The following is a 72089-nucleotide window of genomic DNA, read 5'->3' as shown; positions in this document are numbered from 1 at the left end:
ATTTAAAAAAATAGATAAAAGGACCACAAGGTTAATATTTGGAAAAGATATGGACCTTAAAATGTGTTTTTCAAAATAGAGGACTAAACAGTGTGTTAGGTAAAGACTAGGGGATTAATAAATTATTTACCCTTATTTTTATCCCATTGCAGTCAACAAACTCTCTATTTCTCAATAGAAGTCGTTGAAGGCAGAGGAAGTTGAAGTTTAGGGTTATTGAATACAATTCAACAAAAACAGGGAGGTTATTGAATACAATTCGATAAAAATTGGGGTTATTAAATGCAACTCGACAAGAATTTAAGTTAATTTGAAACTTTTGAAAGGCATTAAAATACTTTTAAGCAAGTTGAAGCGACAATAATGTTCTTTAGAAAATTTGAAAATTCATTAGACGTCTTGTATTAATAGAGCATTAATACAAAACAATTGCAACCAAATAAACTATCTATTCAGCAAAAAATTAAGTTTTTGGAAACAGATTTTGCTAATTAAAAACTACTGTATAATCTAAAGAACACAAAAGCTAAAGAAGGATCAAACATACTTGTTTATACTTCTTCTGCATCTTTCTTTTTCTTCTTCTTCTTCTTCTTCTCACTTTTATCATCCTTACCATTACTTCTATCATCTTCAATAACTTCCACCTCTTCACCCTCTTTATCTTTCTTCTTCTTCTTTTTCTTCTCGGACTTCTCCGTGTCAGGCGAACCCGCATCGCCTTTACCATTCCGTTCCTTCTTCTTCTTCTTCTTCTCCTTTTTCTCATCTTCACTTTCGACAACCGTCTCCTTTTCCTCAACTTTAGCTTTCTTAGCAGGAAGTTGAACATCCGGGCTATTAGAGTTTTCATCCAACTTGCGTTTACGCCCCTCACGCCCCTCGCCATCCTCCTCGTCCTTGCTCTTCTTTTTCTTCTTCTTCTTCTTCTCCTTCTCCTCATCACCCTCTCTCACTACAGCAATCTCCTTCTCTACAACAGCAGCAGCAAGGCTAGCAACCATAGAATCTCCCCCAGTAGGCAATGCTACCAAATTCCTCGTCCATTCTACCGGAGTCTTATCCGTTGGCTTACCATGTTTATCTAATTTCCCCTCTGCAATCATTTTCTTCTTCATCGAAGCTCGCGGCCCCAACCCCCATTTCCTAGGGTAAGTATCTCTATCCATAACAACTCTCTTAATCTTCGCCACTACGCCATGATCACACGTCGCCATAACAGCAGTCGTCATCTCCGCAATACCCAAAGCAATTGCCTCACCCTTGGTAGTCATCAGAACAACTTCCTCCCCTACCTCTACATCGTTTTCGAACCTCAAAAGACCGGGAATCATGAACTTAGCACCATAACAAATCGCATTCACAGCCGAATCCTTCACAACTAATCTCTTATAACTAGTTAAAATCACTTCAAGAGGCATGATCACTCTCCTCAAATAGCTCTCATCTCCATGTTTATCATAAATCCATTGAGCATCCATAACATCATGCATAGTTACCATATTATCCTTTTCCCCCAAAATCCCAGACCTAACTCTTCTCAATTCCTGCATATGCCCACCAACACCAAGCATCAAACCCAAATGAACACACATAGTTCTAACATAAGTCCCAGCCTCACAAGAAATCCAAAATACAACTAAATGCCGATCTGAATCGAACTCTAACAATTTACTCTCATAAACAGTTCTAACTCTAAGCTGCCTTTTAACAGCAGAAATCAATGGCGGCCTTTGAAAAACAGCACCAGTAAGAGTTTCAAGAGCTCTAGCTACTTTAGCAACATCAGAAACTTTATCATGTAATCTAGCAATACAAACATATTCTTTACCAGCACCTTGTTGTGATTTAACAAGACGAGTAGCTCTATCAATACAAACAATCAAATTACCTGTAACTTTAGGATCCAATGTGCCGCTGTGTCCTGTTTTCTCAACCCTAAGAATCCGTTTGATCCAAGCAACAACTTCATGAGAAGACGGATTCGCCGGCTTATCGAGATTGATAACTCCGTAGCGGATGTATTCTGCCAGAGGACGCTTGAGAGGGGAGAAACCAGAAGGGAGAGGAGTGTAGTGACCGGTACGGACATTGAGGCGGTCGTAGTTTTTCAAGAGAATAGGCCAATTGGAAGTGTCGAGTGACGGAGTGAAGCTCTGAGGTTTGATCATGAAGTCTCCGGCGGCAGCGTCGGCGTCCTTGGGGTTGGTTTTGAGGTCGTCCATGGCTGAAGCAGTTGTGTTCTTCTTCTTGTGCTTTTTCTTCTCCGAACGAGAAAGCTCAACATCTGACATGGCTTCTCAGTTAGGGTTTAGGGCGAAACTGGAGGAGGCAATCGGAGAAGAAGGGTTTTTGAGGTTTTGGGGGTCTATGGAGAAGAGAGAAACAGAGAAGGAAAATAGAATTGACCCTTATAGGCCCAATAAAATTTCCTTTTTCTAAATAAGGTGTAAATTTTCTCCTATGGTTTTTTTTTTTTTTTTGAAAGAAAAAATATGCACTAAATAAAATCAGAATACAAGAGTTGAACAATAAAAACTCGATCCCTTTCTGGTCGAAACGCTCTCATGTCGAGAGGCTCTCAGCTGGCTGAAGGAGTCGCAGAACGCCCTCGTCGAATTGGATTCTCAAACGTTAGTATATGCTCTAAAGCGAGATACTGACGGCAATTCATTCATAGACGCTATTGTTGATGATTGTAAATCCTTAATTAAGGATATTGGTAATTGTTCTGTCAATTTTGTTCGTCGATTTGCGAATCATCTTGCTCACTTATTTGCACGAGTTGTGATTTTAGAGTCAGACCGTGGGTTTTGGACCTCTATTCCCCCCCCCCCCCCCCCCCCCACTTTGCGTGTAATTCTTTGGTTACTGATATTGAATAAATATCCACTTTGTTCTCAAAACAATGAAAACTGGATAACTAATGTGTCAATCTATCAGACATGACATAGAATAGGATGCCTTTACAAGTTCATGGACAACACTATTCGTAGAACGACCAGCAAAAACGATACTACCATCATTAAACGAAAAAATCAACATTACAATAATCAAGAACAAGGTCATAACCTGTAACAACTTGGGCACAAACATTCATCCCCTTCGATTGAGCATCCTGTCACTCATTCAACTCAATGCACGCTAGACGAAAACAAACATCTGCAGAATTCCTTGAATTATTCCAAATAGAATTGTTTTTGTTCAGCCACATATTCCACACAATCATAACCCACAAGCAGCAACTCTCAGTACTAAAATTCGCAAGAATGAATTCCAACCAATCTCTAAAGCAAAGAAAAATTATACTTGGTTTGTTGATCCAGACAAGATCCAAGAGAACCCGAACTGAATGTGGGTTGCCCAGTTCACGACAGTTCCAAGTCATGATACTCATGATGATGGGCGGGCCTGTCTAGCAGAACCCGTCTGTGACCCGTTTTTTTAGACCATTGCATTTTCCATTGAAACTTCTGAAACTACCTCTTATTCATTATTGTCCTTCATTCTTCTACGCAGTCAAAAATAACCACCCCATCAGTGGAAACAAAATCAGTTGACTATCCTTTTTCACCTTCCATAACATTTTCAAAATTTCCTCCACTTTCAACGTTAACTACCACATTAGTAATCTCACTATTTACTCCTTGATTACCAGAATTCACTCCCCCATCATTGTTATTTCTTAATTTTGGAATCACTAATTAGTTGATTGGAGAATCCATTGTCATTGGCATGATTCCGTCGCCGCTCCTTCCACCAGCATCATTAACTAACCAGGGAGCAATCATTCCGATTCCATAGGGCCTCACCACTTCCTCATTCATAGCCTCATAGATCTTAGCACAATCAATCTCCGTGTGATTAAGCATCCCATAGACAGAGCAAAAACGGTTTATACGCTCGTATTTAAAAATCAACCCAGAACTGATGGACGAAATGTGTATCGTACAAAACTAAGGGCAAGTGCACCTTATCGTTATCAAGTAATAATAGTAAGTAGAGTATCGTTCCCACGAGGATTGTGTTTATAGCTGTTGATTTTTGTGAATTTCTATTATTTAAGTAATCAATTTTGGATTTGATGTTTACTAAACTAAAAATTAAAATAACTGCACTCAATTAATTAAAGAAAAGAAAAACAATATTTATAACTCTTATGATAAAGGTGCTAGAGCAAGGCTTCACCTAACCTAATAAATAACTTTACTAATAATCCTATCCAAGTTCGTTTAACAAACTTTAGAGACGGTGATTTTCTCCTGAGGAAATCAATCCAACTTTGGTCCAGTCAAGATTAACTCTATTTTACTTACAATTATCCTAGCTTTGGTCAAGTCAAGAATAAAAGTAAAATAAAAGCATTAAGTTCTTTGAGAAAACCTTGAAGTCAAGTCGTGAAACCATAACCTCGAAAACCGCACCACATAGACATGGGTCTGAAATATGTATTTCCGTTAATTATTTTTGTATCGGTCAACTAAAACAACAAACTAAGGTGCTGTTTGATAAAACTGAAAATTAAGTGCTGAAAAAATAAGTACTTAATTTTAAGTGCTGAATATTATAAGTGTTGAAATTATTGAATGACATAACTTTTATAAAAATATTAATCGATAATGTTTAACTTAAAATGTTAAGTTAAATATTTTGACTTACCATAATAATTGATTTTTGACTTAATTAACTAATTTAAGTGGTAGAGAAGCATCCGTTATCAAACGCACTTAAATTAAATAAGTACTGAATATTTTAATTTAAGTAATTAAGTGTTTTATCAAACAAAGCCTAAGACTAGCTAAATATTGATCACTTATCTAACTAGCAAATTAAGCTTCATAGTTTAATTCTCTATTTAATAAATTATGAACTTGAAATTGGATTGCAAGTAAATCATCTACTTCGATTAGGATCTGCCATAGCTCTAGCTATGGAGAAGTTAGTTCATGGTAGATGGAACAAAACCAAGAAATTTAATAGAAAACAAACTAATAGAAAACATAACTAAAGTAAAGAGAAGAAAAGATGAAGTGAGAATAAACTTTGAAATAAAAACTAGAATGTGTTTACAAGAAAGAGAAAAAGGAACCAAAAGAAGACTATAATAGGAAATTAACAGATGTGTTCCAGCTCTGTGTTGAAGTCTGTTCCACGTCTCTTTTCATGCTTCACAATGTAGGTATTTATAGTTGCACATGTTTCATGCATTCCTTGTAACTTCCAACTTTAATGCCATTAAAGAGAAGATTAATGGAGGATTGAATTCTTTGCTCTAACTCCCTAACTTTGATGTAGTTAAAAAGAAGATTAATGGAGAGTTGAATTCTTCTTTGTAACTTTTTAACTTTCATAGAATTAAAGAGAGCATTAAGTAGTGTAACTCCTTCTTGAGCATTCAAAAGACTCTTCAAATAGTCATAACATTCCTTGGATGTTTATTGAGGAATTTATAACAATAAATAATTCACACTTTGAACCTTGCTTGTCCTCAAGCAAGCCTCAGACTCAAAACAAACTCTAGAATACTGACTATAAATAATTCACACAATAACACGATTTACTTCACTTGGCATTCATAGATCTCGATTTTACAAGTTTGGATGAAAACAAAAGGTTTGGACGCTAAAAGATTCTAATCGTTTCTCCGCAAACCAACACAAGTAGACGTATCTTCAATCATGTCACAAGATCAAAAGGCAAACTATTTTGGTACCTCGCTAGTGGTCACTCATTTCACTCAAGTGTTTAGGTGTAAACTTTGTCTCTCAAGCTCTATACTAGCTTTGACTATGCTGAATTTGCATTGTCATCCAGTTGTTACCATTGTGCTTATCTAGTCAGAAACAAGATCCCAAGGTCTTTTACGGGTTGTAATGTTGGTTTAGGGACAGGTTTGGATAAGGAAAATATATGGGAAGTGAATAAACAACTAGTTGTGCAAAATAACTACAATAAGACTCAGAGCTCTTCAAAGATTAACCGAGAAACATAAGATGTGCTACTGATGAGAAAACAATTTTCCCTTTTTTTTTTATCTTTATTAGGTATTAATTCCAGAACAAGAGTTCCATAAGCAAGCATATGAGAATCGTTTTGTTTTTCTTTTCTTCTTACCCACTTCTATCTCCAAGACTGCAATAAGTCTCACAATGTTGAGTATTCAACCATTTATCCTTATTCTTAACTTATGATTACATATTACAGTTCCTTTCTTCAAATGAATTTTCTAAGATTGATCCTACATGCATGAATCTCCACCTTGAACTAAATGACTCAAACCAATGCTTTTTCTCTTTTTTTTTCTTTTTTTTTCTTTTTTTTAATTTAATTTTTTTTCTTTTTTTTTCTTTTGAGTCTTTTTCTTTATTATTATTTTTTTCTTAATAGCACATAAAGTAGCAAAAATAATTCTCGGCTTCCTATTTTCCACAAATTTTGAGCTCCCTAAATCATTCCCATTTGTGCACAATAATTGTACACGGGTGAGAAAAGGGTATTTAAGACGTTAGGGGTTTGTAATGTGGTGAAACAAAGAAAATGGTATACGTAGGCTTCAACGGGGCTTAACTAAACACGATGTAAAAGGGTTTTGGGTTTAAACAAGAAAAAATAAGTTCTAACATTAACAAGGGGCTACACTTAATTGTCTTGATCACGCCAAGTTCCAACTGGATGCACGAGGTTTCGACTAGCATTTGATGCAAATTCTATAGACAATAGCAAGTATGAGCACACTCAAGCAAAAATAAACCGAGCAATGTGTAATAAAATGCTCAAATTATTAGTCTCAAAATCTCACATATGTTCGGGTTAATATTTGTACCAAAAAGTTTAACCAAATGACAAGTTCAATGCTTATTTTCAGTCCACAAGTGTAGTCTCCGGAACTCTCATTTTAATCCAAAGTTCCTCAGTTTCGTAATTCTATAAAAAAAATGTAATTTCAAAATTTATGACTGCCATGGTGAAGTTTCATCCTATTAATGGTCAATTGTTTACGAGTTTTTTTCCTAAGTCCATCTCAAATCCTTGAAAAGCAAAGACAATGATTTTAATATGTAAGGAAGCATGCAACTAAATGAAATTATCCTAAAAAAACAATAAACACAAACATAAACAATAAATAATAAAAACCTAAACTAAGATAGATAAAACCCTTTTTACCCTTCCTCACACTTTAGAGCATGCATTTACTCCCAAAAATGCGATAAAAGGTAAAGTGAAAAAGTAAAAGGGTTAAAGAAAAACTCCCTTAAACCAAAGGTGGTAGAGATCGTTCACTCTAACTGTGGGGCCAATTTGTTTGTTTTCCTGATTTTTTTTTTGGTTTACCTGCAAAATAAATAAAAATAAAACTTACTTAAAGAAATATTGTAAATAAAAGAGAAATTAAAAAAAAACTCGGGTTGCCTCCCGGAAGCGCTAAGATTATAGTCGTTTAGCTTGACTACAAACCTCCCTTTTATGTAAATGAATGAAGCCTTATAAGAAATCCAAATTCTTTAATAAATATTCTATGAATGCAAATTGGATTTTTAGCTTCAAAATAAATCAACAAAATCCATGACATAAATTTATAAAAGTTATGAAAGAGTTTAGATGTCTCCCTTTTTGACTCTTTTGGTAAGTCATATAACACGTAAAATTCTTCAGTCGGGATTGTTTCAAACTCTTCAATCATGGATTTCTGCACCACAAGTTCAGGTGTGGTGATCTCATCTATTCGGGTGATGGAACTTTCAACTTCATTTGAAATTTCAAACTCTTTTTTCTCTATTGATTTATCTTCACAACTTATCACCAAACATATATCTGAATATTCCTCAAGGACTTCTTCATGTTGAGGTCCAATCAAGTTATATGCTTCACTTGAAAAATCTGAATATGGCTCTTCAGTTGACGTAATTGCAATCAGACCTTCTAAAGTTTTCATTATATTTCTCTGAGAAGCATCGATATTTTTCGTAAAAGTCTCCAATGAAGAGAATTTATTATTTATCTGCTCAATAATATCGATTATTTCTTTCCATTGTGGATCCTCCTCATGCTCAAGATTTGGTGATAAGGTTTGAGAATCTTGATGACATACATAACCATTCTCCCAATATGGGGAAAACGTGCTTGAAATTTCTTCTCTAGGCAGCTCATATTGATCATCCATATAACAAGAATTAGTATAAAGATTTGAATTTTGATATTGACAATCCAGTTCAAAATGTAAACCCCCGCAATGTATACATGCCGCATCGCGAAGAGAGACATCTGGAAAGTTATCCTGCATAAACATCAAAAATCTATCTTCATTGGCTTGAGCTTGCATCTCTAAGTGGTTGTTGAATGTTGGAGCATTCAACCACCATGGATAACTATTTTTGTCCATCACCTTGCAAAATAAACATAAAAGAAAAAAAAGTAAAAAGGAACAAAATATAAAAAAAACGCTTAAATTAATAGAACTTCAACTAAATCAAAATTATAAAACAAACAATCCCCGGCAACGGCGCCAAAAACTTGATGGACGAAATGTGTATCGTACAAAACTAAGGGCAAGTGCATCCTATCGTTATCAAGTAATAAATAGTAAGTAGAGTATCATTCCCACGAGGATTGTGTTTATAGCTGTTGATTTTTGTGAATTTCTATTATTTAAGTAATCAATTTTGGATTTGATGTTTACTAAACTAAAAATTAAAATAACTGCACTCAATTAATTAAAGAAAAGAAAAACAATATTTATAACTCTTATGATAAAGGTGCTAGAGCAAGGCTTCACCTAACCTAATAAATAACTTTACTAATAATCCTATCCAAGTTCGTTTAACAAACTTTAGAGACGGTGATTTTCTCCTGAGGAAATCAATCCAACTTTGGTCCAGTCAAGATTAACTCTATTTTACTTACAATTATCCTAGCTTTGGTCAAGTCAAGAATAAAAGTAAAATAAAAGCATTAAGTTCTTTGAGAAAACCTTGAAGTCAAGTCGTGAAACCATAACATCGAAAACCGCACCACATAGACATGGGTCTGAAATATGTATTTCCGTTAATTATTTTTGTATCGGTCAACTAAAACAACAAACTAAGACTAGCTAAATATTGATCACTTATTTAACTAGCAAATTAAGCTTCATAGTTTAATTCTCTATTTAATAAATTATGAACTTGAAATTGGATTGCAAGTAAATCATCTACTTCGATTAGGATCTGCCATAGCTCTAGCTATGGAGAAGTTAGTTCATGGTAGATGGAACAAAACCAAGAAATTTAATAGAAAACAAACTAATAGAAAACATAACTAAAGTAAAGAGAAGAAAAGATGAAGTGAGAATAAACTTTGAAATAAAAACTAGAATGTGTTTACAAGAAAGAGAAAAAGGAACCAAAAGAAGACTATAATAGGAAATTAATAGATGTGTTCCAGCTCTGTGTTGAAGTCTGTTCCACGTCTCTTTTCATGCTTCACAATGTAGGTATTTATAGTTGCACATGTTTCATGCATTCCTTGTAACTTCCAACTTTAATGTCATTAAAGAGAAGATTAATGGAGGATTGAATTCTTTGCTCTAACTCCCTAACTTTGATGTAGTTAAAAAGAAGATTAATGGAGAGTTGAATTCTTCTTTGTAACTTTTTAACTTTCATAGAATTAAAGAGAGCATTAAGTAGTGTAACTCCTTCTTGAGCATTCAAAAGACTCTTCAAATAGTCATAACATTCCTTGGATGGTTATTGAGGAATTTATGACAATAAAGACTTATTTAAAGAATCATGGATTCTTCATTCTTGAACTGCTACGAGGTCGTGACTGGAGGGAGTTCTGACTGGGCAACTTTATTTACTTCAGTAATGATTCCATAATTGCATTTTTCCCCAAATAATACCTAAAAACATATGGAACAAGCATTAGTTATTGAAACACAAAACTAAACATAAAACAATTAAAAAATATTAAAAACTATCTTAACATGTATGATTATTATAATTAAAATATATTAAAAACTATATTAAAATGCAAGATAACAAGAACCAATCTCCATTGGGTCTTTTAAGCTTCATTCTCCTTATCAATGACCGCCTGACATCCATAGAAACTCAAATACGCATATATTCTCTCTATATTCCCTGATAATTATTGGGATCAGAGTCGATGAATAGCTCCATGTGGTTGTCAATAGCTTGGGTCACCTTCTCAGACATGAATCATATCGTTTTAACAACAACAGATTTATGTTAAGGATATAATTTAACCAATAATGTTGCAAAGCAACATCAATTTTACCCTACTTTAAGCTCTCAGCCAATAGGCTAAGAGCTTCACCACCAATTTTACCCTACTTGAATGAACTAATTTGATAGTTATTTGACTGTAATATTGGAGATTTCAAACAAGTTTTGTCGATAAACTGAATTACTTTTGTGTAAGATTGTTCATAATTGTTTAATAATATAGTAAAGATTTTAAATAATTTTGTACGATTAATTTGTATCTGTCATACTTAAATATTGATATTTTAAACGTAATTAATTTTTAAAATATCAAATGTGGTAATTAGTAATAAGTTAAATCACCACAAACCATAATATTTTAAAAAAATAAATAGACAGAGGTAAAATTGATCACGTTTAAAAACATTAGGTATAAAGTCGTATCATTTTTTACATCAGAAATAAGTTTGCACTTCCTAAACATGATAGGGTAAATTTTTTTAATCTTTTTTTAGGTACTGTTTAATGAAAGAAATAAGATAGAAAATTATTGAAAATTAAACTTTAACGCTATACATATAGATCAATTTCAATAATACAAAAATCAAAACGAATTCTATCTATTGAATTACATTTGCATATCAATGATATGTCATTCAACTAGAGATAAAAATAAATCGAATGACACGGACATCAACATTGACTATTAGAATTATAATCATACAATAAGTCCTGTGTGGAATTGAATGATCAAATTTGATTTATAAATTTACAATTTATTATGTTGTTAGTTGAATCTAAATTTATTTGATGGAGTCAATATTAGCTAAATTTGTTATATTATCCCTCCATGAAATAAAGAGATATTTATTGTTTTAATATTTATTTTTATAAAATGAAATCCAAACTTTACTATTATGTTTGAGAAAGTTCGATCCAAATATGGTAGAAGTCTTCTACTTGATTCTTCTCTTATAATAAATATATTTTCTTATAATAAAAAATTATAGTTGGATCTAAATTTATTTGATCGAGCCAATATTAACTATATAACTAAATTTATTATATTATCCCTCTATGAAATAAATAGATATTTTTTGTTTTAATATTTATTTTATAAAATGAAATCCAAACTTTACTATTATGTTTGAGAAAGTTCGATCCCAAATCTGGTTCAGCATATCGGCTTTATTTGGTAGAAGACTTGTACTTGATTCTTCTCTACAGACCCTCTTGCAACACGCCTTCTCATATAAGTTCAGTTCGCAAGTTCTTTCCCTCTGGCAGGTCGCGTTTGGCAACGTTGTTTGGTTGATCTGGTCTGTAAGAAATGTTGCTATTTTTTAGAGCAAGCCACCAAACATTCATAAGGCATTACGCTATTTTTGGTCTGCAATTCGTAGCTCTGATAGAATCAACAACGGATCAGTATGAAATTCTGTTGTGGAGTTATCTATTCTCCATAATCTCGGGTTAAACGCTCGTCATCATAGGGCCCCTCGAATCATTGAAGTTAGATGGCAGCCCCCTCCGTCTGATTGGATTGAAGCTAACACGGATGCCTCCGTAATCTCGGGTAGAGCTGGTTGCGGTGTGGTTTTTCGAAATAGTCAGGGGCATCCTCTTGGGTCATTTGTCTTCCCCCTTGATTGTGCTTTGGTACACATGGCGGAATTGCAAGCTGCTATTTTTGCAGTTTCGATTGCGAGGTCACGTGGATGGACTCGTCTCTGGATTGAAAGTGACTCGACTTATGTTATTCGAATTTTTCGTGCTCGTGCGCAGATCATTCTTTGGACAATGCGTGTGGATTGGTTAAATTGTTTAGATTCAATGACGCATATATAGGTGGTTGTCTCCCATGTGTTCCGTGAGGGAAATCAAGTGGCGGGCGCTCTTACTAATTACGGACGTCTGGCCTCAGATTTACAAATGTGGAATACCCTTCCAGACTTCTGCTCCCTTCTTGCTAGAGATAATGCCCTTGGTAGGGATATGTTTAGATTTTTTTAAAACATTCTTTGTACTGGTTTCATACTTTTTTCATCTCTTCATTTATATATTTGTTTTTTGCCTTTTCGGGGGTGCCAACCTGGTTGGGATTCCCGTTGGGCTAGGTCCGTATTTCAATAAAAAAAATGTTTGAGAAAGTTCGGATACATTGTAACATAAAAAATGATAATCATCCTGAAACAATTTTAAATCTAAATAGTAACGATATCAATCTACGTATTTCTTTGCAAAACCACCCTTAATGATTGCTAATACAGATACGCCTCTACCTCCATCTCAATTCAGTTCGATTACTAACCAAACCGAATTTTCGATTAACCAAACTAAAATATATCATGTTTCAAAAACCGAACTCAATAGAATCGGTAGCCAAATATTACTAAACAAAAAAATCAATTCAATTGGTAATCGAATAACTAAATATATAAATTTCTAATTTAAATATTTAAAAATATAATTTTTTATTATAAGAAAATATAAGTAGGTTGCTACTTACCGCCCTATTTTTCCGACTTACCGCCGAAAAAAGACATATTAGTCCTTTCCCTTTTTTTTTTGGAAAAAAAAAATTAAACCCCTTCCCCTACATATTTAAAAATTCCGGAATTTTACTTTGGCGGGTGAATGACCCGCCATCCCTTAAGGAGTGGCGGATGAATGACCCGCCACTCCTTTAGGGATGGCGGGTCATTCACCCGCCACTCCTTAAGGGATGGTGGGTCATTCACCCGCCAAGGCAAAAATCCGGAATTTTTTAAAAAAATTGAATATTTTAAAAAAATTGAGGGCAAATATGGTAAAATTAGGGCGGTAAGTGGGAAAGTAGGGGCGGTCAATAGCAACACTCTTTATTTATTGTTATTTTTTTGGTAGAAAAGGAAAGGAAAGCAAACGAAACAAAAGCAACTACATCGGGATTAGCCTAGGAAAGCTAACCCCAATCCTATCTTCTAAAAGAAGAGGAGAAAGAGCGATAGGGGGAACGGTAAGGGTAGAAACACCTAACACCCCCTCATGGCCAGCCGCCGCCAAGTGATCTGCAACACGGTTCTGCTCCCGAAAAATGTGGCTGAACTCAAGGATTTCAAAAGAGGAGCTAAGCCTCTTAATAGCTTTAATAAGGTTGCGGCTATGAAGACCCATGGCATGACTACCCAAAATCATATTGATGGCCTCCAAATTATCTGACTCCACAGAAAGCCTCTTAACACCCAGCCTAATCGCCAGCTGGATTCCAGAGAGAATGCCCCAGAGCTCCGCAGAGAAGGAAGAACCCAAACCCAAATTCTGGGTAAACCCAGAAAGCCAAGCGCCTCCCGCATCCCTAAGAACACCTCCGGCAGCAATCTTACCATTACTGAGGCAGGAACCATCAGTATTCAGCTTCACCACCCCCTCACTCGGCCTTCTCCAACTCACGAGGTGGACATCAGTACTCGGGGAAGAACTGGCAAGGGACTCACCTTTGAAACTATCAATAATAGAGGAGAGTTTCTTCAAGAAGAACTCAGCTAAGTTAGACAAAAGCACAGCTTTATTATCAAAAATCTCCTCATTTCTCCATTTCCAAACTTGATGACAGATAATGGCAAAGAAAATGTCCCCATGCTCCATATAAGACAATAACTTTCCCCTAATACCATCTGAGAACCAGTCGTTCACTGAATGGGACATGAAGGAAGAGAAAGTATGTTGTGGAAGAATTTTCTTCCAAACCTCGTCACTCTTAGGGCAATCCCTAAGAGCATGGCACAAAGATTCAACCTGGCCTGTACATCTACCGCAAGCTCCAGAGGTCGCCAAATGCCTTCTGTACCTATCTGAGTTAGTAAGTAACCTGTCTTTAACGCCCAGCCACAGGAAGCTCCTCATACGGTAGGGGACTTTAAGGGACCAAATAGTCTTCCAAATATCCGAGGGATTAACAGTCATGTTAAGGGAAAAAGCTTCAAAGGCAGATTTGCAAGAATAAACTCCATTGTTAGTCAGCGCCTAGCAATGTTGTCATCCTCTTGATTACTCACCTTCACTCCTCTAATTCTAAGGAGAGTCTCAAGGCAAAAGAAAGAATCAAACTTAGGCCAAATCCAGTCCCCTTCAGAGTCCACCACATCGGCTAACCTCCAGTTGTGGATATCACTAGGCGGGGGGGAAGTACACACATCCATTAAAGGTTTATCCCCAATCCAGGTATCAAACCAGAAGCTAATAGACTTACCATTACCCACATCCAGACCAACCCCCGAGCAAAACTCAGCAAATACGGCGCTAAGCCCTTTCCAGAGGAAGGAACAATTGATAACTCTCTCTTTAGGGCCCCCAAAGATCTTATCTTTTCGATACTTACCACAAAGAAGGAGAACCCAGAGAGAGGAGGGGCATTGCCACATACGCCAAATGAGTTTCATTAATAAAACTTTATTATTATCCTTAGCTCTCCTAATGCCCAAACCACCTGAATCTTTGGGCTGACAAACCTCACTCCAAGGCACCAGATGGATCTTCCTTCCCTCCGCAGCTTCCCCCCACAGAAACCTCCGGTTAATCTTATCAAGATCATTAAGCACAGGATTCGGAAGCTGACAAGCCTGCATTGTAATAACATTGTAATTCTTATAATTTTGAATTTCATTAAAATAACATTAATTTAACATTTTGAAAAATAATTATTTTTTGAAAAATTACTCACTTCAAGAAGAACAGTCACTCCTACTTTTGTTTATTTTCTCTTCTCTTTCCATTTTCTCTTAAAATCTTGTAAGAAGCTTCAAATCTTCCTCTTTTGTGAGATCTTCCTTCTTTCTCCTCCCATCGGATTAGGTTTTCCTTTTTTTATTGTATTTTCTTTTTTATGCGGTGTTTATATATTTTATCGAATCTTTTTTATCCGTTTGAATCGTATTTGCTTTCTATTATTCTCTTATTTATACCTTTTACTTTAGCGAGCAAAAACAATTTATTTTATCTGTGGATCAATAGATATATGTGGTTGCAACAAAAAAAAACTCAGATTCGAATGTTCGGAATGACTTAAATGATGAAGATTTGATTGTTACTGCTTTTCTACGTGATCAGAATATCAGAATATAACGCCTTAATACCTGTAAAACATAACACAATTAGACAGGAAGCAGGAGACCGGTGAACCCTCTCCAATGCCTAAGTTAGTATGGGACTACCAAGCTTGAAGAATAGACAATGAGTTTGAATGTATAGAATTGAGTACCTTTCTCTTTGAATTAAACTCCTATTTATAATGAATTGGACTTCATCCTAGATACACGTGTCATCACCATATTGGTCCGAAATTTACACTCCCTATCCAAATAGCTTTAGCGTGTATCTAAGATTTGAAACTTTGATCCCTTTGTGAATACCTTTTGGGACCCTAAATGGATCGGCCCAAAAATAGATCATGAACCTTTGAGTTCCAAATGGTATTATTTACCATATTACTACGGATTTAGATTTTCATAAAATATATGTATCATTGTTTTTTTTTTTTTTTATGTTTTTTTTTTTGTGTGTTTTACCTTTTATAAAAAAAAAATTCTATTTGTAATCATTTTTGTCCTTTTGTGAATCTTTGTGAGTTTTTTCCTAACCAGTTTCCTATTGTATATAAGGATTTTCGTAATAAAAAATTGACATTTTGGTATTTTCAAAATCTAATGAAGATAAAAGCAAGCATTTTCGTAATAAAAAATTTGACATTTTAGTATTTTCAAAACCAAATGCACATGTATATACACTTTAGATTTACATAGTATAAAATAAGATTATATTTTTTTTATTTATATATAAACCAATATTTTTTTACGAAACGACCGAACCAATAGCCAACTACCACCAAACCATAGAGTAAAAATAACTGATTTTTTTTATAAAATAACCGAACCAATAGCCAACTACCACCAAAACCAACCGATAGCCGACTACCACCAAACCATAAAGTAAAAATAACCGAACCAAACTAAACTTTAAATTTGATAATCAGGTATCGATTATTTTGCTCAGCCCTACATCCCATGGCCCAAGGTTCTGCTATCAGAATCTAAACTAGCTCCATGTTCGGCTGTCCAGACCCAAAATTGCACCAAGTTGGAAACGTTAAGGATAAAAAGTTTAACATTTGTTATCAAATGATGGAATCCTTGCAAGCAACATAAATGAGAACATTATACAAAAGTTTTAACATCTACAGAACATCTAAAACACAAGTACCATATCCAGATATTCAATAAAGGAAATTATCAGAGGTCGCTGCTTCAATGTCTCCAGAGAATTTATTCAGCCAAGTTACACAGACATTCCCGTCCATCTGCAATATCAAATTTTCTATCAGTGAAGATCGAAATTGCCGAAGCGAACCAAATTACATATGAATAAATTCTTTAGATTGCCAGCAATAAAGATTCACAATCATCATTTTTGTCGCATTAGTACAATACATAATCGTATGGCATATACAAGATTGTAAAAAACGCTAGGGGCTAATAAAGGGGAAAGGGAACTCGGATATTGGTCGGATTTATATTTTCTTATTTGTTAATAAACAAATTATTACATAAATACAATTAAAATATGTATTATACTATCTAAAAATAATTTACAAAAAAACATAAACATTTGTAACATATATCCTTAAAAATATGCGAATAACAACATTTCAACAACAATATCATTGAAACAACTCAAACGAGTAAAAAACAAGGGATAGGGTGCAAAAATACCCCTAACATTTACATGCATGAGCAATTTTACCCTTATTAATGTCTAAAACGGTGCAATTTTGACCCTAACGTTGGCAGTCAAGAGCAATTTGACCCTTAACGTTGGTAAGTTGGATCAATTTTAGACATTATTATAAAACACATACATTTTGTTCCTTACTTTGTACCAATTGCACGTAAGTTGATTCTAAAAAAAAAAGATTTCATATTTTTTATGATTTAATAATAGAATTTAAGATTAATATTTTTAAATTCGGTGAAATATTTGAATTTTTTTTGTCCAACTCGTACAAAATACAATATATTTTTTCAAAAAAAATTCTAAATTTTTTTCGCGTTTAATCATGTATGTGATATGTTACTAAGTGATAAAATGATGCACATGTGAAGTTTAGATGACAAGATTTATGACCGAGAAGACAATTAGACGAATAATTTCTCCAATTGACCCAACTTGTCAAAGTTAGGGGTAAAATTGCTCCTAGGGGTATTTTTGCACCTTATCCCAAAAAACAATGTTCACAACTAATATAGTTCGCCAAAAACTATGAAACAATGTGTTTAAACTCTTAAACATACCATGAAAACAAGTAGAGAACGCAATTAAACAAAAATATCTGAAAATAATAAACACAATTCACTAACAAGCATGTGACAGGGGATGGAGGGTAGTCCCTATCCTCACCCCGCCCCATTTGGGGATCCCCACGGGGACCTGAATCTCCATGGGAATAGGGACAGGGATGGAGGGTAGTCCCTATCCTCACCCCGCCCCATTTGCAACCCTACACACCTTCCTTTCCTCCCAATTGATGCTATATACCCTCTTATACTCCTTAGTATTCACACATCTTTTCTTTATGCATCGTCTGACCATCACTTTCGACCTCCATTCTTTCAAGTTTTTCCTTTTCTTTTCCTACCGCATCCTTCTACTTCAATTTGGTATTCCCACATGCAAGAGTATTGAGTCGTCATTGATGAAGAAATATCATGGTTTTAAGTGAGATCTGCCCAACTAGAAGGTTATTCCGTTATCCACTTCATAGTTGTTAAAGACGCTAAGGGGTCCTGGAGCCTAGGGACAAGGTGCACTAAGGCACTAAGGGGTCCTGGACCCTAGGCGCAAGGCGTTCGCCTGATGAACATGAGGCGCAAAAAATAAAATATATATACAAAATCTAAATATCAATATTTGATACTAATATTACTACTACTCTATTACTAGTTAAAGCATAAGTTGTGAGGAACCAAAAAAACACACTTATAACCACTTAAACAAGACAAAACCACATAAAAACATGATATTAAATGTCAAAAACACCAAGTTAAGTTCATAGAGACATATACTTCACCTAAGTACCTAACTAATGCTAATAAACTAATAAGCATTCATTATCAATCAAAAAGAACTAAAAAAAAACTAATAATCCTCATCAAGATTGATATCGTCCTCTCTAAAGTCTCCACTATCATTTTCATCTCCAATTTCCTCTTCTTCATATTCTTGTTTTGTTTTACACTTTTACTTAGATTAGATCTTAAAACTAAGTTTGCTTATAGATTAGATCAATGGTTGAGATTAATCAACCGCTACCTTTAGAAAAGAGAGAAGATGCTAGCTTATCCTACTCCTTCGAGTCCTTCTCTTTTATAGATTCTTATTCTTGACCTTGTTTGAAAAAAAAAAACCTAATCAAAACACTGAATGTTCCCAAGGCACGCATTGATGAGAGCCTCCGAAGCCCAGGCGAGGAGCACAAGGCCAGGGCCTTTTAAACTGCGCCTCGGCTAGGGGAATTAAGGCTCACTACCTTGAGCGTTGCTTAAGTTGCGCTTTTAACAACTATGCGTGCAACATAGAAGATACCTAATGTTTGCTCAGAAAATAGTGGAGAAAATCAATTCTGATAAACATGACTCAAAATACTGCTGAGCAAAATTGAAAATTGACAACTTCACATCTAATTATGAACCCAAAAGACTAAAACATGTCGAGTTAATAAAACCCAATTACCAAGTGCAAGAACTGACGAAACAGATGGGGAAGGGAAACAAACCATTTCGAATGAATTCTCCTTCCATATAGGGAAGGAATCGAGCCGAGCTTTAGCCTGCTCATACTCGCCAAAAAATTCAACACCCTGTTCGTAAGCGGCTCACAAGCTTTGCTCAGGAGCAGCTCATTAATTCTGCTAATGAACTTCGCTAGCGGACAGCAATTAATTATGTTTATTTGAAATTTCACAACTATATAGTTTTGAAACCTACAAAACTATATTGTTTTACAATAGTATAAAAAATAATAGACAGAACTTGATTACGAGCATGTTCATAACATTATAATCGAGTTTGTTCTTTACCCTATAACAGAGTCTGCTGGCTTCGCAAGTTTTCAAACCTATTTTCATCATGCTCAAGCTCTCATTTATATATCGAACGGAACACTGTTGAGAGTGAACGCGGAAGGACTAGGCTCATTTACAGCCCTAATTCCATACCCAGCATAGGTGATTCTGATTAGCAAATTCTATTCTCGGGCATCGGAATACTAAAACTCAAACAAATAATCACTAATCACAAAATTATTCAAAAACAAATGCAAATCGTCACACAAATAGCACCAATTTCAAATACCAATCAGCAATCAAGTTTATACGCATAACAGATCTAGCCATTAAGTTTGTACTAATTTCTAAGAAAAGAAAAGCCGATGATGAATCAAAAACCGACTGACCTCGAAAGCGAAAATCAACAACCAAAAGAGAAATCAGTGAGAGTGAGAAGCCGAAGAGGTGTGATGGGAAGAGGAAGGAGCATAAACCCTATTGTAAACTTTTTCACCAACAAGGTAAACACCGAAGGCGACAACGCCTATGCCGAATCCAGGAAGAGCATGGCGGAATTGATTTGTGATCATCGGATGCTTCCTCCATTGATCCCTTCTTCTGAAGAATTCTCCTGTGGGTCCCAATGGTTTCCCCATTTTTCTGCCAAATCCAATTTCTCTCTCGTCTGGTTTCCAATGAATCTACAGAAATGAGTGCGAGAAACTTTGAGGGGTTTTGTTGTTCTTTGGGTTTGGGCTGTTTGTGTCAGGTGAGATGGGCCATAACAAAAAATGAAGATAATTTGAAGGGTAAATTATAGGTTTTTTACATAAACATCGCAAATTATAATAAGGGTAATTAATTTATTAGTCCCTATATTTTGATAAAACATATTGTTTAGTCCCTATATTTTCAAAAATACAAGGTAAAGTCCCTAATGTTTTTCTCGGTGAATTGTTTGGTCCTTGACGTTTTTCTCGGTGAACTATTTAGTCCCTGCCGTTAGATTCTCATGAAGATTCTGTTAGTCGATTTGGATTTGCGTTCTTCTTTTCCTTTATTTTCCTTTCCTTTAAACTCTAATGCATCTGAAATCAACTTTGACTGTTCTTCTTCTTGATTTTATTTTTAATCGTTCAAATTCGTAAATATTGGGTCTGTTTTTTTTCTTGTTCTCCATACAAATAGCTTCTTCTTCTAAATTGGATTTACTGTTCTGAAGTTTGAAGGTAAATAGTAAAGGGTAATTTAGTCATTTCTGAAGTCATAAAAGGTAAAAAAATCTAACAAACAGATGAAATGACTAAACAACTGAGAAAAAGGTTAGGGACCTTACCATGTGTTTTTGAAAATACAAAGACTAAACAGTGTGTTTTATTAAAATATAGGAACTAATAAATTAATGGGAAAAGTACAAAAATAAACCTCGTAGTTACACCCATTTTCGAACAACACCCATGTGGTTTAAAAGTTTGCAAAGTGGTGTCATGTACTTCATTCCGTTAGCAAACACATACCAAATTGACTAACGGTGTTAAAAGTCAAAGGGAAAAGAGTTAATTTGGTCCTTATATTTATTTATTTTTATAAATTGACCCCTTTATTATCTAATTATTACAAACAAACCCTAAAATAAAAAATAAAAATCAAATACACCATCTTCTCCAATTCTCTTTAATTTCTTAATTTTTTTTCTTCTTTCTCTCTCATCTCTCTTAATTTCTCTCTCTAAAATAAAACTATCCCCATCAACACTTTCAAAATTTCTATATACATATATATACATTTATTAATCTCCCCTTCAAACACTTACATACATTTAATCCATAATCAAATAAAAATCTTGAATAATTTAAAAGTTACTGGAAACCATTTGAAATAAAGGAACATGGATTACACCTTTAATAATGAACACTATTCTAACATTTTGTCAAAATATCGGCGCCAGTTCTGGTAATTAAAATAGTATGTTCAAACTGGGCAGCAGGGCTTCCATCAGATGTTAAAGTTGTCCAGTTATCAGGCCATGTTACACTCGATATTTCCCATTGTAAGAATAGGTTCTGCAGTGAAAATATCCAAATGATTTTTACAAAATTATACATTCATATATAATAATAATATGGTAGCACTAAGACCATTTTGCTTTGGATATTAAGAAAATGCTTCAAATCAAAAGAACTGAACTCACCAATGGTAAACGTTTGACCTTCAACCATTTTGCTTGAGTGGAACTGTGGCTATTTGTTCATTTGGGGTTGCAGCTGCTACTGTTTGTGTTATCATATTTGGTAGCCAGCAAAGGAGCAAGCAACGTGACCATAATCAAGGTTTGTTTCTACTCGTTTGTTGTTTTCTGGAAATTCTAGAATTTACCTGTTCCAGCATCAAAGAATGTTTCTTTGATCATATTTTCTACTAATTTACTGACTTTAAACAGATGATTTAGACGAGTATGGATTTTTATTCAGCAGAGATTTAGCCGCCATGGGAGAAATTTCGGAGAGAGTTTTATTTGATTATGGACTAAATGTATGTAAGTGTTTGAAGGGGAGATTAATAAATGTATATGTATAGAAATTTTGAAAGTGTTGACGGGGATAGCTTTATTTTAGAGAGAGAAATTAAGAGAGATGAGAGAGAAAGAAGAAAAAAAATTAAGAAATTAGAGAGAGTTGGAGAAGATGGTATATTTGATTTATATTTTTTATTTTAGGGTTTGTTTGTAATAATTAGATAATAAAGGGGTCAATTTATAAAAATAAATAAATATAAGGACCAAATTAACTCTTTTTCCTTTGACTTTTAACACCGTTAGTCAATTTGGTATGTGTTTGCTAACGGAATGAAGTACATGGCACCACTTTGCAAACTTTTAAACCACATGGGTGTTGTTCGAAAATGGGTGTAACCACAAGGTTTATTTTTGTACTTTTCCCTAAATTAATTACATTTATAATAATATCAGATTGATTCATTTTTATTTTAGAAATGTCATGATGTAGAAGGTAATGACTATCTTTTAATCTTCTTCAAAATAATTAGTTATCGATAACTTCTCTCATGACAAAATTCAAAATAAAATTTGATATAACTATAAATTTTTCATATGTAATTTCCTCTAAATTATATCCATAGTCACTGGTTTACTCCCGAAACATTTTCACCTTATGGCCATTAAATTTCAAAAAGTAAAATAATAATCACTTAAACTTACACTTTTTAATATTAGGTCCACTAAATTTCAATTAACGCCTCAAAATGACAGTTGACGGTATCAAAATGAAAATTTTCAAAAATTAAAATTGTTTAAATGGAAGAAAACCGGTGGTGATTAATTAAATTTTTAATAATAGATGTCCAATGTCGTTTTGATTAAGAACGCCTCGTTATTGACCAGGGATGGTAACGGGCACCGTACTCGCGGATATCCGACTCTAATAGGAATATCCATACCCTGTATAAAAAGGTATGGGATGAGTATAGGGTAATGGGACGGGTATGAAAATACCACCAAGGTACCTGTTACCCGTCATAACCCGTTACCAGGGTATTGTTTTTTAGATGTAAATATGAGATTTGATTTTGTTATTCAACCATTGAATGATATCACCAAGCTACTATATTAAGGTTCAATTTGTTAAACTTTTAGATATATGATTTATTAAATTTATATTTTGTTAAATTTCTAATATTTTTTGTTTTATTTATTTTTTTGATTAAAGACTGGTTAGCAAGGAATGGTAAGTGGCGGACATCCCAACTATGCTGGCACCCCCACCACTTTTGTTTTATTTATTGATTCTTAACGGATAAGGCTACCCGTGGGTACTCGCGAATTAAATGAGATGGATATGGCATGCAAAAAATATACTCATTAGGATAATAGGATCGGTATAGGTAATTAAAAAATAAACGGGTAAGGGTTTGAGATTGGCACTACCCGCGGGTACCCTACCCGTTGTCATCCCTATTATTAACGAATTTTTTTCGCTGAGGTTTCTTTTCCTCTTTTTGCCTTTTCTCCTTCCTCCCTCCCATCATGGAATCCATGAATGAGTTTTATGAAAAAAAAAAAAAAAAAACCTTGGAAGAAGGTAGTGATGCACGGTAATTGTTAGCCATGACGATACTGAGGTCCAACCAACACCAAAAGCTCTGAGATGGAGTCTCATCGCAGATTTCTCACCAATATAGGTATTAAAATTGCAATGATGAAGAAAACGATGGCAGATCTTTAGTGACCGTCCAAAGGGATGTGTGTGTTAAGAAACTTTGCTGGTTTATCTCACGCTCAAAATGATTGTCTACCATGTACGCCGGGTGCGTTTATCGTTGAAGGATAATGACTTTCAAAATGCCATTATGGAATCAGATTCTCAACTTTTAGTCAATATTATCAACGATTAAGAGAAGGTGAATTCTATGTTAGGCCTTATTGTTTCTGATTGTAAATTTCTTATAAGGGAAATTCATAACTATTGTGTTCGATTTGTCAAGAGTCTATGAATCTCGTAGTTCATACTTATGGCAACTGATTCTATGTCAGATTATGGAGATAGTGGTGCTTTACTCTCTCTCTCTTTCTTGTTTCAGTTTTGAAAAGTGATTAATAAATTTATGCTTTTCTTTTGAAAATAAAATGTTGTTTAAAACTACATTTATTAAGCATCTTTTTTCAAAAACAGCATTTTCAAAACTTTCTTTTTTTAAACATTCATTTTCTCTCTCCTAACCAGAGAACGCTTAAATGCTTCAAAAATAAAATTGAAGAATTAAAATTGCTTATAATATCATCAATTCTTTAAATTTTCTAGTTTGAGATTATTAACGGTCATTTTGAGGTGTCACTTGAGTTTTAGTAGCATAATATTAAAAACTGTAAAGCACTATTTGACTCCTGACCTATTTAAAATTTTATCATTTGATCTTTGATCTATTATTTGGTTAATTTGTCCATGATCTATCCCATTTGGTGTGTTGATTGATACAAAACAAACTTATCTTTATAGAACCAGTTCTCCACGTACGACCAATCTCTACAGCCGCCGCCGTCGATCTCCACCGCCACTGAGAAGGAAGACAACAAATCCTATACATCTTCCTTAATACCCTTTCCTCCACACATATTTGTTTTCAATGACCAAAGTTGTTCCCTTTTTTAATCAAATTCATTTCCCATTTTCTAATTGATGGACAAAAATCCGAAAATTTTCAAAATTCTCCTCACTCTGAATGTAAGCTTTTATATATTAGTGTTGACATGAATTTGATCATTCACCGTTAGATGTAGGTTTAGATTTAATCAGCCTACATCTAACGTTGAATGACCAAATTCACGTGGTCATCAAAGTCCATATGAAATTTGAGGGAACAGTTGCATTCACATGGACCCTGATAACCACGTAAATTTGATCATTCATCGTTAGATCTAGGCGAATTAAAATCCTAAGGTGGAGATTCAAAACATCCTAAGGCTTATATTTAATTCGTCTAGATTTAATGGTGAATGATCAAATTTACGTGGTAATCAGGATTTATGTGAACGCAACTAATGGGGGGAAAAGGAATATTGGAGTGCCTCAACCTCTTGCTATTTTACCTGAAAATTCATTCCTCTATTTTAATCAAAACCTACGCCTATATGAAACTCAGTGATAGTAATTCTAAATTACGAAAGAGGGGATTAGGAAAATTTTAGAGTACATTCGGAGTAATATTTCCTACCAATCAATTCATATTATATATATATATATATATATCTTTTTCTGTTACACCAATCATCTTCCATGTAGTGGTAGACAAAACGATTTTTATTGATCGGATGTATTACTCCCGAAATACTGTAAAAAATTTCGGGAATTAGATTAATTGATTTTTTTTAATTTAAATGGAATACATGTGTAACAAGATGAATAGAAGGTCCTTATTCTATATTAGAGTCGGGAGTTCCAACTCAAAATAAGAACCCTCCATTCATATTGTTACATGTGTATTCCACTTAAATTAAAAAAAAAAAAAGTAAATTTCAAATAAAACTCTTGTGGTTTCACTAATTTTCAGATAAAGGATTGTGGTTTACTTTTTGTTAAAACGATGATCGAGGTTTCACAATTGGATTAATGCTATTAAAACCATCTTTAACGACCTGAAAATGAAAATTTTCAAGAATTAAAGTTGTTCAATGTCATATTTTCTATGAAACTATATTTTCGATTTTCGAAAATCATCTTTTTTGGAACTTTCTTTCTCTAAACATTAACTTTCTCTCTCTTTACCAAACATCATCTAAATAATCTAAAAATAAAAAAGTTGAAGAATTAAAATTGCTTAGAATATTAGTAGTTCTTAAAATATGTCATTTTTGAAGTCAGTCAATCGTGATTTTAATAGTATCAATCGAAAAAGTCTTTATTTTGCTAAAGTTGAAAACCTCAATCCTCGTTTTAACAAAAAGTAAACCACAATCCTTTATCTAAAAATTAGTGAAACTACATAAGTTTTATTTGAAATTTACCTAAAAAAAAATTAATTAATCTAATTCCCTCTTTCGCCTCTCTCGTCTCTCTCCTGTATAAGTAGAGACTGATAAAATACATAGCTCTAAATTTTTCTTGATTTCGTTAACTTGATTTAATATAGAATTCCTACCATTGAATTTCACATGGGCACAGATTTTGGTTAAAATGGAGAAATGAATTTTCAGATAAACTAACAAGAGTTTGAATCACTCAAATATTCTTTTTCCCTCCATCGTATATGGAAGACCCATAAAAGTTTACATCAGAGGGAAGAGAATTTTGACAATTTTCGGCTCTTTGATACATCAATTAAGAAATGGGAAATAAATTTGAGTCAGAAAGGAAGAACTTTGGTCATTGAAAACAAAAATGTGAGGAGGAAAGGGTTTGTAAGGAAGATATATAGGATTTGTTGTCAAACTGTTTGATAAAAACCTCAAGAGAGCCTGTATAAGCTCAACTCTTCCTTCTCAATGGCGGTGGAGATCGGCAGCGGGTATCGACAGTACTGAAGATCGGTCCTAGGTGGAGAACTGGTTCTATTAGAGCATCTCCAACAGCCTCATAAGTTGGCTCTTAAGTTAAAATTTGAGGAGGGAGAGTGAAAAATCAGCTCCAACAGCCTCTTAGTGGCTCCTCAAATCACTAAGAGTCTCTCCATCTAATAGAGAGTCTCTCTCATCCTCTTAGTGTCTTTTAATTTATTTTTTATTAGTATTTTATTTTTGAGGAGCATCTCTAAGAGACTCTTAGTGCATTTTCTAAAAATAATATAATTAATTGACTCTTAGTGATTTAAGAGTGACTAAGACATATCAACTTCAACAATACTCCTTATATTCACTCCTTATTTATTATTTTATCATTAAAATTATTAATTGTTATTATATTTACCAATAGTGTGAAGAGAGAGACTCCTCAATAATAAATTATTAATAAAAAATGAAGTTAAAAGACACTAAGAAGTGGAAAGAGACTCTTAATAATTTAAAGAGTCACTAAGAAGCTATTGGAGTTGGTTTTTTCTTCTCTTTTCTTAAATTTTAACTTAAAAACCAACTTAAAAGGCGGTTGGAAATGTTTTAGCTCCCATTATTCTATGGAAGTGTTATGAATGGGGGTGGTCTTTATTTTGAATTGGAACTCCCTGACTCTAATATAGAATCCCCATCTATTGACCTGGTCTTGAAGTTTGAATGGATTTTTGTAAATAAAAATAAAAATAAATAATAATAATAATAAATATTCCATCAGAAAAAAAAAAAACATAGTTATAGATAATTTTCTTATTCAAAGCATGAAATTAAATCATCCAACAATGGTGAGATCTAGAAGCATAGAAGCAAAACATCAAATTAAAGTTGGCTTAAATATCAAGTCGTGGCCTTGACAATGAATTGATCCGCTCATCAGCTTGATTTAGCTCGACCATATTTATCTTGATTTATAAATAAGCCAAATTTGAACACGACGAAACTCGACCCAAAAGCCTGGGAGAAGGCTTGATTATAGGTTCATGAATAAGCTCGATTATAATGTTTATGAACACGTTCGTGAGCAAACTTGGTTCGATTATTATTTTCAATAATAATAATTTGATAAAAGGAGAAATATAAAACAACATAATTTACTGACAAACCAAGCATGAGATGAGCAGATCAAAGCTCGGCTCATTTCGATAACAGCTCTATTCAGTTCAGCCAAGAAAACCCTTTCACCAATCTTTCATCCAAAGACTCCACAATAAATTTTAAAAACAGGACTCTATTTCTAACACGGTCCATTAGATATGATTATCATGCAGAGTAAATGGATTACCTAACACGATTAGGACACGACACAACAACCCAATTTGACACTCTAGTTTAAAAATCAAATTCTACTCAACAACATAGAATTCCATCTCAAACATAAGATTATACAAGAGTATTTCTAATCAAATAAATAGACTAATGCCCCCAAATATCATCTCAAACTAAAAGCAGCATCTTTTAGAAACATGACAAGTGAGGCTGCTGCTGCTGCTGTTTCTCTACTAAACTATGTATTTCAAATCCTGCTTAAATTTATATCAAGAGCTAGTTGCTACATTGGTTAGATATTTACATAATAGACATAAAATTAGGGCATCCATCTATCTACAAAGTGAGCCAAATCAGTAAAACCTGGATATATTTTTTCATTCGAATGCTATCGACATGAATGTGTCGTCGTCCAAAAGCGAATCAATATCAACAAGATCTTCATTATTAGAAACAAATTCATTTGGACTGCTAAATTCCATTTCACTTTCCTGCAAAAATAGAGGGTATTGATGTTTCAGTTTTTATTATAGAAGTTTCGGTCAAAATTAATTACAAAATTTATAGAAGGAAATATTAATAAGTTATCGAGAAATAAGTGAGAGGTCGAGCCTTGGCGCAACGGTAAACGTTGTTGTCGTGTGACCAAGAGGTCACGGGTTCGAATCTTAGGAGCGGCCTCTTGCCAAATAAATTGGCAGGGGAAGGCTTGACCTATTAGCAGTATATTACACGCGTTGTTACAAGGTGTGGTCAAAATGTAGCATCCAATTATGTAACACTGCGTATATTTTGGAATTGAGAATGAAGGGCCAAATTTGAAAAAAAAGAAGTTCAGGGGGGCAAATATACAAAAGTTTAAGTACAGGGGCCTAAATGACGATGTTTTGTCAAGTACAAAGAACAATTATGACAAAATTTTAAGTACAAGGGCCAAATATTGCTTTTTCCCGTGCTAAATATGGAAGGGACATAGTATACATCTTAAGCTACAACAAAATGTAACATTGGCATACAATAGCAAGAAAGTTCAATATTCACTCCAAGTTTGATCCTAAGAAGTTGCGAGTTAAGGTTTTAGATGCGACTCTTAGGTGGCGATTAGAAGATATTTGGCACATAGGGTGTTAACATCATCTTACTTCAATAAGGGAGCTACAACCGAAATGATGTTGCTAAGGCAACAAGTGTTCTCCACTTGTTCGGAAAATCCGCAAAATTTCACTCAAGCATAGATATATATAACAAATAGAATATGTACGAAGAGAGACGTACCTTAGTATCCCGGAATTTTTCAAAATAAGTCAACAGCCTCCTGTATTGAGCTTGTCCTTCAGGACAATGATACATGGATTTCACCCTCGTAAGTGCTTTTTCTTGCCTCACCTCATTTTGTTTCCTTCCTTCCTTGAGAAAATCATAATCATCCTCTTTTGGAGGCACTTCTTGCACTTTTGGGGGCTCCTCCTTTGTAATTGGTTCTCTGCGGAATCCCCGTAGACCACTTCCTTTACGTCTCCATCGCAAAATAACCTTTTCCAGGATTCCAACAGACCAAATGATCGTCCTAAATTGCTTCCTCACCTGGTGTCCTCTTATATGGGCCTTACAAAAAATGAGAGTCAAAAGTCAGTACGGAATCTTTTCATTAATAAGATAATTAATTTAGGATTAAAGCATCCCGAGGCTATTGATATTAATCGTTTTTGCACAATGTGCCCTTGATGAAAGGGCTCAATTATGTTTCTATAGATTTAATGAGTATGTTCATAAATGATGAAGGGCTCAATATGTAAAAAAACAACGGTTCAAGTGCTTAATGTGTAAAAACAACTAAGTTAAGGGGCCTCAAAATTGCATTATTCCACTAATTTATTTTATTGGCAAAAGCATGTCAAATTTAAAATCAAATAAGACGCATGACAGAATTTATCAGGCCCAAATGAAAACTATTTGTCCCTTAATGAATACACTATAAAGCCAAACGACTGAATGATGAAAATGACACCATAACAACTAACTATACACTTAAAGTAGAAACATAAAAGAAATTACAAAAAATAATGAAAATAAAAACTACACGTGGACAAGGGTCTCAAAAGTGCAGATTGAAGAAAAAAAAATTATTCCAACTCCTATTCATCCACAGGCTACTATTCATGCAAAATCAGGGGAGACACACTGGCTAGATATGATAATTTCTCAAGCAAGAAAAGCATAAACAGAAAGAAACCTGTATTTTGACAATCCGTTGCCGAATTATCAAAAATTCTTTTCTCTTCTTATAACCACGGAACTTCTTTTGGATTTGTACAGCTGCAGCATTGACTACTTCAGAATGCATAGGCCTGCGCATCTTGGCAGCAACAACTGCAAGATCTCTCTCATCCAATATTGGTTCATCATTATCATACTCAGTTAACTGTTTCCTCTGGAATGACTGCATTCTGAATACTTGATATATACGGTTAGCAGCTTGTGTAGCATTGCGCATGGCAGAAAGTGAATCTTTCAATGATAGTACATTTGGCATATCGCCATCATTCACAGGAGTTGCTGCTCGTTCTGCAATTGTCTGCACAGCTGCCGTTCCTGAAACTTCAGGGTCAGCTCCCTCCTTTGAATCAGTCAATGTAAGCAAACGTAGGTAGCTTGTCAGAGATGACTCTGCAAGGAAGCCAGATATCCCTTTCTGTCCATTGCCTGAAGCAAGGTCAGCTGGAGTTCTACCCAAAGGAAATTCCGGAGATGGATCTGTCAGTGCCCGTGTATCTGCACCCAACAAGACAAGTGCAGCAACTGTCTGCTCTCTGCATTTACAAGCATTGAAGCAGTAACCATTAGTATTGCCAAACATATTACAAATTACACAGCATCTAACACTAAAGTTAGTTAACAAAGATGCAAGAGGTTGAAGCAAAAAGTTCCAGCAGATTTTACAAGCATTCAAGAAGTCGAAGAAAAAAATTCTCTATAATATCTTGAGACTAATTAGTATTCGTAAGAGTTGTATCGGTGTGCGTATAGAATATAGCAAGATGCAGCCTTAAGCTAGATAGAGGAGAATAATTATATAATTGAGTTTCTAATTTCACAATTGATTTATGCAAGGACAATTAAACCAAGATATGCAGTTGGTAAACGACAGAGCCAGAGCGGGAGAGAGAGAGGTAGTGTTTTTGAAACTACTACAAGCGTATTCCACATAACTATATCACTAAACCCTTGATGTTTAAAGTTCCCTGATGCGAGATGAGAAACTAGGACTTCTGACAAAGGGCATAACAACAATAGGACGAAAGGTTACTTTTTAGTAGTATTTCAAGGGTTAGAAAAATATATTCTTGCCTGCCATAGAATGCGGCCCAATGAAGGGCAGTCCATCCATTCACATCACGGAAATTGATATTGACCCCAGCAGTCACTGTTGGCTTTATGGCCCAATCATAACCAAGAGCAGCTGCTAAGTGTAGAACACCTTGCCCATCATCGTCCAACATACTTGGCCCTTTAACACTTCCAGCAACCACATGAAGAAGCCACGGATACAGCTTTGCTTGCAAAGCCTTCTTCATTTTTATCTCCTCTTGGGATAAACCTCTTTCTGAGGTTGGTTCAGCCAACTGATAACATTCATCATCCTCACTCAGTGAAATGATTTTGCTAATCAGTACCTGTTTCTCTCTAGCATCTTCAAAGAGAGAACTTGGAGGACCAGGAGCTCTCAAAGACAGCAACCTTTCAAATCGCAGATGAAGAAGCATGTCACTTGTATTACCACCATAAGTGTCTATGACATCTACATCTTCAGCGGATCCCTCTTGATAATCAAATTCACGCACTTCACTACAAGCAACCCTGTTTGAACAAGTAACATAGAAAGGAACTCTTCCAACACTGTGAGGTGGAGCATAGCAACAAAGAATCCCATCAGCCAAAACCTCAGCTGGTACCTCCACTTCCCCAAACATGCAAGACCAGTTATGCTTTACCACATCTTGCCGACTCTTCAAAAATGTTCCAGTGACATGTACCTATTACCAGCAAAAAAAGTAGGAAGACTTGAGTTTTTCACATCCCCAAACACCATTCTGAACAATTTGAAAGAAATAGAAAACAGACTCCAAAATTGGGATTGGCTGGAAGAACTCCATGCAATATAAACAATCAAAATAAATTGAAAGTGGAAGTAACATTTCTGATAATGAAATGATGGCTACGAGAAAGCTCAACCCCAATAGAAGTGGAGTAGTTTGCATAAAATAAAAACAAAGTGCCCAAATGATAACATCTGAAAAAAATATTTAAACATACATAATAAAATTTCAAAAACCAAAAAGCCAGTTAGAAATACCATCCACTACAATAGCGGAAATCGATAATGTTGCTAAAAGTTGAGCTTTTTGGGTCATACAAAATGGAAATTTTTCTATATAAGCATAAGAAAATCATATAGCAGAATCACTGCTTGCCCGTTAGAACAAGGAATGCTTATTCCTGACAAACAACAACAACAAAAAAAGCTGACGAAAGCTTTAATTAAGTACCAAAAAAGCTAATAATCAACAAGGAAACAATAACATGTACCTCCAATTTCGAGTCTGCATAGGCCCACTTTGGTGAAAAATCAATTATGCTGAAAAGTTGATCTTGTGAGACGGAGGGGCTTAGTGAAGAATCATTACCCACATTTTCACATTCAACTGTGCTCCATGAAAGACCAGATGAGGATCTCATATGCAAATCATCCACATCAGCAAGTTCTCGAGAAACCCAACGAGAAAAGCTATCAACTTTCTTGAAGCCCTCTTCTTTATCTAGTAATGGTTTCTTAATAAAATTATATTTGCTATTTTCTTCCACAGAAATGTCTTTCTCATATTCCCCCTGAGATAAAGCTTGAACTTCAGCGTTTGTAAATGGCATATTAAGTGTGCTATCAAGAAGCTCCAAGTTGTGCTGAAGGGGACCAGATAAAAATCCCTCAAGTGTATTTTGTAAATCACCATTATAACCTCTTTGCTCAAACAACCTTGCATCTAAATCATATGTCAAACCAAGATCCGCTGTTTGGTAGACTTGTCCATCATGCGAGTGCAAGGAATTGTTTTGGTACGGAATCTGGTCAAGTTGCAAATATAGCATAAATATTTAATGGATAAGCATTGTGTCCAGAAATTATAAAATAAAAAAACAAAGCACACTGGAAATTAGAAGAAGTCTACAATGTTACTAACATGAATATGATACCATTAATTGCATGAATACCTACATTGACACAACAAAATTTGGATTTGCAAAAAACATTTTCAATTGTTGAGAAACTAGATAATATACAACCATACCAATGTTTCATATGTACAGAAGATTTTAAGCATATGGGGGGGGGGAAAGAAAAGGAGATAGGTTTCTACTTCAAATGCTTTGAGTTTTGAACTTCAAATGCACCCACTAACACATAACAAAATCATAACCATTCTGCTTGGTTTAAGACTATAAATTTCAATGACCCTTTTATGAATCCTTTTCAAGTTTTCAGCCCATGTAAACTAGATGGTGAGATCCTACTATCTTTATGAACTCTTTAGCTCTTAATGGGCACCATAGTACTAAAGGCACAAGGTGCAGTGAGGCCAAAGGCATCCAAGGTCTAGACGCAAGGTGAAGGCGTAAGGGCAAAAGAGCAGCCACCGAGAGCAGATGGGAAAGATAAAGAAATAAAAATAAAAATAAAACAAAATATCAGCAACTATTTAACCAAATTAAAAGAGTTTATTGAAAGCATCAATCTAGAGATGATGAAACACCAAGAAATAAAATTTTACAAATGACTTCATCTTCAATAGATTCATGGAAGTACTTGTCCTCAACTAGTATAATAAAACAAAACAAAGAGACAAATCCATCAATTGATGGATTGAGAGAGGACTCTAAGGGAAGCCTCAGCGTCCTAGGTTCAAAACCCAGGAGCCACTGCCCCATTTCAAGAGAATAACCAAAAACGGAAAAAGAAATAGAAGTTGACAATCAGTTAAAAAGAGACCAAGAAGAAATGGAAAAAAGTAACATGCTTAAAAAATCCAGGGAAAAGAAGGAACTAGAAAATAAAGAGAGACAGAGAGGATCAACTTAAGGACCATGTGAGACAACAAGTTGCACTCACATTCCAATGCCTTTTGGGCTTTCAGATTACCATGAAAGTGACAAAACCTACTACTAGTAGCAGTCTGGTCAAATTTCAATCCCTCAAGTGTTCTGACTTCCAAGAAATTGCGGCACATTACATCATATAGCAAATCTGCTTGTATTAAGTCTACAGGTGGTGGTCCAGACAAATTCCAACTATTTCCCAGAAGCGGAAAAGAATTCTTCCTACAACTTGATGCCGATAGTTAGTGAAGTGCACAATTTCAGTACATATTGCCTGAAAGAAGGTGCACAGCGAAGCCAAAAGCACTTTCCTGGTGAAGAGCACCAGCCCTTCTCCAGCAGAGGTGCTAGAGAGAGCACACTGGAAACACCTTCAACAACGAGTACCATTTCCAACATCCCGTAAATTTACATATTTCTTTCTCTCGCACACATAGTTATTTGAAATGAACACCAGAAAGTATATAACAAACAAATGGATCCACAATCCAGTTTCCAATTTTTCATTTGAAGAAGTTGAATAGACATATAGTGAATAAAGTACCTGCCATTGTGATTCTGTTGGCAGAGAACCACCATAATCCTCAGTGGGAGCATCTATAATCTCACCAAGAATCGTACTCCTTGCAATACCTGTAGCATCCGGTTTATTTCCCATATTACATTGTTCCAAAACCTCCTCCCAAGATGCCAGGCTTTGGGAATCATTAGTGAAAGTACCATCAATTTTTCCCAGGCCATCTCCCTGAACATATGAATATGGATGTATTGCAGGCGTTGATGATTGGACTTCATGATTATCTGTTGATAATTTCAAGTATAAAGTAAATTTGAGTCATGACCATGTAGAGGCTTTATATGGACCAGCCCATAAGGTAAATTAATTGAACGCCAGCAATAAATTAATAAAAAGGAGAAATTAACATAATAAAAGCAATCTTACGAGGTGTTGGATGAACAAAATGAGAACTCAACATGCCACCATTCTTTTTGTCTGTCACGGGACCACTTTGTATTTGTTGTGGCTCAAGAAGAGAGTAGTGTCCAGAACTTGTATGTTGACTATCAGCTACATTAATTACATGCTAGCAGCGTGTTAGGAACTAGATATAAATGAGTTAGCTAAATCAGTTGAAACAGAATTCTTGCAGTCCAATAACTGTTGTTTGGTTAGTTGTCATTTTATCACTTCTCTTAGTCGTTTGTTAGGACTGAATATTCGATATAAATGAGGATCGATTAATTTTAAAACCGCAGTAGAATTTGACATAACTGAAATAGAATTTCTCTCCCTAAGTTCTCGAAATCATGTCTGCAATACTTTCTTCTCTATTCCTTTCTCACACTTGCCCTCTCAACTGTTACATATTTCATTTCCTCTCATTCCAAACACAAGTTAGGCCAAAAAAAAATTCTCTTAATGAGTACAGTAACTATCAAAGAGGCCAAGAATCAACAAGAACATTACATTAAGCGTTCAAAGTCATAATGTTCCCTCAAAAGGTAGATCATGACTCATGAGCAAAAAAAAGACCCCTGGAAAAAAGAAAGTCTCCTCACGATCTAAATGTAAAAAAGGAAATATCTCTTAAGACCCACACAGAAGAGTTCCAACACTCGTCCTTCTTTCCATGAGAACCACAAAATCACCATAAAAATAGTATCCAAATTTCACACTCTACCCAGCATTCAGTCTTCCAAGCATTAGCAATATGTAATATATAACAGACAGAAAATACCTGAATCGGCATCTTCACAATAAGATGAAAGTGTACTGGTTGGGCTTGTTGAATCTGTATTTCCTGAAGGCTCTTTGTTATGACTCGCAACAAAGCTGTTTGAAGGACTGCTATTCGTCCTGTTCCCCTGATGGATAAATGTATAAGTGTGTTATTTTTCAGTAAACAATGGATCCAAACAGCCTAAGTCCTTTAGTAGGATATCAGTTTTAAAATTCTAGTAGAAATAGTAGAGAACTATCTGGAAGTTTTTCTCTAGTCCTTCAAAGATATGCAAAAAAATATCTCAGAACTGGCTGCTGCATCCCATAGCCATAATAGCAAGTCTTTTCAAATAATTACAGTAGTAATAAGGAGTGTAAAAACAAGAAGTTTGCTACCTTTACTTCCAAGTAGTGGACGAATACTATATGCATCAATTCCCTGCATCAGTCAACAATTCATACAATCAAAACAAGGACAGAGGTATTCTAAAAATTACAGCAGTCAACAATTCATACAATCAAAACAACCGATTAATCCCCAAGAACCCTGTCCGCCCGACTAGCGCCTAGCGTATTTTACAACCTTGATGGTAATAATAATAATAATAATAAGGAATCACTGCTTCAGCCTAATATTGTAGTGGCAGCATATCTTCACGACGGATACTACTAAAAACTTCGATGCAGAAATCATATGCTACAAATTCTGCTCCTGACCTCTAACAAGCAGCAACAACACCTATAGTATTTCAAAACATTGACACTAATAATTGGACTACAATACAAGAAAGCAGATTTTTTTATTATAATAGATATGACAAAGCAATGCCAGCATGCATGATAAGTCCAAAGATAAATGGAAGATTTCAACAGCCTCCCAAGGACTTAAAAATTATGTTACATCAGGAAAAGCCTAACATGGAAATTGATTCAGAAATTCCTACTTAGTACTTACTGCTCAAGCATCCAATAGCTGCGCCTTTGAAAGCTCTCGTTATCTTCTCCATGGGCATAATAACAGTGTAATACATCAATACTTCCAACCTAAAAATGTTTAAGGCATGTTAACATTAAGAAAATACAGTAGCTTTTTCATAAACAAACCTCTAATCAAGAAAAATAGTCAACTAACAGAAAAGCATAACTATAATATTATACATTTATTCAGCAAAACTAAAGTTGTGCAATAATCAAGTTCTGAATCCCCCTAAGATACACATATACTTGAATCACAATCAAAGGTTATGCTTGTGCAAACTAACCTTCAGCTTCTCATGAGCTTCTCTGACAGTCTTTCCATCCCTTTTTTTCCTCCAATTATGTCCGTCCTTTCGGAAGTACCTCAAAACCTTCCGATCGAAAAGAAAAAGGGAGCCACCTAAGATGGTGGAAAAAAGAGTAAGGTTATCATGTTCATAGTTGTAAATTATCAATATTCAAGAGCAATATTATTTAAAGAACTGCACATAAAATGAGTACAACAACAACAACAAAGCCTTAGTCCCGAAATGATTCGGGGTCGGCTAACATGAACCATCATATAAAATGAGTAGTTCGAAAAAAAATCATTAAGTGTGCTTCACCAAGCAATCTTTAAAGGTATTTTGAAAAAAAAAAAGATAAAAAAAAAAATCAATAAAAAGAACAGCAACTAACTACGAATGCACTTAAATCCAGAATTGTCCGAACAGAGGCTGGTATTCAAAAGCATGTCTACATAATTTGATAATAGTGAAGGTAACAAACAATAGGTAATTCGGCAGTCAAACCAGTTTCAACCATGAAGTAGAAAATGAGACACACATGATTAGGTAATTCGGCAATCAAACAAGTTCCAACCATGAAGTAGAAAATGAGACACACATAATCTACCAAAGTGTCTTTGAAGCACTAGGTTAGATGATAATACAGCATATCCTGAAAACCACTGTATGGTGACTCTCGAGTGACTTCATAGGAGTCCAAGTCAATTTTTTATCTACATATTCTTTCAGGGTGCGGGGAACAAATGACACACATAAATTAATACCAGGCTCATCAAGATGCCACAACCAATTAATGGAAAACCAAGAAGTATTAGATCAATGATGAACAGCATAAAGTAGCAATGTAGTAACAAACATGAGAGGCCTAACACTATACATTTCAACCCTTTTCTATCCAAACTAAGACTCTTCAAGGTACTAGAAACACTTTCGAAACCAATCCAACCATCAGAATAAGTTTAGAAAATCATACTTGGTGGTCTGGTTGGAGACTCTGATGAAATGTGGAACTTCTGATAATTACGAAGAATTTCACATATCTCAGCAGGACGCAACCATCTGTGTTGTGCCTCTAAAAATAACTGCTGAATATCTGCACATCAAAAGAACTGAAAGTCAACCTACAAAATTTCTAGTGTCACAAGTACAAAAAGAAATAGAAGAAAAATGTCAGTGGGCCAAATGTTGAAAATGCAAACCACTTTCGTGAAAGATCAATCTTTGCACTTAATGGAATGTGAGCATATAAGCAAAAAAAAAGGGATTATAATGGTAAGTAAAATTAGTAAGCAACAGACATCATGCTATCCAAACAGAAAAGGAACACACTTTCCCATTCCACTACATTTTATGTATGTGATGTAAACGTTCAACTTGTGCATGCAGACATATCCCAATATCAGTCCTTATTTGTATCTCAGGCCAATTTGCAGGGCAGACGTAAATTAAAATTTTGAAGTGAGCAAGAGAACATAGACAAGCAACTAGCGAGGAAGGTTTCATGACACTTCATTTATAGTATAAATACTTGAGTTATGTGGATTGTAGAGAGTACATCAGTTATCTAAACAAATCAAATTTTCTCTCATTTCTCTCTTCCTATCCCCATCTCTTCCTCTATTTCTCCCTTCTCTCCCCCGATCTCCCTTTTCAACTTTTTCTATCTCTCTTCTATACTTTCCCTGAAATTCTCCAGGTTTCTCATGATTCACTACTTGAGTTGAGAATTACAAGCCTTGAGCAAAACAATTGCTATCAAAGTCATTCAGACCCACGAATCATGGTTCAAAAAAAACTCAAAATTTGAGAAAGGAGTTTGATGATTGGAGAATCGTATCTAGGCTTTGCCATATAATTTCATCTTGCAAATAGAAAAAGGCCACAATAGCACATATTTGCTGGCAAATCGGAAAGATCTTGATGGTGATTTATCGGATGACCAAGAAGCAGATTGAAACTTGCATTCAAACCCTAGAGGACAATGATGAGAAGCTATAAGATGAATTCCAAACTGCAACGAACAATGGTGAAACAACATGAAGAGAAACAAAAGAAAGGCCACAATGAAAAATATTATGGAAGCGATGAGTCTGCAAGTGAATCGACTAGCACCATGAGAACGAGTAAGGAAATTTTTTATCTTTCCTAAGTCTATTATAATTGTTTGTATAGATGTCGTTGTGATTTGGAGTTGGAAGTTTTTTTATAGTTCAGATGTATTAGGAAAAAAGAAAGAAAAAGAAAATTGAACATTTGTCATTGGAGTATCAGTGTTTGTCAAAATGTTATATTGCTTCTCGGATTCTTTCTGCATTGGAAACATTTGTCATTGGAGTACCAAGTGTTTGTCAAAATGTTATATTGCTTCTCGGATTCTCTATGCATTGGAATCACTTACAAATGAAAAAAGAGCGAAAGGGAAGTATTATAAGGGCCATTTGGTGGGTTGACTTGGTTTTGGTCAATGGGGCCATCAAAGAGATGGAATTTGAGAAAAAAAATAAGGCAAAGGAAAATAAAGAAAACTCGAGACATTCAAATGCTTTGCCCACGCATCAAGGATAATTTAAGCAAATTCTGCTGACAGTCAATGATTATGAGTTTGAGAAGTAGTTCACTTGGTGATTGTATCGTAATGATGCTGCAAAGTTAAATCAAGCTTTCTCTCATTTCCCCCCTCCTATCTCTCTCTATTCCTCTGTTTTTGTCTCTCTTTTCTTCTTTCCCTCAATTCTTCTGTTTCTCATTATTCAATATCCATTGCTTGAATTGAGCTTTTCTGAGCTTGATTCATAACAATAGGATTAAAATAAATTTTTCCACATGCCACCTCCCTACCGCAACATCATCACTATCATCTAACCCCTCATCCCCAAAAGCTCCCATTGTTAGATAAGAGAACTAAGAAACCCCAACCCACAAAACAAAAATTCCAAAACAGACTAACAGAGTACAAACTTTCAATTAGTTAGGAACTTCATGCTGATACTGCTCAATAATAGACTGAAGAGTAGCCATTCACTTAAAGTCAGAAGCATAACTAGCCAAAGCTGACCTAATTAGATTTTTCCTAAATAGTAATTCATAGTCAAAAAAAAAATCATGTAACTGAATAAGAAGTACAATTTACTAGAGGCCAGCACCAGCAGCATAACTATCTAAGCTAATTAGCTCATTCTTTAAAAAAATATTACAGTAATTCAATAACTAGAAATGATGTAGATGTGAAATAGGAAGTTATAAACACGAAAAGAAAAAATAAAACAAACACATCCTACAACGAATCAAATCAAACTAAACTACGAAACTTCACATAAAAAACAGACTAACAGAGTACAAACTTTCAACTAGTTAGGAACTTCATGCTCATACTCAAAAGGCTAGTACTGCTCAATAGTAAACTGAAGAGTAGCCATTCACTTACTTAAAGTCAGAAGCATAACTAGCCAAAGCTAACCTAATCAGATTTTTTCCTAAACAGTAATTCATAGTCAAAAAAATCCTGTAACTCAATAAGAAGTAGAACTTACTAGAGGCCAGCAGCATAACTATCTAAGCTAATTAGCTCATTCTTTAAAAACTCCTGTAATTCAATAACTAGAAATGATGTCGATGTGAAATAGGAAGTTAGAAACACGGAAAGAAAAATTAAAACAAACACATCCTACAACGAATCAAATCAAACCTAATACGAAACTTCACATAAAAAACAAATGGATCTAAATCTACACGAAAACAAAGGAACCGGAAAGTGACTTGAAAGGAAAATCTGACCTAATCGAGGACCCAGCCCAAACGAAGCACGATCAGCCATGAAAAGGAGTCGAGAAGCGAAAAGAGATTGAATCGGCAACTGATTGATCTATAAATATATCGATTGGAAACCGCAGACTTCAGAGACTGAATCGGATTTCCGATTATTTAATCCGACGAGAAGAGTCAGCAGGTTTGAACGACGAAGGAAGTCAGAGAAAGAAGGATTTGGTTTGGATTTTTAAATTTATCGCTATTATTTTTCATTTTTTAAGTAATTATTACGTTATTATACTTTAATAGTTTGTTTGAGGTTCTATTGAGGAACAGTGTGAACACAGGAACGGGAAAAGCCGACGAAACTGGCAGGAAAAGTCGCTCTCCGGTAAGAGGTGAAATGTGGGGTCCGCTGCCCATTTTTAACCAATTACAAGTGGACATGTGGCGACCAGAATGAAAAAGATGAAAAGTGTTTAGTTCAGACGCGGTTTTTGTTTTTTAATGGTAATATAGTGGGCAATTTTATTTGAAAAAAAAAAAGTTACAAATTAGAGTATAGATATTATGGGTGAGTGAATTTAGCATCAATGTATAAAATAACGTTATAGCACACGACTAATCACATAACAAGTAAACGTACATTCACACTCACGCATGACGTTGTCATTAGCAGAACCACACGTGCAGCTATTGTAACCGTTTTTTATTAACAGCAAGTTCAAACCATTTACTGACTGTCACGTGGATCTCAACTTTCATTTCGGACACACAATGTTATCCTACTATAAATATAAGGTCAGTTCGTCCTTTTTGCTCATATAAGTTTCATATTACTCATTATATTTCTCTCATTGGCTTAGGCATAGGAGTTGAGTTGTCGATTCTCGGCTCCACTTTAATCATTTTTCTGTCTTATTTCATGAATCTAAAGGGTTCGAGCAAGCTCAACTTAGATTATATCACATCAAATGGATGTGGTGAGCTTGGATCGTTATGACTCAGTTGAATAGCTTTATGATTCCTGCATCATCCAACATCCATTCGACATCAACTCAACTACCAAGGAATGAATCTCTTGTTGACACAAATGAAAAGCCCTAGAACCTTCATAGCTTACATCGGAATTTGACCAGCGAATATAAGTCTGTTGGGCTCTTTGGATTTAGAACAAAGGAAGTTTATGGATGAAATCACTAAACAACTCATCTACAACGTGGGGTCGGTCTAAGAGTCAATGAACGTTCTTAGAGTCGAATACACAATGGAGGTGGTAGCTATTAGAGCATAACTGGAAGAGGCAAGGGAACCTAACAAATGCCTTGACATACATGATATGCATGCTTTACCGAACACCACATAATCTGAACTTATCCATGAAACAAGGATTTGTCCTTCGATTCCCAGCAAGACGGGACAAGGGGTAGATCTAAGGGACGAAAATCCAACCTATATCACCGCATATGTCATCCTTCCAAGAAACCACCTCACAAACATCGTCATTACTCTGACGAATCCAGATCTTCTAAGTGTAAGAGGAATGTCTGGTAGAACTCCGCTAAATCTTTACAGAGATCGGAATGAGAATCACCTCGAAGCTTTGGGTCAAAGATTTAAAGGATCAAAGGGCTAGAGATGGTGAGGCTCCTTTTGTCAATGATGAAATGTACAAACTTATTCATAAGGAGATCTAGAATGACATGGTGGATGTTGGCATCGATTCTAGGATTCCCAAAATAATGGAAACTAACTCACCACTCTATGCAGATATTTTTGATTGGGCCCATTTATAAGGGATTCAAATATCCATTGTTGAATTATTATAATAGACTGACAGATCCCACCCTCCACATAAAAAAATTTGGCAGATCTTTAAAGACTACGACAACCACGAATGCTCTCATGTGCAGGATATTTCCTATCACACTCAAGGAATTCGTGGCATATTGATACGAGCAACTCTTGCCCAGATTGATTCAGAATTTCAACAATATGGCATTTGAATTGTCGAACAGTTCATTACATTTATACCGAATAGTATAACAATGCAAGAGTTGAACTATTTGGTATAGGAGACTCGTGAAGATCTTTGAGAATAGGTTGAAAGTTCTAAAAGACAATAATTCAAATTCGGTAACTAAATATGGACGAAGTCATTAATGTTATGGCCTCAAATTATAGAATCAAAGATTAATAAAAAAAACAATTGCCAATTAATCGACACAAAGAATTGCCAAATCCTCCGAGCTTCGATACAATCCCGAAGGAGATGTAGCAGGTCCTCCCGATCGCCACAAATTAGACATTTATCGTCTATGCTCAAATGGCGTTTAAGTCGATTAGCATTCATCAAGGCTGCCTCATGTCCGACTATCCACATAAAGTATCGAATCCTCTCAGTCACATCGATACCCCATAATACCTTCCAATCCGAACTAGTCCAGACTTGTCGATCCGCACCTGCTTGAGCATTTTGGATCTTATAAGCTGTCCTGATCGAGAACATACCTGACTCCATCGGCTTCCACGTCCAACTGTCTCTAGCCTCCTCATTACGAATCAGGGACACCACTGCTAGTTGGTGCAGCACCTCATCCGGCAAACAAAGTCTGAGCCGCTCCTAATCACAACCTCGATCCTCCAACCAATACTCCTCAACTTTCTTCATTCGGTCTTCCTCACTGATCAGGCTAAGGGCGGCTTCACTCAGACACAACTTCCCTAACCAATTATCATTCCAGAATTCCGTTTCACTCCCATTTTTTACCAGTCTTTTCAACCCCTGTTTGAGAACCATCGCCCCTTGGGTGACACTTCGCCAAACGCCACTATGTGGATTCTTCTTCCTGAACATATCAACACCATGTCGACCACCCCCATATATTCCGTTAAGTACTTTAACCCAAAAACATTCAGGTTCCATTATCATTCTCCAGCTTAATTTAGCCACATTTGCAAGATTAGCTTTGCGTGATTGTCTCACACCCAAACCCTCGCTTCCCCACGACCGGCTCACTAAGTCCCAATTGATAAGATGGACTTTCCGCCCTCCCTTCGAGCTGCCCTAGATAAAGTTTTTGTTAATTCTGTCCAGTGTTTTACGGACACCTGCCGGTAGCACCACAGTTTGCATGGTATAATTGGGGAGAGCCAACAACACAGATTTTACCAAAGTGGTTATTCCTACCATGGATAAGCATCTTTCCTTCCATCCCGCAAGCTGATTCCTCTCCCTTTCAATCACGGGTTCGTAGGATCGCCTACTCAACCTCTCATGAGCCAACTGAATCCCAAGATATCTCCCCAAGTTTGTAGTACTCTTAATCCCTAACACTCACGTGATTTCCTCCTGAGTTGCAGTGCTCACGTGCATAGAGAAGAACCAATAAGATTTATCAAGGCTTACTTTCTGACCCGAACCATCACATAAATGACTCAGGACCCTGTTAATTGTATTTGCTTGATTCACTAAAGCCCCCGTCATCAAAATGATGTCATCTGCAAAGAAACAATGAGATTCAGGGCCCGTTTTTTAGATAAAGTGACAGGCTTCCATTCTCCTGTTCCCACCACATCCATGATTAGGTGGCTAAGCCGTTCCAGGCATAAAATAAAAAGATACGGGGACAGCGGGTCCTCTTGTCTCAGACCACGAGTCGGTTGAAAGTCTTCCCCTTTTTCTCCATTTCAAAGAACATGCATAAACGGGGATGTAACACAATTCATAATCACAACAACCAAATTATCAAGTAGCCCCAGACTCACGAAAGTGTCTTTCAAAAAGTTCCAATTGATGCAGTCATACGCCTTCTTTAGATCAAACTTCAGAAGCATCTGTTTTTTCTTATTTTTAGCCCGCTGAAAGGACAAAATCGTTTCCTGGATAAGCACGATGTTATCTGATATCTGCCTCCCCGGGACGAAACTACTCTACATCAGCCCCACCACATGAGCTAGGATGGACTTCAGCCTATTCACAATGCATTTGGTAATAAGCTTGTACCTGACATTGCAGAGGCTAATAGGTCTGAATTGGGATAGATTTTTCGGCTCTTTATCTTCGGAATCATCGAGATAAAAGTAGTATTTATGCTATCCTCCAACTCTCTCGAATTCAGCCCCTTCAAAATGCCAGTGCCCGTACAGTCTCCCACCGTTTCCCATAACTTTTGGAAGAAACCGGCTTGAAAGTCATCAGGCCCGGGAGCTTTCCATGGAGCCATGCCCCGTAGGGCCACTTTTACATCCTCCATTTGAAAAGTTCTGAGCAGATCCACATAGTCAGACCGACTAATCTCAAGAAAGCCATGCTCATAAATAATAGGGATTCGGATCGGAAGTTCCTCACGATACAGCTCATTAAAGAAATTACCTGCCATAATCCGCAAGCGCCCTTCATCACAAATCCAAGTTCCATCAATGTCACAAAGGCCAATTTTCCAGTTGCGTCTGTTTCTAATTACTGTAGAAAGATGAAATTTTTTTGTGTTCCTGTCTCCTTCTTTCAACCACTGAACCCTTGACCTCTGAGCCCAGTATATTTCTTCTTATTTCAAAACAAGATCAAGTTCCCTTCTGACTTTGTTCTCAAGCTTCAGAAGACCATTTGTGCACCTTAGTGCCAGCTGTCTTTGGATGCCTCCCAGTCTGGCATATGCATGTTTTTTCCATCTGACTATACTTCCAAATTCATCACGATTCCAAATCTTCAATCGATCAGACATATCGCTGAGCGCATTTCCGAGTTGAGTCGTCCCGTTCCAATTTTGAATAATTATCTCTCTAAATGAAGCATCCTCCAACCAGGCCACCATGAACCGGAACAAACTCTCTTATTTCTTCGTATCATAGAGAAAATCCACTAAAATCGGTGTATAGTCCGATTGAATCCTTTGCAGGTGTCTAACAACTGAAATAAGGAACCAGAGACGCCAATCAGCAGAACAAAATCCTCTATCAAGCCTGCAAGTTATTCTAGTTCTTGGCGAAGAACCCCTGTACCATGTGAATTTTGGCCCAACATGTTGGGGTTTAGTGTCCTATAGACAATTGTTCTAGGATATAAACTTAATGCGAATGAAGTGTTCTTTACATCATTTGTTTTAATAAGATATGGTTTCATAACTATATAAAGGCAACCTCTTTTAAGAACTAAATAAGTCTAATAAAAGGAAATCCCTAAGTTTGTTTAAAGTGATTATAAAGTGTTCATACAAGCATGAAGTGAGACGAAACTTTATAATAAACTAATAAACTTAAAACCACCCCAAGTCAAGTAATATGTTTAGAAATAGGATTGACATATCACTATTGAGACTTGCATGTAATAATGTCTTCTGTCGAGACAGAGAGCTGATCTCACAAGCTTCAGATATGCAGATATCTGGACAGTTACATGGATCCAATGAAAAAGAGTTCATTAGGATTGGGGACCCGGCTTGAGATAACAAGATTGGTAGATTTATCCTTGTCACCTGTTCATCTCATTGGTATTAATAGGTATAAGTAATCCTCAGACTCAAAGGAATGTTAATTAGTGATTCTGGATTATGGAATGTGATGCTTTGATCCTGTTGTAACACGATCCATAACAGAGATGACTCTGGGGTGTGAACGGCAGACGTTGGGTATCACAGAAAGTAATTGCAGGATAGTTATACATTGGATTGAGCATTTGTCACTCCCGATAAATGGGAGATACGTCTAAGGATCGCTTGTGGAAGACTTGACTCTAAATCCTTGCAAGGTGATAGCTTAAGACTTGAAATACAAATTTCACTTAACCTATCTAATTGGAGTTAACTCGGCCTGTACAAGTAAAACGAACGTCTCGCTATATGTGACTTGACATTATCCATAGTCATAAGATTCAGTTCAAGGATGTATTTGATAAAGGGTCGAATTATACTGTAACTAATACGGAAAGGTCAACGACAGAATCAACCTGTCTTCTTATAGCTCTGGGGGAATGTTTCGGATTTGCTAATCACATTTCGCGTACTCATTCCGTTATGCAAAGATTAAATATAATTCTGAGAAAATTAATTTAATAGTTACATACGTCTAGAAGCAATAAGAACCTAATGGGTCACACATAAGACTTGGAGCCCAAAAGAGAAACAGATGTTAATTAATTGATAGAAGCCCAACTGAGTCCACTAAGGCCCAGTAAATATGGGGGCGATTTATGTATAGTAAATACATAAATAAATTAATTTGATTTTTAACAATTCTAATTAGATTATGATTGTGAATTAAATTAATTAAAGGATAAATAAGTTAGGAGGCTTAATGAGATTAAATTGCTCCTATTATTATCCTAAAAGGTTACTATTATTATCTTTATATTTAGATATAATTATAGATAATAAATAAATACCCCCCTATATGTAAATTTCGGCCAACACAGTGTCTACCAAAGAGAAGAATTTCGACCCCCTTGTTGAGGACGAGATTATTAACCGCTTCCTTCCGTTTCAATTGATTATCAATCTCTTTCTCTATTCCTTGATCTTGTGTTGATTAATTAGAGGCAGTCTATTCTTGATTGCTATCATACGGTTGAATTCTAACTTGGTTTTGAATTGTGTTTTTGTCTTGTGCTCGGGAACTCGAAGTAAGAGTTGTGGACACTTCGATTGCAACGGTAGATAGAACATCAAAAGGTATTTCCTTCTATCCCTCTTTATATGAAATAACGATTAACGTATCTTGGGTTAATGGAAAAAGGTTAAAAAATTTATATTTCCGCTGCCAAACGTTTGCCTATTTTCCTTCACAACAAAGCCCAAATCCACCGAATTTAGAGTATTTATCCAAGAGGCAAACTGACCACACCTATTCAGAGTCCTAGCCGAGCCTCCGTGCTTCTCGTTACTCTCATTGGTGCAGTTAAAATCTCCATAAATTAGCCAGGGTCCCGTCACCCTATCCTTCAAAGCCTCCATGTCCTTAAAGGACTTCCTCTTGTGCACCATTTGCGGTCTAACATAAACAGCAGTGAAATCAAAGCAATAATTTTTCCATTCTCCCCCTTTAAATGCAACAGAGCAATGCAAAAACTGATAGTTTTTCTCCTTCACTATAACCTGGACCTGCATATCATCCCAAAAGACCCAAACCCCTCAACTGAAACCTTATGCTTCAATAATCTCACATTTCAGAAAACCAATACTCTTACCAATTACAGGCGCCTACTTCCAGGAATCCGAGTTTCCAGCAGACAAATAATGTTTGGCTTCTGAACCTTCACCATGTGCCTTAAAGTTCTCTGAAAAGCGATGCCATCGGCACCAAAACAGTTCCAAGTGATAATCTTCAAAACAAACATAAATATAAAAACGATAGCCAACTGGCAATTCAATTCACCCCAAACTCAGGAGGCTGACCCTCCATGATGTTATCCCTTATCAGACCTTACACAATAGATTTGTCCCTCAACTTCTATAACAGCCTGTCGTTCCCTTTCAGCACTATATTATCCGGCCGACTGTTTGTGTTTAATTCGCTCAGGATCATTCTGGTATCTGGTTCCAGGCGGTTCCTCTTTCCTCTCCCCGTAAATACCCCAGTAGCACTCCCTCCATGTAGCCCTTCACCATTCCTATTCTGTCCCGACTCCACCTCCATAACATCAAAATTCAGATTAGCGAACCTGTTGGGATGCAGGATAGTCCCTTGCTCCTTATTCTCCTTGTTTTGGCTCACTGGCTTTACCGCGGACCCTTTCCCTTATGTTTCTAAGTAGGGATGGCAACGGGTAGTGTACCCGCGGGTACCCGGCACTATCCGACCCTAATAGGACTACCCGTACCCTGTATAAAAGGGTATGGGAAGGGTATGAGATCAAAATAATTACCCGTTAGGGTAATGGGACGGGTATGGGAATACCCCCTAGGGTACCCGGTACCCGTTACCCGTCATAATTCTTTTATATATTAAAAAAATTATTGTTTTTTAGATGTAATATTTGAGATTTTAAACCCAATCTTTTGTTTTTCAACCATTGAGTGATACCACTAAGCTACTTATTCTTATTGATTAAGGTTCAATTTGTTCAATTTTTAGATAAATGATTTATTAAAATTATACTTTATTAAATTTGTAATATTTTTTATTTTATTTATTGATTTTTAACCGGTAAGGGTACCCGTGGGTACCCGCGAATTAAATGGGAAGGGTATGGGATGCAAAAATATACCCGTTAGGGTAATGGGACGGGTACGGATAATTAAAAAATAAACGGGTAAGGGTTTGGGATTGGCACTACCCGTGGGTACCCTACCCGTTGCCATCCCTATTTCTGAGCAGCACTGGCACCTGCTTTTGGGGCTTCATTATTCTCTCTTTGAGTCCCACTAAAGGCTTTGAATCCTCTTGTGCTTGTACTAGCGTCTGTAGTGATCGAAGGAGCTGCAAAGGGATTCATTTGAACTTGTTTCCAGCCCTCTTGCCCCTCCTTACTAACAATACTCTTCCCATTGCTACGCGCTTGATACTTCCTTCTAGGCACAAGCATCCAAGGCCCGTACACCTCCGAATTGGTGCTCGGGGTATCTAGAATAATCTCATTTGTCCCCCGCAAACCAGAGTCATGATCAATATTAGCCTCCACATAATTAGCCTCTCCTACCACCATGTCGCAAGGCTCTCGAGGAATTTTTGCCGCAACAGCACTAGGCCAGCAACACTTGTTTCTGAAATGCCCGTATCTACCACAGTTGGTGCAAGCCGTATGTAATCCTTCATACTCAACCCGCTGAACCTCCCCATCTAATTCAAACTGAGCGATCAACGGTTTTAGCAAATCAATTTCAACACAAACTCTTGCAAACCGTCCCCTGGCTTTCTTTGCTGTATTCTCATCGACCCTTATCGGCTTACCAATGGTTGTTGCGATGCCCATTAAGACATCCTCATCATAGAACAATAGCGGGAGGTTAGGGAAACGAACCCATACCATTGATTTCTCCACGCTAGCTTTTGAGGGGCTAAACGTGGCCGACCATGTTCGGACCATAAGGTAGTGACCTTGGACTAACCAGGGTCCATCGTTGATAACATGGCTTCTGTCTAATTCGTTATCAAATTGCACAAGGTGGAAGCCCTCTCCCAAATCCATCATGCTTACCCCAGTAATTGGCTTCCAGAGCTCCATCATCCGTCTTTACAAGGCCATATAACCCACATTCCTTCCTAGAAGCTTAATAACAAGAGCATTCTCCCACCAATTTCTTATTCAACTCAGCATCAATGGTGACTTTTGGGAATAGGGGTTCTGTTTCATCGAAATTGATCTGTATCAAACCAGCGGCACGAAGGTCGGTTCTGGGTTTAGACGTCTTAATACCGGAGGACGCAGCCGCGATATCCTTCCAATAGAGTCTATACGGTGGCGGGATGGTGGGCGTCGGGGGGGATCGAGGAGGGGGTGCGGTGTTCCAACGGATTTTGGCCTAGGGCAGCTACAGCTGCAGGAGAGATCGACATGTTTTATTTCTTTTTTTTTATAATTATACTTTTAAGATTGACGCTAATCGCTAATCACTTTTAATTTTGAAAATTTGACAAATTTCCGGTTATCATTAACACAACACTTTACAGAGTCATAAATTTCATTATCTCATTGTTATTTATATGTGGTATGGATCACTTATCATAAATAAATCGTAATTTTTTATTATGAAACTAAAAATTTTCTAATATGCGAGATATAATTATATTATTAATATGCGAGATATAATTATATTATTTATGATGTTATAGTTAAAATTGGTTCAACTCGCAAATGTTGGGAATATAATCGTACTCTTTATAACGTGAAAGCTAAAATTACTCTTACCTATAAAAATAATAATTTCATCTCATTTTTTTAATGTTTTTTATAAAATGATGGATTTGAATCCACAACCTCTTACCTTTTAACATTATTATCTATAATGTTATCAAGGCCAGAGCCGGCTCAGGGCTCGGGGGAGGAGGGGAGAGGGGGAGCTCCCCCGACCACCGGCTCTGCTCTTGAGTACTGATCGATTTGTCCCTTGTAGGCCACCAGCTCCGTCATTGAGTATTGATCGATTTGTCCCCTGAAGCCCCCCTAAAATTAATATATATAGACTCTATATAGTACTATTTAAATGTTTAAAAGTAGATGAGATAGTTAAGAATGCATATTTCTATTTGAGAGATTCTATGTTCAACTCTCTTATTTTGTTTGGAAAGTTTTTATTTATTTTAACTTTATTTTTCAATAATTATAAAAACATGTTACCATTATTAATTAATTTAAATGGACTTTTTATTTTGATAATACTTTTGAATTCATTTTTATTATATTTTTACCATTAAAAAAAGTAAACATATTTAATTTTCTATTAGTTCAATACTAGTTTCTAAAAAATGATAATATTTTTATAGTTTTAACACGTTTGAAGCTATTTTTTTTACCAAGTCCTGATGGGCTGGATTTTGAAAATTTACCGCCAACCGTGCGGTTAAAATTAACCCCCAAGTCTAAATTCCTGCTTCGCCACTGAATGTTATGGTTTTTTATTGAAAGCGGGAGACAAAGGAAGAAGACCCAGAAATCCCAACAAGGTTGACATCACCTAAATCTCCAAACTCGAATATATTAGAAGATAGAAAAAGTCACAAAAAATCAATAGAGTGAAAGAAACAACCCACAAACTAAGCGAACCGATATAAGACTCGGCTGTTAAAATTGTCCCAGAGAAAGCTAGAACAAAAAATCGAAAAAGAGTCCCACCACATAGCATCAGAGCAAGTCCTACCAAAGTTTGCCAGGGCGTTAGCAACCTGATTCCCTTCGCGGTAGACATGCGAAACCGCAAAATGCATTCCAGAAATCATATGTCGACACTCGATCCAATGCTGACGTAATTCTCAAGGAACCGTGATACCCGTGTCACGAAGAAGAACAACCACATACCTGGAATCACTCTCCAACCAAAGACACCGCCAACCTAGGTTGAAAGCCGTACGGATCACGTAAAGGGCAGTATAAAGCTCCGCAACGTGCACCAAACGACAATTTTATGACATGTGAGGTAACTCTTACCTATCAAAAAATTAGTTTCAATCTACAACTCCACATCTGTACCAACCAAGTGAAATATTTTTCACCTGATTAACAAAACATAATTTTAAAATTCAACAAGTTCATTAAAGTTTAATTCTTATTATCAACTCAACATTATTATTTGTCAGACAAAGTGAAATAATGTTGGTATGGGATGGATATAGTCTAATTTGAACGTTACTCTTTTATACTATTTGCAGTATTATTGGATACTTTATTTTATTTAAAAATCAAATAATAATATTTCATAAAAAAAACGAGAAATAAAAAAATAATAAAAAAATAAAAAGAGCAGCTTATAATCAATATCATGGATAAAAATACAATATTAGTGTTTTAGGCTTTAGATTTAGGTTTGTTGGCTCAACTTAACCAACATGAACTTGGCCTTCCTCTGTTACGAGTGTTGAATGTATAGTTTGATATACGAGAATATTATGGAGATAGAGAGAGATAAGTAATAACACAATATTGATTTGAATCACCTTAATGATTCTGGCTCAGATGCCTTGTATTTATAGTGAGCCAATAGTAGTTTGTATAGGAATACAATACACAAGTATAATCGTATTGAAACTCTACCTAGCTAGGGATATAGACAAATTGAAACTCTAACTAGATAAGAATCTATTTACAGAGATAATAGGAATATTATCTCTAACACCCCCCCTCAAGCCGATGGCGGGCACGAACAAAGAGGCGAGAGCGTAGCATCGTGAAGCGAGCCGGAGCTAGCGGCTTGGTGAGTATGTCTACAACCTGATCATCAGTTGGAATAAATCTGACACTGAGAAATCCTTTGTGAACTTGTTCACGAACAAAATGATAATCTAGCTCAATGTGCTTCGTACGTGCATGAAAAACTGGATTTGAAGTGAGATAAATTGCTCCAACATTATCACACCATAACTGAACCGGAGTGGGTAACGGAAAGCCCAAATCTAAGAGAAGTGATTTGAACCATAGGAGTTCTGTCGTGGCATTCGCCACTGCCTTGTATTCACTTTCTGTGGAGGATCTGGCTATTATGGGTTGCTTGCGGGTCTACCACGATACAATGCTGGATCCAAGATAGACACAGAAGGCACCCGTGGATCTTCGATCATCAGGACACCCTCCCCAATCTCTATCTGAGTAACAATGGATGTGCTCTATCGGTTTGATGGACATGACTATCCTAAAGTCTGATGTTCCCTGAATGTACCGTAAGACCCTCTTGACTCCTTTCCAGTGCTCATCAGTCGGACAGTGCAAGAACTGACATAATTTGTTAACTGCAAATGCAATGTCAGGACGAGTGAATGTTAAGTATTGGAGTGCTCCCACAATGCTTCGATATTCAACTCCAGAGGTTAAACTGATGCCTAGCTCTTTTGAAAGTGTTGGCGTGGTGGCCATGGGAGTCAGTGTAGGCTTGGAGTCAATCATCTTCACTCTGTCTAGAATGTCAGCCACATACTTGGCCTGACACATGTGAATGCCATCCTTCTCATATCTTATCTCAATTCCGAGAAAGTATTATGCCTTACCAAGATTGTGAATGGGAAACTCATGTTCAATAGCTGTAATTGTGTTGGTGATGTGTGCAGGGTGGTTACCTGTTATGAGTATATCATCAACATAGCACAAAATATAAGTCTTTTCAGTGCTTGTGCGTCTGATAAACAGAGAATTGTCAGCCTGTGACATCTTGTGCCCAAGTGAGAGGAGGAATGTTCGAAGGCGTGTGAACCATTCTCGCGGTGCTTGCTTTAATCCATAAAGACTCTTTTTGAGAAGACAGACATGATCCGATCGGTCACTATCCCGAAAGCCCTGCGGTTGTTCCATATAGATTGTTTCTGATAAGTTTCCATGAAGGAATGTATTAGAGATGTCCAGTTGATTGATGAACCAGTTGTTTGCTGCTGCAATGGCAAAGACAGACCGAATGGTTGTAGCCTTGATTACTGGACTAAATGTTTCTTTGTAGTTAATCCCAGCTTTCTGAGTAAATCCCCGTGCTACTAAACGAGCTTTATGTCGATCAATGGTTCCATCAGACTTCTTCTTTGTACGAAAGAGCCACCTAGAGGTGATGACATGCTGATCATGTGGTTTTGGTACGAGTTGCCAGGTGCCATTGTCTAGAAGAGCTTGAATCTCGTTAGACATTATCGTGCGCCATTCGGGTTGTTTGTTGGCTTTGCTGAAGCATGTGGGGTCCACTGTGCCATTTGGATGTGTAGCTAGAAGCCCCTCAAACCGTCCCCTTGAGTAAAGAGACGACTGTCGAAGCTGCATATAATGTTGACGTGGACCAATCAGTGATGCATTGCGAGGTCTAGGCCTTGCAGTTGGAACAGGAGCAGGTGGTGCAGTTTCATGAGGAGGAGACTGTGTTTGTGGCATGGCGTTCTCTTCATGAGGTACTGCATTCGGTATCTCCAGTGTGGTGATGTTCACATAACCAACCGGTGTGGTGAGATCATTCTGAGAAACAAGTGTTGATGCAGCTGCGACTACTGGTGACAAACATTGACGTGGAGCTAGTGGAGCAGTGTTTGTGGCTTCAGAGTCAGGGGGAATAATTGGGGTACCAGGATGAGGTCCATAGTGGACAGGTGTGATTGGTTGGGAACATGGAACTAAGTTAAGAGGAGATAATATAGGAGCGAGATTAGAGAAATTACCTAGATACGGGCCGAGTAAAGATGGTAGTTGACAAGATGTGCTTACCCCCAAGTTGCTAGATGAAGGTGATGATGCAGTGACTGCTGATGCAGGAAATACTTCTTCATTGTGCTGTACAAATTTGCAAATGTATATGCATCCGGTGGCATACTCAAGACAAATATCCCCAGAATGATTTTCCGATGGACCAAGGTAGACACATAACTTGGAACGAAAATCAAATTTGTGCTGGTTGTATGGACGAAGAAGAGGGTAGATACCACTGCCAAAGATGCGTAATGCCTTATAGGCAGGCTGTTTCTTGTAGAACAAGAAATAGGGTGAATTGTTGTCCAGTATTTTGGTGGGTAAGTAGTTGATTAACCTAATGTTGTGGATCATGGCATAGTTCTAGAATTTTAGAGGTAAAGATGTATTGGCTAACAAAGTAAGGCAAGTGTCAACGACATGTCTAATTTTTCTCTCAGCTATACCATTTTGTGCATGAGTGTGAGGGCACGCAATTTTGTGTATAATGCCATGTCGTTTGAAAAAAGGTTGTAGTTTTTGAAATTCTCCCCCAAGATCTGAGTAAATATTCTTAACCCTTGCACTATACTGATTAGAGATCATGACATAAAAATCACAAAAGGTTGAGAAAACATCACTCTTGTTCTTTAAACAGAAAACCCATCCAAATCTACTGAATTCATCAATGATTATTAAAAAATAACGGTGACCAAGACAAGAAACAACTGGAGCTGGTCCCCAAACATCCAGATGTAAGTTTTCAAAAATAAATGTGCTAGAGTGACTAATAGAGGGTAAAGAGCTTCTAGCAAGTTTGCCTAATGGACAAAAAGAACAATTGCTAACTGATTTTGAAGAGGATAGATTGTTTCCTTTGAAAACTGTGCTGACTGTCTGATTCTGACAATGTCCAAGCTGTGCATGCCACCTTTCAAAATACACCTTCTCTCCTACTAGCGCCTCCTTCAGGGTGGGTGTAAGCACATAAAGCCCATCTTTACTTGGGCCCCGTAACAGGATTTCCCCAGTTGTTTGGTCCTTCACAAGAAAATGGTTAGGCCAAAATTCAAAAAAATATGAATTGTCACGGGTAAATTTTTGAACAGATAGTAAAGATTTGGTAAGCTAGGGAACAAGTAAGGCATCATTAATTTTCAAATTATTGATATTTGAATTTCCAAAGTGAGAAATTTGCAATCCTTGACCATTGCCAAACTGAACCGTGTCATATCCTGGATATGGATGCATGTGATGAAGTTGAGCCGGATTTTTCGTCATGTGATTTGTTACTCCTGTGTCAGGATACCACGGCTGATTAGGACCCATGAATGGATTTGGTGGTTGTTGCCACGCCATGTGTGCTTGTGGTCTAGGATTGTAGTTTGATCTTGAATTGTTCTTTGGTCTTTTGCACTTATCAGCCCAGTGGCTTGGATCACCACAGTTGTAGCACTTGCCACTTCTTCTCTTCTTTGAATTCTGCTTCTTTGATTGATTTGTTTCCATTGTGGATACATTAGCCTCCCGGTGTGCTGATAGACCATCGGGTTGAAGCAGAGTAGTCTTTCTGGTTGATTGGATTATGCCTTCAACGGTTTTCAAACTGTGCAAGATCTCCTGATAGTTGATGTTTGTACCGCGCTGAGTGACAAGATTCTGGATGGTAGAGCGATACTCTTCTCCCAAACTCTTGTAAAGAACTGACAGTAGTAAGTGTCGAGGGTAAGGGTTCCCCGAGGCAACCAGATCATCAAGAATGGTCTTTACTTTTTGCATATACGCAGTAACTGACATCCCCCCTTGCTCAAGTTCATGCAGTTCAACTCCCATCTGAAACTGCTTACTTCCTGTAATAAGCCTGTAGGCATCTTCCAACGCTAGCCAAATATCATGTGAATATTTGAGATAAGCAATATCAGGAAACACCTCTTCGGTGATGGAATTTAGGAGCAAAGTCCTAACCACATTTTCTACATCATCCCATTGGGAAAAAGATGGATTTATGATTAAATTCGCAGCCGATGTCACAAAACTTGTTCTAGAAATAAATTGGGGTGGAGGAGGTGTCAAACTAAGAATATGGGAAAGAAGATGGTAGGTTTGAAGGGTAGATTCCATCGACATTCTCCATGCTTTGTAGTTGTGAGGGGTTAATTTGATGTTAATGGTGATATTTGTGGGTGGTTGTCTTGGTTGATTGACATGGGTAGAAACAGGTTCTGGATGGACAGAATTTGGTAAAATAGTGGTATTTGAGGGAGGAATAAAATTAGGTCGAAAATTATTTGAAGGTGCATCGATAGTATTGTGATACGAATTTGAGAAAAAAGATGGAGCTGGATCATGGGTTAATTGAGTATTATACCCAAATGGTGAAGTATTAGATTCAGAAATTACCTGACGGTTGTTAATGGCTTCGGCTGCCTGATAGGCGGCTAGGGCAGCGAGAACTGATGGATAAAATAAGGTTTGAGTGGCCGAGGGTTGTTGGGATTGAATTGGTGGCTGCTGAACCGGAAGTTGGTTATTTTGTGGGGGCGGAACAACCGCATGATATGCCGCAATCGCGGCTAAAACTACAGCATCAGCAGCGGACGTTGTCGGAGTTGGAAGCATCACGGTTTGCACAAACCGTGGATCATGAGCTGCTGTCGCGGAGGGGATTGGCGTGGGCTGCGTATGAGCGGCAGAAGCAGATGCGAGGTGCGCATGGGCGGTAGACGCAGGTTGCACAGAGGCGGCAAACGTAGAGGAGATTGGCGCGGAATGCGCCTGGGCATTGGCCGCCTGAGCGCTGGCCACCTGGTACGCTTCGAGAGCTGCACGCACCTCCGGAGGAAAGGAGTCGCCCACGGTTCGCTGTGGAGGTGGAGCTGCCGCAGTGGGCGGTGCTGCTATCGCGGCAAGGAACGCAGATTCACCGGTGATGAAGGGCGAGGTGAGCCGCCATCCCGAAGTTGCAAACGAGCCACCGAAGGCTTCGTCCGTGTTTTGATCAGCCGTGGAGGTCGAAGCAGCGGCGGGTGCGATATTCATGGCAGCGACACTGGCGGCAGCGGTGACACTGGCGGCGGCGGTTGCGGCGGCAACGACTTTATATTGGGTGTATGTTGGTGATTGTGGATGATCAGAGGATTCGGAGGATGCAGAAGTTGATACTACTGATACCATGTGTCACGACCCAACCCAGGCCATGACCGGCGCATAAATTAAATAATCTTTAATATATGCTAGCCTTAATTCTGAACTAATAAAAATTTCAAAATTTACTAACAGAATATCAAAGTCCTCTCAATTACATTAATAAACCTTAAAAGAATCAAACTATTCAAGTCAAATCTCAATAATCAAAAGTCTCCAAAAATAATATAAAGCTAAATCATTAGGCAGTCTCCTTCAACATCAATCCAAGGGTTACCTCACGAATAGGGACCTTAATCTGAAAAAAAGAAATATTCAACGTGGTATGAGATTTTCGTCTATACGAGCGAAAACCTCAGTGAGCAGTAGCTATAGCACACAACAGAAAAGGAACAGGCAGACAGGCTGATACTTTTAAATTATTACGAATATAATTCAAAATATAGTATTTCAAAATCAGTTAAACCAAAGGGTCAATATAAGATAATCAATTCAAATACTGGAATCCAATTGTCAACCATAATCCTGAAGCCTTTCAAAATATCAAATAACAGAATAATCAGAAATTATGGCAAAAGCTTTAAAACACATGGTACAGTGTAACAGAGTGGTGATACTGCACACCACCAGGGCCAGATAAATGGTAAGCGCTACCAATAACAGATACAGATAACAGATAGTCGCCTTCACCGATCTTATGCATGATTCTAATGCTGACACAACTGACGACAAACTGACAACTGACAACCTGACTCAAAGACAAATGCAAGGACCTAATGTTATGAAGATCGGTGAGAGGCCAGATAACAGATACAGATATACTGAGCACTTGTACCAGTTTGAAAACATATAGTATACGTATATAAATCAGAAAATCATAACTGATTGAACGACTTATCAGATTTCTAAAACAAAGGTAATAACTGCGATAAATCGCGTATCAGAAACTACAAATCATATCAAATCAAATTTTAATAAATTCATTATACCTGATAATAAAATAAATCAATATAAAGGCATGTTCCCAGAATATACGCTCTAATACTAAGGATATTTAGTAAACATAAGGTTTAAGCTATACGTTTTTAGGAACGAAAATATACAGTCAAACGCTAATTTTTGATAAACAGTTTTTAGTCTAATATTTCAATCAAGCAGTGTCGTGTACTATAATTACCACTCACCTGGTATCCAAACGAATGATATATCTAAGAACCCCGATAGCTCGCCACTCAATCGACCGAAGGAATATTGTTATGTCCTATGAATTCAAATGGAGAGAAACGTTATTAAATTGGTCTAAAACTAGGATCGAATCTAAATTAATGGGGGTTAAAGTTTGTTTAGAAAGAAAAGAGAAGGAAACGAAACAGTATACTTAGAGTGATAAATATAGCTATTTTGAGTTTTCTGGAGAAAAGATGAATTAGGAAATATCAATCCAACCAAAATCAAAACTTAGTCTTTTAACATTTTAAATCAAACAATAATAATAAAGAATATAGAATAAAATAATAGTAATTAAAATCAAATTATATCATACTTCAAATGGTGGGAATTGTGTAAAAGGAAGCTTTCTCATTCATGGATTTGAAACCACCCAGAAAATGATATATATATATAAATAAATTAATATTATGAAAAACATTTACTTATTAAATTAAAGAAGAAAGGGGTTATAGGGACATGTTTACACTTCTCATTGGAACATCAAAACAATTTGAACCCAAAACCAAAATCTGACATAAAGTTTCAATTAATAAAAAAAATATTTCTATGCAACCATGAAATAGGAAAACACCTACCTCGGAAAAATCGAAAACAGCAATGGAGTGGAAGGTAATGTAAATTAATACTTGCAGGCGCTCACTCCCACCCTCAATGGACGGCGGCTATGTTTCACAAAGGAAGAAGCAGTTTTTTTTTTCTTTTCTTTAAGGTAAAAGCGGCGAATAGGTTTAGAATTGGTAAAGACAAATGTTTATATATATATATATAATAAAAAAAATAAAATATAAATAAAATATAAATACTTAATTATTTTATTTTAAATCTGATAAAATTAGGATTGTTACACCATGTTGAATGTATAGTTTGATATACGGGAATATTATGGAGATAGAGAGAGATAAGTAATAACACAATATTGATTTGAATCACCTTAATGATTCTAGCTCAGAGGCCTTGTATTTATAGTGAGCCAATAGTAGTTTGTATAGGAATACAATACACAAGTATAATCATATTGAAACTCTACCTAGCTAGGGATATAGACAAATTGAAACTCTAACTAGATAAGAATCTATTTACAGAGATAATAGGAATATTATCTCTAACAACGAGATCGGTTGGGCTATGTATGAATTTTATAACAAAAAATTGGTAAATAATTATTACGTCTCTATATTTTTACTTAACTCGTTAGTAGGTCTATCATCTTATTATAAGGTCCTTAAGTTTTACCTTAATCAACTCTTTAGTCTCTTTATTTATTTGTATACGTTAAAGTACAAAACTGCCTCTAATTATACAAATAAAATAACTTACCTTATATTCTTTAAATTTAATCAAAATAGTTCTAATGAAGTTTGTGTAGTATATACACCGAAATTCTTATATTTGTGTATATTAATTATAAAAAAATTTATATTTATTATTTTCTTAAAAAATCGCTTTTATAAGTTTATATAGTTCCATTCCTATTTTCATAATCTTTATAATATTTATTATTTTTTTAATGAATAAGTTCTACACTATTAAATTAAAATTTATAATGATATGAAATTATTAGAACAATTAATTAATATTTGAGATATTATTATTAGGGTAAAGTTTAAATAAAACCCCTGTGGTATCACTAATTTTCAGATAAAGGACCGTGGTTTACTTTTTGTCAAAACGAGGACTGAGGTTTTCAACTTTAGCAAAATAAGGACTTTTTCGATTGATACTATTAAAATCACCATTAACAACTTCAAAAATGACATATTTTAAGAACTACTAATATTCTAAGCAACTTTAATTCTTCAACTTTTTTATTTCGATATTATTTAGATGATGTTTGGTAAAGAGAGAGAAAGTTAATGTTTAGAGAGAGAAAGTTCTAAAAAAGATGATTTTCTAAAATCGAAAATGTAGTTCCATAGAAAATATGACATTGAACAACTTTAATTCTTGAAAATTTTCATTTTGAGGTCGTTAAAGATAGTTTTAATAGCATTATTAAAAGTGTGAAACCTCAGTCCTCGTTTTGACAAAAAGTAAACCACATTCCTTTATCTGAAAATTAGTGAAACCACAAGGGTTTTATTTGAACTCTCCCCTTATTATTATGAAGGAAAAAACATAAAATAAGAAAAATGGATATTTTATTATTGTAAAATATATAGTAAAGGGTAATTTTGATATTTTAAATTTCATTTAGGGGGTGTTTGGTTACCTACTTTTTACCTCTTGTTTGCCTTTTCATTTTAAAAGGCAGAGTTTTAGGTGTTTGGTTAGACACATCTTGTTTGACTTTTATAGCTGAAAAGTAGCTTTTTACAAAAGCAGAGAATCCCTGTTTTTGGAAAAGCAACATTTCCAAAGGTAAACAACAAACCGTAACAGCAACCAGCAAATAGGAACAACAGACAACAAATAGCCAAACAGACCCTTAGTCTAATCTGACTATTCACTTAAATATAAAGACTAAAAAATTGATGAAAATAAAAATTGAGAAATTATATAATCATTTCTAAAAACATACGAAAACTTTATAATAATTATTATTTTTTTGCAAAGAAGAAAAGGGATTAAACCTAAAGCAAAAACCAAAAAAGTAAAAGCTAAGGCATAACCATTCAACTATAAAACCAAAATCAATTCACTAATTTTTCCACTTAAATCAGTAAAAAGGTCCATGTCCATATATTATTTTTAGGTGGTTACAATCTTCATGAGAGAGTTTGGGGTCTGTTTATTAACTGATGATTGTTGTTGTTAGCAGTTAGTTGTTGTAGTTATCTGTTTATTGTTAACTATTTGTTATTAGCTGATTAATTATTAGTGTTCAGTAAAACTGTGATGAGATGTTGAATTTAAGGTCCACGAGTAATGATTTCGCTCCATAAGAGTTCTTAATCTTTGTATAAGGTTTGATGATGAAGGGATCAACAAATTGTTTACTTAAGTAACAGTTTCGCTCATTTGTTCCATATTCACCGCACCACTTTGATGTTGGATAATTTGAAGTGAGCTTTTTAGGGTCCTTCGAATGCCTGAGATAAGATAGAAAAAGGATCAAAGAGGCGCCGGGACCGATAGCCCCACTCCAGTGCTTAAATAAGTAAAACTAAAGGAGGAGAAAGATATGGAAAAGGTATGTAGTTGAAATATGAAATAATGTTACTTTTTTGGTGCATTGTGTATATTTTTATTACAGAGTGACATAATTGTGCGTTCTAGATGAGCTAAATTTCACGTGGCAGCTGCTTAATAGAAAATGTTTGCTGGCAACGTGAAACGGTTGTACCAGCCATAACCATCATCCGTAATTCAAGGCGCATGACTGAGGCTGAATGTGCATGACTCCGCGAACTTTCCCGACTGGTCCACGAGGCACTGACAATTTATAATATCCTGGTCCAATACCATACAAATGTTATTCGATTTGGCCCATATCCAACACCGTAGGTCTCATGATTTTAAGACGCGTCTGCACCAAAATCGTCAAATCGACCCTCCCCTAACACCAAAATCCATTTCCAACAGGTTCTCTCAAGCTCGTTTTACAACTTAGAAAAACTACTGTAAATCCTTTTCTGTAATTTCTTTTTACTTTTCTCTTTTCCTTAGTCAAGAAACTTAATTTTTTATTTGTCCAAATGGAAATAAAAATGTTTACGTCAGCATGTTTCATCCTTTAATGACGCTTATCGTCCAAACTCGATAAAAAGTTAAATAAGAGCATGATACATAACAAAATCAATAATCAAAAAGTTCAATATAGATAAATAATTGTTCAGGGACTTGATTTTTAAAGTTTCAGAATTATACTTTTTGTCATGAAAAAAACAATATAACAAATATACATTAATGATTTCAAAGTGATAAACTTTATATATTATTCATTTCAAAGTGTCTTTTATGGACTAGTACGTAGCAATCACGGGTAAATTACATTTATGGCCACTGGACTTTATTCATTTTAATATTGTAGCTATTGAATTTCAATTCTTAATAGTATGACTATTGAATTTTATTCTTTTTAACACCGGTGGCCATTGAACTTTAATTAATTTATCAAAATGACCGGTAACGATCTCAAAATGAAAATATTCCGGAATTAAAGTTGTTCAGAACGACATTTACCATGAAACCATATTTTTTATTTTCCAAAATCATTTTTTTGAAGTTTTCTACAAATTCACACACACTCTTCTAAGAAAAAAAACACATAAATGACCCCAAAACGAAAATTTTCAAGAATTAAAATTCCTTAGAATATCATTAACTCTTCGAATTTTTTATTTTGAGGCCGTCAACGATCGTTTTGAGACATTGAGTGGCCACCGGTGTTAAAAAGTGTAATATTCAATGACCATACTATTAAGAATTGAAGTTCAGTGACCATAATGTTAAATGGATAAAGTTCAATGGCCATGGCTGTAATTTACCCTAGCAATCACATGATTATCACAAAAATGCATTTCTATTTTATGATAATATCATCCAAATTCCCATCTTCAACCACTTATTTTGATTTTTTTCAATGCAGTTTGAGACGTGGAGCTTTATTAACGTCACTGTCTGTTGCACAGAAAAACTGAGCGACCAATTATCTGTGGAGACGTGACCATCCCACTTCCAATAAATATTGAGAGGAAAAGTAAATATCTGGTCAAAACTCGCAGACGTTTCAACCTTTTTATCAGAAAGCTCTAATCAGGTACAGCCAAAACTACTCTTATCACGGAAATAAGTCAATAAAGAAGTTAAATGTATTGACTATGAGTCATTTGGCTATTGTTGGAAAATTTTGACATATATTTGTGAGTATTTGTCAACTTGTCATAAAAAAAAAAAAAGTATAGGTGACTCTACAAATTTAAATCTTACGTTAAAATCAATTTTAGTCGTAAGTTACTAAAAATTTAAAAAAGTTGTATTATTTAATTGTTATATTGAATTTTTTAAAGGTCTAATATATAAATAATTCTCTGAACTTGTCTAAATGTTGCAACTGCCCCCTCCAACTTTCAATTGTAACAACTTATCATTTAAGGGGTCGTTTGGTTCATAATGGGTAAGGGAAAATGAATTAAGAAAAGGAAACTAAAGGAAAGGAAAGGAAATGAATAAACATTAATTCCCCTATGTGTTTGGATATGTTTAGGAAAGAGAATTAGGTAAAGGGAATCCAATTCCCTACATGGTTTGGGGTAATGGCTTAACGTAAAGTGGGGTAAACCTATAATCTAAAATGGGTAAAGGGAATGAATTTTTTTTTTTTAAACAAACAAGAACAAAGGGAATGAAACCCTTCTATTCACATTCCCATTCCTAAAGACCCCGAACCAAACGCCCCCTAAACTTGTCCAATTGTAAAACATAACTCCAAATTGGGAATTTTTTTACCCCGTACTTAAAGCAACCGTAAAAACGTTTTCTCGGATTCGTATTACGCCAAAGATCTGATTATCACACTCCATGAGCGTTGCAGTTTTTGTATTTCACATGTTTCTTCAATTGCAGTCCATGTCAGCAATTTGTGATTATGTTTTACAATTTGACAAGTTTGAGGGGTTATGTTTTACAATTGGACAAGTTTGAGGGGTAAGTTATTACAATTGAAAGTTCGGGGGGCAGTTGCAACATTTGGACAAGTTCAAGGAGCTATTTGTGTATTAGACATTTTCTAAATATGTTTGCATACATTTTTTATTGGTTATTTGTAACTATATTAGTAACACCGTAAAAATTTTAAACATTTTAACAAAAAAAAATTAAGCAAATAAAAACAAAACTTTTTTGTGATTAACTTATACTAGTATTGTTCCTGCGTATTCGGGATCAACTAAATGTTTATACAAAATTTAACATTTTAATATTTGTTTAATTATATCTCATTGATATGTAATGATAATAATTTTTTTTGTTTTAAAATAATTTAGATTTACAAAAAAAAAGATTATTTTAAAAAATAACTTTGTATAATTTTTAGTTCTAAAAAAATAGTTAACGAGAAACTTAATGTATGTGTAATAATTATATTGAAAATAATAGTTTTTTATTAATTAGATTGTAAAGTAAAGTAATAAATAATTAACATTTTATTTTATTAGAAAATGGAATCATAATGATTCAAACAACATTTCGCTTCATACAATATTTTGCTTCATACTATATTTCGCTTCATAAACTTTGTAAATTCTTGTATTAAAAAATAATACAATAGTGATTTTTTATTAAAAATAATATAATTGTTTACTTATTCTTTTAAAAGTAGTTTACAATAGTTTAAATAAATTTACATTGTATAAATATTTTTCTCTCTATTTAGTATGATATATTTTATATTTTAATGGTATTGAATAATTAGACTAAGTTTTTTGGTGTTATATATTTGATAATATGTATATTTTCAATTATATATATATATATTATTGATAATTCACATCAAATTAAAAAATTACATCGTTAAATTCTGATTACATAAAATATCATTTTTATTTTAAAAAATTTATTCTTACATATCAATAAAACACAGCCGTAAAAAAATGCAACTTTCTAAATCGAAATCATAAATTATATGGTGAAAATTTTAACGTTTCTTACTAATTTGACATTTTATGAACTAACTTGATTTTTAAGTTCATTTTACACGGCTATAAATGGATTTTGGGTATGTAAATTTCAAATATTTTATTTTGTAAAAAAAATATACTACATACCTCTATCTGCAAACTTTTAAACCACAGATATCCATTTGTAAATAGGGCAAACCACAAACATTGTTTTTATACTTTGCCTTTTAGTTTATTTTATTTTATAGGTTCGTTAAGAAAAAAAAGTCCTCACAATTTTCGTTTGGTCCTCTATTCAATCTGTAGTTCTATCCTGATAGTAACTTTTATACACTATTAGAGTTCATTTACGATATAGCCAATAACGGCTACATCTTTTTCAAGAAAACTGTTAATACATACCTCAAACTACTCCCTCCAATTTGCAATTCGTTATGTATTAAATAATTTTAATTTTAATAATAATTTTATATTATTTTTGTTGTTAATATTTTTGGATCACATCTTTTCTTTTAATAATTTTTTTTGAAACCACGTCTATTATTTATTTTTTAAAAAGAAAACCACGTCTATTATAATATTATGGATTAAGTAAGAGTGTAACAAATTCCAATTTGATTACATACTCTTGATAATACATTCAAATTTAGGAGTATACAATTGTAACACTCTCACATATTTTATTTTAATGGATAAATGCCTGAAACAACCTCTTCTTATTTGGCAAATAGTGATAGGGGTAAAATTGATATTAGCTGCTAATATTAGAGGTAAAATTGTAAATAAATTCCAACTTGCAAAAGTTAGGAGTAAAATTGTATATAATTGTAAACAAATTCCAACCTGTGAATGTTAGGGATAAAATTGATCTTGACTGTCAAGATTAGAACGTTAGGGGTAAAATTGCTTCTAGTTGTAAACGTTAGAAGTAATTCTACACCTATCCCATTAATTTATAATTTAATATTTTACTAAAATAAAAACCTAATATTTTTATATTCTTTTTAAAGTTTCCAATAACATTTATTAGTTTCGTTATTAATTTTAATTCATATAATTTTTAATAGAACTATAATTTCAAAAGTATAATAGTAAATTTAGATTTATTAATTGATATTTGTCATTAAAATATAGCTAGATGAATGTTTATAATGTCATTAGTTTATTTTTTTAAAGGAACAAAATATTTTTTTTAAGTAAATGGTAGTAATGAGGGTAAAAATGTCATTTAAATGAGATAGAATAATAAGCTAATTGAAAAACTCTTAAGACTAGGTTTTTTTTTAAAAAAAAAAAATAGAGTTTTGAATCCAATAAACTCTTTCAAATATTTTTTCACCAAACACCACCATTAAAAGTTTCATTAGTCAAAACTTCTAATTTTATCCCAAATTTTTTTTTATCAAACAAGGCCATTGTGTAATATTATGGATTTCGATGATATTGAAGTACCCAAAGATTTGTTTATCAAACAAAGCCATTTGTTCCTCATCGACAGGCTTAGAAAAAGATTTGGGAGTTGGGGTTTCAGGTTTCTATCTAGTGCGGGAAAGGAGGTTTTACTTAAATCAGTTGTACAAGCTCTACCAACTTTCTGTATGAGCATGTTCTTGATCCCAAAATCAATTTGTGATGAGCTCCAACGCATGATGAATTCGTTCTGGTGGGGAACGAAATAGGGAGGAAGGAGGAATATGCACTGGTTTGACTGGGCTACTCTGTGCCGAAGAAAAGATCAAGGAGGGGGGGGGGGTTGGGGTTCAGGGACATCCACATGTTCAATCTGGCGCTATTGGGCAAGCAGGGATGGAAACTGGTCAATAGTCCAAATACTCTGGTTAGTCGAATGTTCAAAGCTAAATATTTTGCTACTAATCTTTTTTTTTTCTTCCAAATTAGGCAATAATCCTAGTTTTGTTTGGAGAAGTATTTGGGGATCTATTGATGTGTTAAAACAAGGGATAAGGTGGAGGGTGGGAGATGGTAAATCAATACAAGTATGGGGGGACCCTTGGGTCCCTTCGTTACAAAACTTCACTATAAAATCGTTTTGTATTGAAGGAATGGAGGGGATGAAGGTGGCTGACCTGATGATAGAAGGAGGGAAGGAGTGGGATGTCGAGAAGGTGTATGGCTGTCTAAATGAGGAAGAGGCTAGAGAGGTATGCGCTCTTTCATTATCAGTAAGGGATATAGAGGATACTTTAGTATGGAACTATACGAAGGATGGGAGATATTCCTCTAAATCCGGTTATAGAGCGTTTGATCAAGCAATATATGACAGAACACCGATAGAAGGTTGGAAGAGGGTGTGGGAGCTGTCAATTCCACCAAAATGGAAAGCATTTGTCTGGAAGCTGTGTTCAGGATGCTTACTAACAAGAGCAAACCTGATCAGACGACATGTTCCAGTGCCTCTTGAATGCACAATTTGCGGAAGGGAGGAGGAGTCGTGCTAACATTTATTCTCACTCTGTTCTTTTGCAGGTATTGCTGGAGAGAAGCGGGAATTCCTCAACCGGAGGGAGACTATACCACAGCTCTTCAGTGGCTCCTGACAGATAACAACACAACAATGGAGAGAAGAGTGATGGTAATTTGCTCGATATGGAGACAAAGGAATAATTATCTGTGGAACGAGCAAGTGGTATCGGCGGCAGAATGTGTGCGTAGAGGAACACTGTATCTACAAGAATGGCGGATGGCTGAATTCACCCCGCCGTCAGTCCGAATCGCAGCAGCAGCGGACAACCAAGTCGAGAACGTGGAGGAGAGGGGCGGAGTGCAGGGAGCTGATATAACTCGAACTGCAGCAAGGATCGATAGGCGCCAGATCGTCCGCGACAGCAACAACAGTACATGACAGGCGAACAGACGTGCGATAGTTTCTGCAGAAGAGGCGGAGGCCCCTTTCAATGCTACAAACCAGCAGAGGGTGTACAGCAGTTGCGAAACAGCAGGTAGCGAGGGACAGATTCAACATAGAGCCGCAAACGCACCTGAACCGAGCAAGCAGGCAGCTAGATGGCGTAAACCGCAAAGGGGTTACCTCAAATGTAATACAGACGGAGCTTTGTTTCGTATCCGAATGAGGGAGGGACGGGTGCAATAGTGAGAGACGACTCAGAAAATTTCCGATGCTGTCTGAGTCGAGTACGTGCAGATACGTTCACCCCTATGCTAATTGAAGCTCTAGCTGTTAGAGATTGTTTAGTATGGCTTGTGGGAACCCCGTGGAAGAAGGTTGAGATAGAATCAGATGCAAAAGTGGTGATTAATGCAATTTTGAACCGCTCAAACGACCTAACTGAAGTTGGATTAGTGGTGCAAGATTGCATAGAAATATTAGCAAACAACCGGGATTTCTCGGTATCTTATGTTTCTAGATTAGCGAATGAGACTGCTCATGTAATAGCAAGACAATCCCGTTCCAATGCTAATTATTTTTTTTCAAATATAAAGCCTCACTGGCTGACAACTGTTTTTGAACAGGATTTGCAAACGTGTTCGGTTTAATTGAAAGGCATTAGTTTGTTCAAAAAAACAAAAAAAACAAAGCCATTTGTTATTAATATTAATTTATTGGGATATTTTTTTTAAGAATAATAGTATAAAACCTTAAAAAAAAGAATAATAATATATAAAATATATTTTTTTCTATTCTTAAATATTTTCTAATTATTATTTTCATATTCATAAAATAAAATAATTATCATATTTAATTCATATTTTATTAGCATTACACCCATTTAGGTCCTTAAAGTAAAGTTTCAAAATCAATTAAAAATCTAAACTATTAAAATCATCAATTAGATCCCTGAAATAAGCAAAAATCATCAATTGAGTCTCTATCCTATCCCAAAATCGAAAACTGTGACTATTTGAAATAGACTGTAATAATATCTATGTTGATTCAAAATGAGTTTGGAAAGAAGATATGAAATTGATCAACCGAATGATTTTCGACAAGGCCTCAATTGAAGATTTTTGTTTAGAATGAGGACTCAATTGATGACTTTTAATTAGTTCAGAGACCTGATTAATGATTTTAATAGTTTAGAGTCATAAATGACTTTGAAATTTTAGTTTAGGGACCCAAATGGATGTTATGCCTATTTTATTTAATTCATATAATATTTTATTTATTATTATTATTTTTAAATATAAAAATACAAATCCGATAAATCCTAGAGGGCATGTCGGTTTGATGAAAGCCTAATATTTTTTTTATAATCTTAGACATATGTACCTATACTGTTTTTTAATTCTTTATATATATATATATATATATATATAGGTAAAGACTATGCTTACTTTGTTTTTGACAAAGTAAGTCTTACTTTGTGTGTTTTCACCATTGGATTAATTTTATATTCCATCATCCAATGGTGAAAACACACCAAGTAGTGATACTTTGTCAAAAACAAAGTAACCATAGAAGACACATATATATATATAGACTTAATTTTTTTATTGATAAGTGATAATATAACACACAAATTGAGTGAAGATATATAATTTCGAAAAATATAATTGTAATTATAATATTGACAAGTGACATGAGATGTTTGTCATAGTATCTCATATTTTATAATGCTAAATTGATATTTTTTTTATTTTTATTTTAATAATTAAAGCTCTATATACATTTTTTTTAATATTAATAAATAATAATTCATCTTTTTATTTTTGAGTAAAAATACTCTCTTTCTTACACAATAGTTTGAGGGAAAAAATTATTTTGCTATAAACTTTAGGGTAAATTATATCAATGGCCATTAAACTTTACCTATTTTAATATTATAGCCAATAAACTTTACACTTTTAATATCGGCGCCACTCAATTTTAACTAACTCATCAAAATGACTGTTAACGATCTCAAAATGAAAATGTTCAAGAATGAATTTTGTTTAGAACGACATTTACAATGAAATTACATTTTTTATTTTCCAAAATCATATTTTTTGGAGTTTTCTTTTTCTAAAAAACTCCTAACAAAAAAAAACACTTAATGACAATTTTCAAGAATTAAAGTTCCTTATAATATCATTTACTCTTTGAAATGTTGAGTGACCATTAGTGTTAAAAAATATAAAATTCAGTAATCATACCGTTAAGAATTGAAGTTACTGGCCACAATGTTAAAATCGGTAAAATTCATTAGCCATGGATGTAATTTACCCGAAAATTATTTTGCTGTAAACTTTAGTATTTTTACAACTTTTTCCAACGACTAATTGTGATTTTACTGGGCGATCAAACTGTAATATTCTACACTGCGACACACACAATCGCCGCCGCCAGCCTAAATTCAGGGGATTCCAGAAATAAAAAGAGAATCTAGATATATCACACAAAATAATTATCCGTACCAACAGATCCCAGCCATCCAAATATTTTCTTGGAGCCCAAGAAGTATTACCCACGAAACACGGAAGAACAAACCTTGCCTTCCAGTAACTTCCTTTCCTCCCCTGCCTAATTCATTTCCAATAAATTCTCAACAGAGGCTCCTCTAAACCCTCTGTAACGAAGAAGAAGAAAAGAAGAACACAAACTCCGAATTACGTAACAGAAATGAACCACATCGTGATGAAGTCGGCGCTGCGGGGGTTGCTTGTCCAGGGAAGCCGCGGTGGCGGCAGGTACATTTCGACTGGTAGTGCTGGTGTTGCTAAGCCGGTGGAGTTATGGACGGAATTGAGGAACCGAAACGGCGCTTCTCTCGGTACGTTTTACTTGAGAAGGATGATGAGCACAACAGCGGAACCAGGTGTGGCTGAGAAAGATCAGAAGGAGGAGAATTCGTTGGGAAAAGTGGCGAAAGCTGATAGTAGTAGCAGTGCTGTGGTGCCGAGTTATTGGGGGATTGATAGGCCCAAACTCAAGAGGGACGATGGTAGTGAGTGGCCATGGAATTGCTTTATGGTATGTGACTTTGACTTAAATTGATTTCTATTTTGCTTGAGCTGTATGTAATTTGTGTTTTTGGTGGTGTAGCCATGGGACAGCTACAAGTCTAACACATCGATAGATCTGACTAAGCATCACAAGCCGACGACGTTTTTGGATAAATTTGCCTACTGGACGGTGAAATCGCTTCGAGTTCCAACTGATATATTCTTTCAGGTTCGTTTTTCGCGTTCACTCTGTTTTTGCTTCCTTCTCCATCCGTATTTTTTTAATTGAGTTTATGTTATTTATTTTTGTTGAATTAGTTTTTGAAAGATTCAGCACTGGAATTTCATTGATCAATTTTGACACACTTGCAACTTGAATATGTTTATTCCCGAAATTCGTGGATTAGAAATTGTTGATAATGTCTTAATTGCTGGAAAACTTGCCAAAATTCATTTTTCCTGCAGCTGATACAGGGATGCTGATCTTGTTGACTGATTGTGGACTTTTTAGTGGCAGAATCTTCTTATCCTCTCGATTGTGATGAATTTTATATCAACAATCGAACATGTTTGTTTTGAGTTATTTTTACTTTTTTTTAGTCCATTTTGCAGTATGAACTGTCTTAATTTGGAATGCCGGTTTAATTCTCTTGGGAAAAATTTGCATATTATGGTCTCAAATCATGTTAATTGCTTGGTGAATCAGGAGTGACCTTGAATAGCATTGTAATTTTTGTGTTAGATGAATCCCTCTTAGTTTCTTGATAAGAAACAAAGTGGAAGCTGTTAACCTAACTTGGAAATTGAATTACCAGATTCCAATCTACCTATTAATTTTAAAATACCTTCTTTTCTGTTGACCTCTGTTATTCTGTATATGATCTAAGACGTGTTAGCTGGGGAATAGTCATAGAGAATAATTGGTTTTATGAAGGAACTTTTGGCCATCATAGATTAGAAGCACTAGATCATTTTCTTATAATTCTTT

General features: G+C 35.4%; 4 protein-coding genes across 5 annotated transcripts in view; 1 reads left to right on the top strand and 3 right to left on the bottom strand.

Moving 5' to 3' along the window:
• Positions 1-429: 429 nt before the first annotated feature.
• On the bottom strand, positions 430-2418 carry LOC136202191 (H/ACA ribonucleoprotein complex subunit 4-like). The gene has a single exon (XM_065992689.1). The coding sequence runs from the start codon at positions 2292-2294 to the stop codon at positions 552-554; it is 1743 nt and encodes a 580-aa protein (XP_065848761.1). The 5' UTR covers positions 2295-2418; the 3' UTR covers positions 430-551.
• Positions 2419-16324: 13906 nt separating this feature from the next.
• On the bottom strand, positions 16325-20001 carry LOC136203853 (NADH dehydrogenase [ubiquinone] 1 beta subcomplex subunit 3-B). The gene is made up of 2 exons (XM_065995080.1): positions 19689-20001; positions 16325-16539 (listed from the first exon to the last, which is right to left on the bottom strand). The coding sequence occupies exon 1, from the start codon at positions 19935-19937 to the stop codon at positions 19722-19724; it is 216 nt and encodes a 71-aa protein (XP_065851152.1). The 5' UTR covers positions 19938-20001; the 3' UTR covers positions 16325-16539; positions 19689-19721.
• Positions 20002-27666: 7665 nt separating this feature from the next.
• Positions 27667-40770, bottom strand: LOC136203541 (calmodulin-binding transcription activator 2). 2 transcript variants are annotated; one of them, XM_065994718.1, is made up of 13 exons: positions 40517-40770; positions 37716-37835; positions 36740-36855; positions 36433-36521; positions 35874-35916; positions 35494-35620; positions 34698-34823; positions 34299-34555; positions 32192-32725; positions 30953-31638; positions 29838-30414; positions 28880-29209; positions 27667-28095 (listed from the first exon to the last, which is right to left on the bottom strand). In XM_065994718.1, exons 1-13 carry the CDS (start codon positions 40554-40556, stop codon positions 27982-27984), a joined length of 3159 nt encoding a protein of 1052 aa, XP_065850790.1. In that variant the 5' UTR covers positions 40557-40770; the 3' UTR covers positions 27667-27981. The 2 variants fall into 2 exon arrangements, with proteins under 2 accessions (XP_065850790.1, XP_065850791.1); XM_065994719.1 differs by lacking the exon at positions 40517-40770 and adding an exon at positions 40273-40399.
• A 29808-nt stretch (positions 40771-70578) lies between these two features.
• Positions 70579-72089, top strand: part of LOC136202377 (ubiquinol oxidase, mitochondrial-like) — a 5141-nt gene continuing 3630 nt past the window's right edge. The window contains exons 1-2 of the mRNA XM_065992951.1: positions 70579-71129; positions 71202-71330. Coding sequence (XP_065849023.1) covers positions 70779-71129; positions 71202-71330 — 480 coding nt within the window. The 5' untranslated portion in view covers positions 70579-70778. The remainder of the gene's footprint in view (positions 71130-71201; positions 71331-72089) is intronic.

This window comes from Euphorbia lathyris, chromosome 8, assembly GCF_963576675.1.
Source record: "Euphorbia lathyris chromosome 8, ddEupLath1.1, whole genome shotgun sequence".
NCBI classification, from domain to species: domain Eukaryota; kingdom Viridiplantae; phylum Streptophyta; class Magnoliopsida; order Malpighiales; family Euphorbiaceae; genus Euphorbia; species Euphorbia lathyris.
This window is presented reverse-complemented; position numbering and strand designations above follow the sequence as displayed.

What these genes read in the sequence shown, in the direction of transcription:
- LOC136202191 (XM_065992689.1), bottom strand. Translation starts at nt 2,294, where the DNA reads ATGTCAGATGTTGAGCTTTCTCGTTCGGAGAAGAAAAAGCACAAGAAG.
- LOC136203853 (XM_065995080.1), bottom strand. Translation starts at nt 19,937, where the DNA reads ATGGGGAAACCATTGGGACCCACAGGAGAATTCTTCAGAAGAAGGGAT.
- LOC136203541 (XM_065994718.1), bottom strand. Translation starts at nt 40,556, where the DNA reads ATGGCTGATCGTGCTTCGTTTGGGCTGGGTCCTCGATTAG. An exon ending in GTCTCCAACCAGACCACCAA is followed by an intron (nt 36,856 to 37,715) that starts GTATGATTTTCT and finishes CCACCATCTTAG; the next exon opens with GTGGCTCCCTTTTTCTTTTC. An exon ending in TGGGCCGCATTCTATGGCAG is followed by an intron (nt 30,415 to 30,952) that starts GCAAGAATATAT and finishes TTGTAAATGCAG; the next exon opens with AGAGCAGACAGTTGCTGCAC.